At 48.8% G+C, this 70682-nt stretch overlaps 2 protein-coding genes and 1 long non-coding RNA gene across 7 annotated transcripts in view; all 3 read left to right on the top strand.

Annotated features, from left to right (window-relative positions):
- The window catches only part of PDLIM4 (PDZ and LIM domain 4), a 15181-nt gene extending 8972 nt beyond the window's left edge, over positions 1-6209 (top strand). Inside the window, exons 3-7 of the mRNA XM_036423235.2 lie at positions 137-218; positions 4837-5018; positions 5233-5399; positions 5643-5760; positions 5885-6209. Of these exons, the coding sequence (XP_036279128.1) occupies positions 137-218; positions 4837-5018; positions 5233-5399; positions 5643-5760; positions 5885-6089 (754 nt within the window). The 3' untranslated portion in view covers positions 6090-6209. The remainder of the gene's footprint in view (positions 1-136; positions 219-4836; positions 5019-5232; positions 5400-5642; positions 5761-5884) is intronic.
- A 13070-nt stretch (positions 6210-19279) lies between these two features.
- SLC22A4 (solute carrier family 22 member 4) lies at positions 19280-65614 on the top strand. 5 transcript variants are annotated; one of them, XR_006740705.1, is made up of 10 exons: positions 19280-19778; positions 38017-38120; positions 39848-40002; positions 45828-45999; positions 50005-50131; positions 52590-52690; positions 57898-58112; positions 59025-59220; positions 60707-60842; positions 65375-65614. XR_006740705.1 is itself a non-coding variant. In XM_036423232.2 (10 exons), the coding sequence occupies exons 1-10, from the start codon at positions 19386-19388 to the stop codon at positions 65448-65450; spliced, it is 1662 nt and encodes a 553-aa protein (XP_036279125.1). In that variant the 5' UTR covers positions 19280-19385; the 3' UTR covers positions 65451-65614. The 5 variants fall into 5 exon arrangements, 3 of the variants coding, with proteins under 3 accessions (XP_036279125.1, XP_036279123.1, XP_036279126.1); XR_006740706.1 differs by having other exon boundaries at positions 65357-65614; XM_036423232.2 differs by having other exon boundaries at positions 59038-59220.
- Positions 30795-31761, top strand: LOC118710668. The gene is made up of 2 exons (XR_004985479.2): positions 30795-31256; positions 31506-31761. It is a non-coding gene; the product is annotated as an uncharacterized LOC118710668 (long non-coding RNA).
- Positions 65615-70682: the final 5068 nt, after the last annotated feature.

The following is a 70682-nucleotide window of genomic DNA, read 5'->3' as shown; positions in this document are numbered from 1 at the left end:
GGGGGTCATTTCCTTCTCTGAACAGGGTGTCAGACCTGGTCCTGCGTGGCTCTGGGCCCAGAACCCAGGCCTTCTTGGTCTTAGTTCCCAGGCAGAGTGAGCAGATATATCTGACCATCCTAAATTTCTGCCACAGGCCTGAAGGCAAAAGCTGGCCCAGTGCCCCAGAAGACAGCAAGGCTCAGGCACACAGGATCCACATCGACCCCGAGACCCAGGTATGTAAGACTCAGAGCAAGCCCGGGGAAGGGGCCAGGCCTGGTACTCAGGGTTATCTGCATTGGGTGTCCTCCCCTAGGCTCTGGGATCCCCAGGCCAGACTGAAGCAGGAGGCTTCTCTGGGCCATGCCCATGCCCCATCCTGGGCTGCCCAGGTGATGGGCACCTGCTGGGGATTCTGTCTGTACTCCAGGCAGTCCTGGACTCTGGGACTAAGGTGTCTGTGGTGGGGAGGGACTGGGCCAAGCCTTGGCTCAGGGCTAACACCCACCCAGCTGGGTTTCACCCTGACACCCAGTGATGTCAGACCAGGAGGAAGCCACCAGGCTTTGGAGCAGAGTGGGGACAACCTCAGGCTGTGAGCGGACCGCAGGCAATGGGGCATTTTTGTATTTCATCCCGGCCTTGAGTAATCACCTGACCAGAGCCAACCTCAGGCCATAGGGCTGACCTTTGAATGTAAGGTATTTCCTTGCTCTAATCCAAGGCTGAAATCTTCTCCTGGCCATCCTGGGATGGCATCTAGCAGACTTCAGGCTGAAGGCCTACCTGCTCAGTCACCTCTTCATGGATGACAAGAGTGCTGTCTTCAAGGAGAATGAGGGGGGCCAGTCGGTTCTACAGCCTCTTTTTGCCATGGGCTTGAGAGGCACCCAGTTGGCAAGACTACGGTATAAAACACCCCACCCAGCTCCACACCTCTGTGCCACATAGTTTGGACAAGGTGGAGATGGGACTGGTATGTGATGGAGTCAGAACTGTGGGGCCATAACCTCCTGGGTGCTTGTGTCCACTCTTGCCATGGAGGCTCTGCTGTACTGGAGGACAGGCTCTGCTGTGGCCTCTCCCTCACCATCTATCCCAGTCCCCACCGTGCCTTTGCTGGCATCCTGAGGCCACATCTTACCACATGTCAGGGAGTGCCTATTCGAGAAGGGGCGAGACACTTAGCAGCTCTGGGATGGCAGAAGCCAGGGGTCTAAGGAGTCTATGTGACTCTGTCAAGAGATCAGAGAGGAAGTGGGAGGGAGAGGTGAGGGGTGAGGGATGGGGCAGCGTAGCAAAGAGGCTCTTGGTTTCCTCTATCCGGGACTTCCGCTGTTCTTGCAGAGACTCGTGGCCACACCTGTGTCTCAGAAGCTTGCTCTGGCCCCATGAACCCGCTGCTCATGGCCTCTGGAGAAGAGGGAGAGGGAGGACACAGACAAATCAACCACACGTGGGCCCGGCAGAGGGGAGCAGCATTGTGTGAGGCTCGGGCCAGGATGGACAGGACGGAGGGGCCTGAGCTTGCTCTGTTCGGTCTCCAGGAGAGGCTCAGGGCCGGTGGACCTGGGGGGCTGAGGGCTGTGCCCAGGCATAGTAAGCTGGCAATCCTAATCACCCCACACTGTCCCTCGCTGACCTCTGCCAGGACCAGGCTGCTGAGGCTGGAAGCGAAGGGATTTTCCACAAGCAACAGGGCAGCCCCTCAGCCGCTGCCCGCCTTTTGTACTTAAAAGGTCATGGGCTCCATGGGTGGCGAAAGAAACACCCCGCCCAGCGCCTGCAGGACTGTATCCTCAGTAACACAGACACAGGGCCCATTGTCCCACACTGTCCCCACCCTCTGCCTACAGGGGAGGAGGGTGGGCCCAGCTGGAGCCCTCAGAGGAGGAGAAAACCACAGCTGGCCCTCAGACCAGCACTAGCTGCCCTGGCACGCACCCCCACGAGGGATGCGACGGGGCCAACAGGAGCTTCAGGCCACCTTCCGTGCTGAGTGTAGGCGGCTCTCCTCTCCTCTCAGGCCTCACGTGGGAACCCAGGAGGCACTGGTACAGCCCAGAGCAGAGGCAGGACGGTGATAAGGAAAGGTTGCCTGGAGAAGGTGGCATTTAAGCTGAGAATCAGGTGGTGGGTTAAGGCAGTGGTTGGCAAACTCATTAGTCAACAGAGCCAAATATCAACAGTACAACGATTGAAATTTCTTTCGAGAGCCAAATTTTTTAAACTTACACTTCTTCTAACGCCACTTCTTCAAAATAGACTCGCCCAGGCCATGGTATTTTTTTAAAATATATTTTATTGATTTTTTTACAGAGAGGAAGGGAGAGGGATAGAGAGCTAGAAACATCGATCAGCTGCTTCTTGCACACCTCCCACTGGGGGCATGTGCCCGCAACCAAGGTACATGCCCTTTCCAGAATCAAACCTGGGACCTTTCAGTCCGCAGGATGACGCTCTGTCCACTGAGCCAAACCAGTTTCAGCGGCTCTGGTATTTTGTGGAAGAGCCACACTCAAGGGGCCAAAGAGCTGCATGTGGCTCACTAGCCGCCGTTTGCCAACCACAGGGTTAAGGCAAGCGTGGTGGGGCAGGCAGCCCTTGCACACTCAGCCTGTTCTCTCCAGACTAGCAGAGAGCTGGAGTTTGGATTCTGAAAGGCGCCCTCTAGACTCAGCACCCACCTCCGTCCAAACTGAGTGCCCCACATGTTGACCACAGTCATGTGGGAGTCAGTGTCCTCCATTCTGCTCACTAACCCAACCGCAGCTTCAACAACCAAACCAGCAGCCAGCACGTGGCACCAGTGCACTGCCTCACAGAGAAGAGCAGTCGGGATGGGGCTCAGGAATGCCCAGGACAGCTATTTATCCAAAGGGCGTTTGCTGGGCAGCAGGCACTATGCTAAGTGCTTTGTATGCAACCGTCTCATTCTATCCCCACAAAGAACTTACGATATAGGGATCGTCACGTGCTCCGTTTCACAGATGAAGAAACAGAGGTTCAAAGGTGAAGTGGCTTGCTCGGTGAATGAGTGATAGAGCTAGGACCGAGGTCACCATGGTGCCCTACCCACCGAGTTCACACCTAGAGCGGCTGCTACACGGGTGGCTGTGGAGCAGAGGCTCTGAAGAACCTGAAATAGACTCACACCCTCTGGGTGGCGCCGAGTGGGGGCCTCCTTCCCAGGTCCCTCTGACCTCCCCTTCCTATTGAAGCCTCCTCTGTACCTGCCAGCCCTGTTCCCACAGCCCATGGCCCATCTGGTCCCCATTACAGGCCAGGCCAGCCGTGCCCGCCTGCTTGCCCAGCGGACACCATATATGAGAGTGCTCAGGCTCCTCAGGGCTCTTGTTGGGCCCAGTGGGGACAAGGGTTTTCCTGCTGCTCTTGCCTTCTTGATGGGGGCCCACCTGTGCACCTTTCCTTTGTCTGCTGGGAATGTGGTGGTATCACCCCCTTCAGCTGCTGGTCCACCCATTCATTACCCAAGCTCCTGCCCAGCTCAGAGCCTGCAGAAAGCAGGGCAGTCAGGCAGAGCCCTGCAAGCTCAACTGTGCCCCAACGCTGGAGGCAGCCTAAGTCCAAGCCAGACTCATTCCCCTCAGGTTAGGGGTCCTTTCCTCCCCACCTAGTGTCCCCGTCCACACTGTAGAGCAGTGGTTGTCAACTGGTGATCTGGTGGCCCATGAGGTTCAAAAGATTGGCGACCGCTGCTGTAGAGCAAAGGGGATATTTATATGTCATCTTCCAGGCTGAGGCTCAGACCACCTTCATGGCCTGCACAATTGGCCCCACCCTACAGTCAGGCTGCTCTGGCGGCCAACCTCATTCCAGCCATGGAGGCCGCCATCGACATCGCCAGGGTGGCCAGCACTGGCTCTGTATGTGTGACTAGGTTATGTGGGTGGATTGGCTGGTGTGTGTTGTCTTCATGCACACGTACGTGTCAGAGTGTGTGTGCCTGTGTTCACATTGCTTGTGGGCATGTTTACTCTCAGCTGGGGCAGCACAGCTCAGGACTCTGCAGAGACAGAGATCCCAGGCCCCATTCAGACCTGCACACACAGAAATACCCCTCTTGGGCCCAGGAGGCATGGTCAGGGCACCGCTCCCCAAAATGTTTCCGCCATGGACGGCAGACCGGCCATGGCGTAGTGGGCTGGGAGGCTTGAACCCTGGCCCTGCCTCTGCCCCTCATCTGCTGTGCCCACAGAAGGCCACCTTTTCAGCCTGGGACGCAGGAAATGGGGGCAGAGGCACAAGCCGAGAGGAAGCTGGCCTCACAATGGCACATTTAGAGCTCAGCCTTCCTCCCCAGAGGTCCTTGGGCACACAGTGCTGGGTGACCCTTCCTGGCTGTAGGACAGACTTTCCTTTTTGGTTCTAGCCATGGACTGACTCATCCAGTATCCAGGACAGTTCTGGCAAGTAGGAAGGTTTGGCCCCGGGACCACCTCAGCAAGGAAGCCACACACACTGGCTTCTTGGGAAGCCCCCACCCTAATGCCACCCCTCACGGGCACTGGTGGTCAGAATCACCACAGGACTCAGGAGCCAAGTCTGAGTCTCAGGCCTGCAGGTTTCTGTGCTGACTTTCTACAGGCATTTCTCATTTTGGGGAGGGGAGATTGGGGGGGGGGGGGGGAGCCTGGACCAGGCCTAAGGCTCAGCCCTTCCCTACAGACTCCCTCCCGCCTGGGCACCATTACCAGGAGATGCCAGAGCAGGGGTAGCCAGCCAGCATCCAAGAAGGCCTGGCATGGCAGAGGGGGTAGCTGTGCTAGGAGTGGCCACAGGCCCTGCCCCAGAGGGTCTCCCAGCAGTACCTCAGACCTCTCTCTTCCGTAGGATGGCAGTCCGATGGCCAGCAGGAGGCCCTCGGCCACAGGGAATGGCCCCGAAGACGGCAGGCCGGACCTGGGATCTCCTTACGGGCAGTCGCCTCTCCTCTCCGTCCCTCACAACGGCAGCAGCAGTGAGGCCGCCTTGCTGGCCCAGATGAGCGCCATGCATGTGTCTCCGCCCCACAGGTAGTACCGGGCGTGGTTTCTGCAGCCACACCTAAATCCCGCCTTAAGCCCCAGCCCCTCAAACCTCACCAGGTCCCCTCTGGACCCTGATCCTTGATTCTTGGGTCTCGGCGGCTCGCACTCTGACAGTACAATGAGACTTTCCCCAGACCTCTGAGCAGGCGGAGCGGAGGTTGGCGCTGTAACCGCCCTTCCCTGCCTCTCTTTTGCCCAGCGCTGCCCCAGGCAGAGGCCTCCCGCAGAGCTGGGACTGCGGAGCCCCTGTGGGCTCGGAGGTGTACCGGATGCTGCAGGAGCCCGCCGAGCCCCTCGCGCCCGCCGAGCCCAAGCAGTCCGGTTCCTTCCGCTACCTGCAGGGCATGCTGGAGGCTGGCGAGGGCGGTAAGACGCCAGCCCCTTCCCCTATTTGCCTTCCCACTCCGCGTGTCCCGGGATCGACCCCTCTCGGCCCCATCCCTGGCATGGCCCTTCCCCAAGCGCTCCCTCCAAACCCCATCCCCAGTCTGTGTGCCGGGGTCCCCGAAAGCCGGGCCTCCGGGCTCAGCCCTCGAAGAAGGGAAGTTTTTCCCTTTTTCTGACCTCGGGACCGCACCTGGCTCATGCCACCGGCGCTCCGGCTTTCAGGGGAGCGGCAGGGAGCTGGCAGCCCCCGGAACCTGAAGCCCACGGCTGGCAAGCTGGGAGCCCCGCTGAGCGGCCTGCAGGGGCTGCCCGAGTGCGCGCGCTGCGGCCACGGCATCGTGTGAGTATGAGCCCCGGCCTGCCCCCTCCCCCCACCCCACCCCACCCCGGCTCCCTCCGCCGCCCGGGCCAGGCAGCCCGGAGAACCTGTCCCCCAATGCCGTCCCCTGCCGGCCTCCCATCAGGGGCACCATCGTGAAGGCGCGGGACAAGCTGTACCACCCCGAGTGCTTCATGTGCAGCGACTGCGGCCTGAACCTCAAGCAGCGCGGCTACTTCTTCCTGGACGAGCGGCTGTACTGCGAGATCCACGCCAAGGCGCGCGTCAAGCCTCCCGAGGGCTATGACGTGGTGGCGGTGTACCCCAACGCCAAGGTGGAACTCGTCTGAGCTGCTCCTGTAACCCCACCCTACCCCACCCCACCCCTGCTTCTTCCAACAATGCCCCGTGTAAATAAGCGTTCGCCTCTGCCTCCCTAATAAATAAACTCCCTCTGCTGGCCTCCACCATGTAGTCTCTCCCTCCAGTGCAGGCCGTGGCTCCCGGGTGCCAGCTGTTCAGAATCCAAGCATGCCTGGGGCCCTGGATGCAACGGAGAGCGAGACAGGCACTGGGCTGTCCTAGGAGGCCACAGCCTGGGTGGGCGGCAGACATGAATCACAAGTTCTGTTCAAAGGGAGGCGCGTGAGGTCTGGGGTGCTATGAGGTGATGTCATCATGCCGAGGGATCTGACCTTCGTGCAGTCAGGGAAGGTGCCAGCTGAGAACTAAGGAGCGGAGAGCTGTACAGAGTGAGGAACGGTGTGGCAGAGGCGAGCACAAACAGGAAAGGCCCCGTCTTGCCACCAGCATGAGCTCGGGCACCCCTAGCAGCCACAGGAGGATTGCCCCGCAGGGTGTATGATGGGGGTGGGGGAAGGGAGTGCATCTGTCTCCCTGCATTCTCAGAATTCTCCCTTCTGGTGTTTCTCCCTTTCTTCCCTCCTTCTCCCCTCCTTCTCCTCTCCTTCTCCTCTCCCTTCCCCTCTCTCACCACCAGGGGGCGCGCTGAGCGGGGAGGTGGTGAAGAAGGGCGGAGAAGGTTTTAGAACACTGGCCTAGGGCCTCACCCTTCAACCCCTCCAAAGAGTAAACACCCAAGTCAGAGGCCGGTGGCTACAGTGTGTGCTCAGCCGCCTCGGTCTTGTCTTTTCGCAGCTCGGTAGTATGCATCCTGGTGGAGACTCTCATGCTTAAAAAATATTAATCCTGCCAGAACTGGTGAGCTGTGGCTGCTCACTCCCAAGGATGCTCCGGGACCCCGGGTCATGTGCAACTCCTCCCTCCTTAGCTTGCTCCGGACTAGAAGCAGCCTTGTTTATTTAGTTCCGTTTTATTTAGTGAGCCCGAAAAAAATGCGTTTGTGCGATTGTCAATTTTGTGCTACTGCAAACCACAAAAGACTTATCAATTCACACTCAGCATCAGCACACAACAGTACTCATTTCCTTGCACTCTTGCTAACACAGGACCTTTTTTTTTTTTTTTTTTTTTTTTTTTTTACCAATCTAAGTAACATGCAACATGTCGTTGCTTTAAGTTGCATTTCTCTGATTACCGGTGATGAGCATTCACTCAAATATATATTGTGTTTGTGGGTGCTGAGCAAACAGCCGGGAGCAGAATGGTCTTCTCCAAGAATTCTTGGGGGAAATGCTCTAAACTCTTCACTCTTTTTACTGAGGTTTAACTTCTTTTTTTGTTTTGTTAATCCTCACTCAAGGATATTTTTTCCATTGATTTTTTTAGAGTGGAAGGGAGGTGGGGGGGGGGGAGAGAAACATCAATGTGAGAGGATTGAACCTGCAACCCAGGTAGCTTCCCTTAACCAGGAATCGAATCCCTGAGCCTTTGATGTGCAGGTTGATGACCTGACTACTGAGCTACACTGGCTAGGACTATTTAACTTTTTTTATTATTATTATTGTTTTTATTTCAGAGGGGAGAGGGGGAGAGAGATGGATACATCAATGATGATGAGAATCTCTGCTCAGCTGTCTCCTGCACGCCCCCTACTGGGGATCGAGCAGCAACCCTGGCAGGTGCCCTTGACCAGAATCGAACCCGGGACCCTTCTGTCTGCAGGCCGAGGCTCTATCCATTGAGTCAAACAGGCTATGGCTATTTAACTTCTTAATTATAGGTAGGAACTTTACCTATTTTTTTAAGAATCTTTGTTCCTCCCCCTGACCTACTCCTATTCTGGTGACAAAATCACATTGGCTTGATTCCTATCATTTTAGAGTTTGGCATGCCTCCTCCTTGTTCCTCATTTACAAACATCTCTCCTCCTTGTTCCTCATTTGCAAACATCTCCAGGCTATTCTTGCACATGTTCCATAGTCAAGAGGTTTAGATTCAGCGTTTCAGGCTCTGGAAAATAAAGACACAAGCAAACCACCCTCAAAACCGTGACTTTCCTCCCCATGAATACTACGATCTGTGCTCACTGTCCCAGTTATTCAGGTGCCTTCCCCTGAGTGTTTACTTCCGATTTCTGGTAGGTCTTGTGTTCCTCCTTCCATTTGTTCCTAGGACTCCTTCCAGCAGCTCCTCCCGCCCCCTGCCCCACCCCACGGGAGCGCAGGCCCGGGCGCTCGGCAAGTGTCCTAGGGAAGGGAGGTGAGAGGAGGGCCCCGCGTCCTGGGCCTGGGCCTGCAGATAACCGCGGCCCCACCCCAGCCCTCCCAGCCCTCCCCAACCCCTCCCAGCCCTCCCCCAACCCCCGCCCCCAAACCGGCGCCGCAGGGCTCCCCCCGCCGTCCGCGCGGGGGCCCCCTGGAGCGGCCGGAGGGCCCGCCCTGGCGCCGAGCGCGCGCGCGTCCCCACGCCCTGCGCTCCGCCCCGCCCCGCCCCGCCCCGCGGTGCCTGCGGGCTAGGTCAGGGCCCCACCCGGTCTGAGGCGGGGATGGAGGGGATGACGAGCCGCCCGCCCGGGGAGCCAGGGAAGCAATTAGGCGCAGGAACCGGTGGAAAAATACAGGCGCAGGCCTCCACCTGGCTCTCAGGCTCCAACCGCAGAGTCTGCCACCCACAGCCCGGCTCTCACCCGCCGTCGGCGCTCCCCTTCATCCCGGGACGCGCCGTCACCGCCTCTCCCCACGGGGTCTGCCGCCTGGGCACCTTGGGCACCAACAGCTGCGTCCCCCCAGGGCTGCAGCCACCGGAGAAGCCCTTGCCCAGGCGGGCATTTGCGTGAGGGGCCGGGGAGGCAGGAGCTAAGAGGAGCGGCGCCCAGAACTGCAGGCTGATCTGTCCTCTCCCAGGTTCAGGACTCTGCCCAGTGCCCCAAACACCCTTTCCATCCAGGCGCCCTGACCGAGCCCAAAGGGCACGGTGAACATAAAAATCTTGGGGCAACGTCTTGTGGGACAATATCTCTGGGATCCGGGGTCCCCAACTCAGAGTGCGCCAGCCCACCCGGCCCAGACCCAACTCTCATTACTGTCCCCAAACCTGCTCCTCTCTCAAGTCCTCACCTCCGGAGCCTTCAAACTAGACTTGGACATCATCCCATCCAGCCATCATTCTGTCTGGGGTTCTGCCACTTAAGCATTTCTGGGGCCCATTGCAGGGCAGCTGGAGATTCTCGCACTCACGTGCTTCATGGCCCCCAGGGCCCTGAGGACAGAGCATCTGGTTGACCAAGTATAGGCCTAGCATTTGAAAACTGACTTCATGTTGCTGAACTCTTGATCTCACTTCCTCTGCTGTACTAGACAGTTCACCATTCTTAGAGCCATCCCACCTTTTCATGCACCTTCTCTCAAGCCCAAAAATGCCTTTCTTTTTTCTTCTCCATCCAACAAACTCCTACTCACTCTTCAAGGCCCTGCTCCACTGTCCCCTTCCCCACAGCAAAGCCTTGGCAGAGTTAGTAGCTTCCATCCACATGCCCTCCACTCCATCCCCTCCTCCCTATCCGGTGTTTGTGCCACAACCTGTTTCCAGCCTGGTCAGAGCCTGGCCTAGACCTACCTTTGTCCTGCCCAGACCCCAGGCCACGCAGTGTGCACACACACACACACACACACACACGCACACACACACACACCCTGGCCTCCCTTGCCTCCCACTACCTTCTTCCTCACTTTGCTCTCCTGGTTTCAGTGGACATACTGCCTAAACCCTCAGAGGAAAGTAAGGCCTTGAGGGCAAGTATTTCCCCCCTATATCCTCAAGCTCAACTCACTTATTCAGTTATTTACTAAGAATCTACTCTGTTCCAGGCCTTGTGCTACCTAGCAGGAAAACATTTTGGACAAACATATACATACAGACTATAGGCAGTGCCATAAAGGAAATACATAGGCCATTACAGTAGACAATAAGCGGTCCCTTCGTGTGAGGAATCTAGAAAGACCTCACAGATACAGTGACACTGGAGCAGAGACCTGAGATGGTGAGGAGGAAATTGCGGTCCAGGCAGAGGGAGCAGGAAGTACGTGTTTCCCCGAAAATAAGACATCCTCCGAAAATAAGACCTAGCGCATGGAAAGATAAGACATCTCCTGAAAATAAGACCTAGCGCAACTTTGGGAGAAAAAAATTAATATAAGACACTGTCTTATTTTCAGGGAAACAGAGTACTAAGGCCCTGGGTAGGGCTGGGAGAGGAGGCATGTGTTTGTTCATCCTAAGGACAGTGAAGAAATGGCCTGAGTGGCGGGGGTGAGGTGGCCGGGAGTAGTAGATGGGATCAGAGAGATGTGGGGACAGGAAGGCTGGCCGTGTTCACCTTGTAAGCCACAGGAAGGACTTTGGATTCTACTCTGAGATGAGAAGCCAGAGGAGTGGCGTGACCTGGACTTTTATGTTTTAACCAGGATCCCTGGTGCTGCTGCATGGAGAATGGACTGTAAGGGGCAAAGGTGGATGCAGGGAGACCAGTTAATTGGCACAACTGCATTCACCCCTCACTAATCCCTAACTAGCCCACTCCTTCCAGAGCTCCAGCCCAGTCCAGGCCCCACACTGTCGGGCCTGGGTGCTGTAAGAGCCTCCTGCCTGGCCGCTCAGTCCCATCCCACACAACAGCAAAGGGAACTTTTTAAAATGCAATTCTGATTGTGTCACTCCTATCTATTAAAACTCGTGGTTCCCCACTGCTCTCAGGACAAAGTCTAAACTCCCAGCCCTGCCCACAGGCCCCATGACGTGCAGCCCTTGCTGACCCTGGCTGACAGCTCTGTCTCAGGTTACCACAATTCCAGTCACATTGACCTGCAAGTTCCCCTTTAATCAGGCTCTCTTCCAGACTCTTGCAGCCTTCCTTGTCCTCACAGGAGCTTGAAAACTGAGTCCTTCCTTTTGGTTCTCCTTTCTGGCCCCCACCTTTCTCCTTGAGAACCAAGGAAAGGGGTGAGGGCAGGAGAATGCTAGCTAAAGGCTGCTTCATGGCAGCCCTCCTCCCTTCCTGGCCGAAGACTCGGTCCCTCCAGTGGGCACAATAGCCTGACTGCCTCTGGGCTCACAGCCCAGGAGCAGCTGAGTTGGGGAGGAGGGCGGGGAGGGGAGGTGTTGTGAGCTGCCCACCTGGGAGCACCCTACCTGCTCCTCTGCCTCTGGGTCTCCCTGCCTAGCTTATTGTACTCCAGCTCCATGTTACCGCTTACTCTTACCCAGGGGAACAGCTTCTTATCCTTGGATCCCATACTCTTCACAACTCCGGCTAACTTCATGATCTACCGTCTCCCACACAACATTCCCCAGCACCCCAAAGAAAGGTGGAAGTGTAAAAAGGGTTGAGGGTAATATAGGGGTCTCTCTAACAAGCAAGGACTGTCCTCCCATGCCCCCACAACCGCCAGTGGAAAACTGCTAAGGTCTTTTCCGCTGCTAGGGTTCATTAATCTGCAGAAGGGGGTGCAATGTAAATGAGTAAAGAGACTAGACAAGAAATACAAATTTGGGAGGCATGGGGGAGCCAGGGGAGGCCCCACTTTCTAGTGAAGTGGGTTCTCCGATTTCAGAATTTTTGTCGGACCCACAGCTTTTTATTTGCTGGAAAACACATTGGCCCTTTAGCAAAGCAGATATGCATATCAAAGGTAAGGTCCAGTAAACAGTAAAGGATTATCAGGTTGGGGGAATTGCCTTCAGCTGTTCCAGCAAAAGGTAGCAATATGCAGACTTTGAGCTCTGCTGAAAGAGTCCATTCAGCCTTTTGAGGACTTTTCACATTTATTATGACCTGCTGGACTCAGCCTCCGGCAGAAAACAACTTGGGTCTCTACAGAAACCGAATTTCTTCCTTGCTCCTGTCTGAGATGAACCCTTTGTGGCTGAAGGTAAAGGCTAGAAATCCCAGGAGAGGCCGCCAGGGGCTTTACCTGTTCCTGGGTTGTCCTCAGCCATGAGGGCTTGGAAACCCAACTGACCAGCCCTGTGAGCAGGTTGGTCTCCCCAGGCAGACTCGGGGAAGCCAAGCCCAGAGGACAAAGCACCGCTCAGCAGCTTGCTCACCAACAAAGGCAGTAGTGGAACGACACTCGGCAGTTCTCCAGGGCATTTTTGGTTTTCAGGCACATTTTCATGGGAGCCAGAGCACAGCCACGGACTCAGAGTAAGAGATACAAGTTGGTTAATAACTGAAACAGGAGCGAATGTGTCCCAGGCATTCATCTCCATGTCCTTGGTGAACTGATATTACCCTCCTGAAACCCTCACATCAACCTGAAGGAAATGCAATTATTATCCTCATTTCATGGATGACTTCAGACAAGTTGAAACATTTGCCAAGATCACACACTACTTAGCTAATGCCAATAGCAAGGGCACCCAGGGCAACCTGTCTTCCCTGGAGAGCATGGCCTGCCCTGAATGACCTGGGGACTCTGCCCAGGCCACTCTGAAGAATGCTAACCTGTCTCTGCTTGGCAAGGTTCCCATGACAGCCCATAGTGCGAGGCTCAGACTCACCAACCCCTCACACAGGGCTGGGTTCCAGTCCTCTATGGGGAATGGAATGGTCGAAGCTGGGCAGAGAGAGAGAGAGAGAGAGAACAGGAGATAGCCTGCCTGAGTGCCCCCCCCACCCCCCCTTCCTAGCACTCTCTGATTGCTGGAGCCTGCCCTGGTTGGGGGCAGTCTCTTACCCCTCAGCCCTGTCCTCCTACATCATGCTGTGCCTTCTCAGCCCCTGTTCCTGTCCACTCTCCTGATGGGCCCTGAGCATCAGCCTCCTTCAGGCTCTGGCCCACCTGCTCATTTCCTCTGCAAATGCTCATTCTCTAGAGGGGCTTGGGTTGTTTGGGCCTCTTTCCAAACTGCCCCTGCCCTCCTTTAGTAGTAGCATCAAGTTCCCCTGGATTTGGTCTGGAAGGACAGAGAGCAGAGGCTACCCTGGCCCAGCCAAGGGCTGGATCTTGTCCTAGTAGGAGTCCACTTTGGTTTGTAAACTTCCCAGTACCTAGGACCAGCTCCACAACAGATTCCTGATAATCCCAGCGGATGTCCAGCATTTCTGTTTCCAACCAAAAAACCCCCCAACTGGCTCTGCTCTCTGGAGACCTCAGCCTCCAAGAACTATGCCCAAGGCCTCCAACCCAGATCTCTCACTGACTGGGCATCTCTACTTGGATGTCCCAAATACACCTCAAACTCAAAGCATCCCATACCCACCTCATCATCTTCTCTCCAACTGCTCTTTCTCCTGTGTTCCCATCTCAGAGAAAAACACACCAACCACTTACCATCCAGTTCCCCAAATTTGGATCATCCCCTTCCTCAGCCCACATCTAGTTCGTCATCAGGACCTGTCCTTGCCACCCCCTTAACAGCTATGATGGATTGGCCACACCACCATCACCCTCTTGGGCGCTGACAAGTTTCCTCCCTGTTGTCTCTCTTTCCACCCTAGCTTCCTCCTCTGCATTCTCAACTTGGCCACCAGAGGGATCTTTCTAAAAACAGAACTCACATCAGGTTTTCCTTCTGACTGCCATTGCCTCAGAATGAAATCTAAAACCATTTAGCAATTAAGGATTGCTAAGGTCACTGGTGGTTTCACCGCTGCCAACCTTTCCAAGTCTCGTCCCTGTGCCTTCCCCCACCACTGCTTTCTGGCTCACATGGGCATGTCTCAGGGCTGGACCGGATAGTTCCGGTGCCAGGAGGTGGCCTGGGGATTCACCTGCTCCACAGTGTTGACTCCAGGCCCTCTTGGCTAGAACAAGCAGAGCAGGAGTTAATCATATGAATGAGGCTGCCGGTCCTGGGCAGTACCCAGTGAGGGCCAGCACAGTCTGGTCCTCCCAGGTCCTATTTGAATAGGATGACAGGCATATGACTCATGGCCTCAGAGTCTCCGGGCATGCTATTTACTCCAGCCACCGCTCCTCCAAGGTGTTCAAATCTCAGCTGCCCTGTTTAATTCTCACTCTCTGCTCCCAGACTCCCGGACACTGAGGCATGGAACACCTACAGACACTGGCAGCACTCACCCATGTGCAGTCTGGAATTGGTGGAGTTAATACCCAGCAGGGCACCAGTGAGGGATAGACACCTGTGGATAAATGTTCCTGCTTCTGAACCTTTAGACAGGCATTTCTAAGACACATTCTCCTGATTTCCCACAGCTGTAAACAACCCTGATCTGTACCCTCGTAGTTGCTTTTCCTCTGTAGTCCTTTATTCATGTCTTCTTAGAGCTATTCCTAAATAGAAGCTGTTTAGAAGGCACACTTACAAAAAAGGGATTCCAGAATGGGAACATTAACCTTTCCAACAGAGCTAAGGACCCCATTACTGTTGGTAAATGGAATGATAATCATCTCTGGCAGGCAGTTACCAAAACTCTTACCCATGCTAGTTCCTACTGTGATGCAAGTGAAACTAAAACATTGCCTTGTGTCAGTGTTTTTTAATAGGGGTGATTTGGCCCTCCAGGGGGCATTTAGCAATGACTGAAAACATTTTTTTTATTTTAAATATGTTTTTTTTTTAATTGATTTCAGAGAGTAGAAGGGAGAGGGAGAGAGAGAAACATCAAGGATGAGAAGCATTGATCCATAGTGAACAATAAACTCAAGGCACACTGTGTAAGACAGGAGGCCTCCAGCCCCCAATTTCTGCAGCCACAGGGCTGACTGTGCTATAAATCAAGCCCAGGATTTAGTTGATTTAATTGAAAGGGTAGGGGAGCCACCAAAGGTTTATGCACAGCTTTGACAGTCATGGCCCCGATAGGAAACACATAGAACCCTGGAAGAAAGAATAGGGACATTTGGGTAGATTGTGATAATTCCCCTAAACCTTCAAGGCAGCCACCGATCTCTCCTCCTTGCCTGGAATCCCTGCCAAGACTTCTCCTGAGGCAAGTGGCTCCAAAGAGACTGCTTATCCCCCTTAAGATGCTCTCCTATCTCTCCTCATCTCCTCCAGACCAATACCTCCTAGGGTTAGGTCTCAGCACAGCCTAAGTGCAGAAATACAGTGCCTGACCTACAAGGAAATAGCACACATACGTATTGAAAAAGTGACAGGTAGGAACAGGGATAATGTGTGCGTATTTATTAACCTCGGAGCACTCTCTCGTCTAGGTAAATCATTCAAGCAAAGACACACAAAACCATCTTTATATGCTTCTGACATGAGTCTTTGAAATTTGGGTACGATTGTGACCCACAGAAATGAGATGGTGATGCCAGAACTTTCTTGACAGAGTATGAAAGGAGTCAGAAGCCTCAAGGGAGTGAGAATGTTAGATTGTAATTATCATCCTCGACCAGAGAACCTGTCACCAATTTATATTTCAGAGGCAGGTCCAGAGGACACTCCCTTCACTGAGGCAATACAAAATGCACAGGTAAAGGATGCTTAGTGTCAGCGGACATGGTAGGACTAGAATAGCAGAGGCTGGATGGTGACACTGAATCAACAGAGGGAGGGTGGATCACAGTGGCAATCAGACTGCTTCAACCCAAGGAGCCAGTAGTGATGGCTAATAGACCACGGTGTTCCTAAGGGTGAATAATCGTGCAGATGACTGTGTGTTATTTATATAACACCCTTACCCCCTCCCCATGGGACATCATGAAACGAGGTGTCCAATATGAGTTGGGTTTTATCAGATTCTATCATGTCATAAGATTAAGCAGGTACGGTAGCAACCCACCTTCTAACAGGAATAAATGATAGAGTAGGGATCAGGGTTGAGCAGGTCCATAAGATTCATCATGTAAGTTAATGAACAGGTGCTTCTAACTCCTATGCCACCTACTTTAGCTATACTCACACTTCTCCCTTAACTCAAAAGTATGGTCTTGTGGGATTGTCCTCTATAACCAACTGGCAGGGGGAAAAATACTCAGGCCTGACAAACAGATGGGTCAGTTTGCTATCAGCCAAAAACTGGATTGTTACTACAACACAGCCCCACTTAGGGGTGGCCCTAAAGGGCAATGGTCGAGGGAAATTTTCCCAATGGCCCAGCTGTAAGAAGTGTACTTGGACATTCATTTTTTTATGGAAGGCAAAATGGTTCAAGATATGGATCTATATATACTCATAGGCAATGACAAATAGTTTAGTTGAATAATACTGTTCGTCTCTCACACCTGTGCATCCTGGAAAAGTGCAGGGGAGTTGACCAATGGAGCCAGAAGTAGGAAACAAATACCTCCTCATTCTAGAGCTCTTATAAGGTCCCAGGGGGATTGAGTCCCAGTCACCCAGAGCAAGGAGAATTGGGACAAGGCTAAGGCAAGCGAAATGAGTAAGGCATTGCCTCAGGTGCAAAATTTAAGGGAGCACAGAGAAAGTAAATAATTAATTTAATTACATTTCAGTATATTTAAAAAAATCAAAATCAGTATAAAATCCATGTAAACAAAATATTAAAATCTTAAGTACAGTATTGCTAATTTTTTTCCTTTGGCTTCTAGCTCCAATATGCCTCAGCATAGCACTGCCACTGATCCTGGCCATGGCCAGTGACCAGCTCAATTACAGTCTTGTGTTGGGCTTCCTTCCTTTTCTAGTTGCTCTTAGTCCTTCACTCCTTTCCCTAGGGTTACTTCTCAAAATAAACTACCTCCATGTAAGTTCTTGTCCCCAGCTTTGCTCTTTTACTACGGGAAGAGGAAAGAATGAAATCCAAGCTGACTAAGATAGTGACCACATTACAGTAAGTATTCACTTAATGTCTCTGATGGGTTCTTGGAAATGGCAACTTTAAGGAAAACAACGTATAAAGAAACCAATTTTAACATAGGCTAATTGATATAAACAAGAGTTAAGTTCCCATGACATTTCTGGCAAAAAATAATAATAATAAATAAATAATTAAAAATTAAAAAAAAAATTCACCAAACTTCTAAAGAAAGACCTCCAAACACTTCCAATAGAAAACATTGAAGTAGCCAAAACTGGTTTGGCTCAGTGGTAGAGCGTTGGTCTGCGGACTGAAAGGTCCCAGGTTTGATTCCGGTCAAGGGCATGTACCTGGGTTGCAGGCACATCCCCAGTAGGGGGTGTGCAAGAAGCAGCTGATTGATGTATCTAACTCTCTATCCCTCTCTCTTCCTCTCTATAAAAAAAAAAAAAAAATCAATAAGATATATATTTTTTAAAAAGAAAACATTGAAGTAAATGTAAGCTATACATACACTCAAAAAGAAAAAAAAATTAACACAAACAAGTAAGATTATTTTCCAATCCACATCTTCCAGTTCAGGGTCATAGGTGGCCAAAGACTATTCCAGGTGCTCAGAATGCAAGGCCAGACCCCACCCTGGACAGGACACCCTTCCATCGCAGGGTCTCTCTCTCTCTCTCTCTCTCTCTCTCTCTCTCTCTCACACACACACACACACACACACGCACGCACGCACGCGCGCGCACGCATAAACACAAACGCATGCACACTCACTCATACTGGGATGATGGAAACAGGTGAACTAGCCTTACTTGCACATTTTTGGGATGTGGGAGGAAACCAAAGGACCTGGAGAGAACTCACGCAGACATGGGGAAAGATGAAAACATCGCACAGACGTGGCCCAGGCTGAAAATGGACTTTTTCCCCTCACCAACGTAACAGAATGACATTGAATTTGAGGATGTGATAAATATATATACATTTTAAAGAAGAATACTTTCAAACGCAAAGGGAAGAGCTATTAATAATTTCGTTGGATTACTAAGCGTAAATCAGAGCTGTCCTGGCACATGGGGACATATGGTCTTATTCAGACAAGGAAACTGAGGCAAGTGAAATGAGTGAGGCCAGGCTAAGAGGAGGGGTAAGACTGGAGGCTACAAAAAAATGAGGCAGAAATGTCCCTCAGCCTGTAAAGCGGGGGCTGGAGAAGCAAACAAACAAACTTGAACAAAATCTCCAATTTGACAGGCCCTTCAATCTGTCGATTTCATCTGCCTCATGAGCCCCCGGACTCTGACAGCAGCCCCCCGCCAGCAGAGGGGACTTAGGCCTGGTCACGGAGCAGACTGTTGTCCCAGCTCTGGTTACCCCGTTAGATCTAGGCGACAGACTGGATTCTCTCCTCCTCCCTTCCTCCCTCCCAGTTCCTGGACTGGGGGCGGTCCCTTCTGCCAACGGGAGGCCTTCCAGCCCAGATGGCTCTGGCAGCCACCCCAAAAGAGCCCTGGGGGGTGTGGAAAGAGCGAAGGGATCCAAACGAGAATCCAGGAGTGGTGACAGTAGCGTCTCCATGCAGTGCTCTCACAGTGGTGGCCAGGCTTCCTGCTGAGTCCTCCAGGGGCCCGCGAGGACCCTGGCACCACCCCCGCCCCCACCCCCCTCCGTCCCAGCCTCTCTCTGACGCACAGTGACCTTGCCCGTCCCGCCCGGGCCCCGGGCCTGTTTCCCCTTTTTCAAGGTGAGGCTCCTAGGCTTTCCGAGAGCGCAGCTCCGGAGGCCGCGGGCCGGGGGCCGAACCCAGCCCTCCCGGGACCGGCGGCGGGTGTGCGCCCCGCCAGCCGGTGCGGGCCGCGGGCGGGCGCGGCGTGCGTGCCCGGGAGAGCGCGCGCCGTCCCCGCGCCGCACGCGCTTCCCGGAGCTCCGATCCCACGGACCCGCGTCCGCGTGAGGCCAGCGGGTCGGGAAGGGCCGCGGGGAGACCTCCGACCCGGAGGGCCGAGAGCCGACCTCCCCCAGACTTTGCTCTGCAGCCTCTGCTCCTCCCTCTCGCCCGCTCTCTCCCGGGGGCGCAGCTCGGGGCCGGGCAGGTGGCTCCGCGCTGCGGGGTCGCCGGGGACGCGGAGCCCCGGAGCCCAGCTTCCTCCCCGCGCGCAGGTAGCCCGCGGAGTCCCGCAGGTAGCCCGCGGAGTCCCGGCCCCTCTGCGGGCTCGGGGTCGCCGGCGGCGTTCGGAGCGGGGCCTGGAGGCGGAGCCGGCCCGGAAGCCCCACCCCAGCGAGCCCGGGGCCCGGCCCTCCCCAGCCCTCCCCAGCCCTCCCCAGCCCCGGCCGGGATGGGGGTGTGGTCCCGAGTTTCTACGGTGGCTTCCAGCTTGGCGTCCAGATCCCGCGGCAGGTTTCCCGGGAGCCGGCCCGGGCCGCGCGTTCCGATTCCCGCAGCCCCCGCCCCCGCCCCCCAGAGCGCCGGCCCCGGGAACGCCCTCGGAGAGCGCTCCGGCCCCTGCAGCCGCCGCGCGCAGAGCGCCGCTGAGCCGCGGCGGGGAGCATGCGGGACTACGACGAGGTGACCGCCTTCCTGGGCGAGTGGGGGCTCTTCCAGCGCCTCATCTTCTTCCTGCTCAGCGCCAGCATCATCCCCAACGGCTTCAACGGCATGTCCGTCGTGTTCCTGGCGGGGACCCCCGAGCACCGCTGCCGGGTGCCCGACTCCGCCAACCTGAGCAGCGCCTGGCGCAACCACAGTGCCCCGCTCCGGCTGCAGGACGGCCGCCCGGTGCCGCACAGCTGCCGGCGCTACCGGCTCGAGGCCATGGCCAACTTCTCGGCGCTCGGGCTGGAGCCGGGGCGCGACGTGGACCTGGAGACGCTGCAGCAGGAGGGCTGCCTGGACGGCTGGGAGTTCAGCCAGGACGTCTACCTGTCCACCATCGTCACCGAGGTGGGTGTGTGCAGACCCTCTACCCGCGTCCGTCCCCATCCGAAGCTCCCCCGGCGCTGGCTGTCCCACCACTGGGCTATGCTTCTTAAGTAGGATTTCAGGTGAAGAGAACCGAACTCACATTAAGCGCATTCTTCTTGATCTTTCTGTTCGGTATGGAGGGGATGGAGAAGGGCGTGTTATGGCCAACTGTCTTCTCCTTTTAGAGTTGCACAACAGATGAAGTTGTTTCTCAAGAGCCTCGATGCTGCCCTAGAGAGGCCCAACCCCAGGCTCCCCAATGTACAGGCCGAGTCACGTTCTGACACAGGCAGGAGGGGAGTGTAGGGGACGCGGCTGAGCTCAAGTGCAGTCACAACTGGGCAGGTCTGCCTGCTGGTGGCCACCGGCTTGTGGAAGCATCCGGGGCCTGCTGCCCTCACGTGCCTATGGTGAGGCCTGAGCTCCAGTTTCCCTGGGAAGGAGCTGAGGTCCTCCTGATGCCTGCTGGGTGCAGGGATCAAAGGAGGCAATAACCATGGCCCCAGGGCACTTAAGAAGAGACAGACACGCAGAGACCCCTCTGAGGACAGGACCCAGTGGTGGATGGGGGTTTCAGCTTCCGTCACTAGCCCCTTAGCCTCCTGAGTGACTCTGTGGCAGGTTTTCCGAGCTTCGGAAGTCGGGATACAGACAACTTCACTCCCTGCATTTCCCGCTGTGCCCTGGGTAAAGGCCAGGAGAAGCTGGGTCAGGGCACGGGTCCTTCTGAGAAGGGTATCCTCACAGACTAGTTTCCTGCTATTGGTTGGGCAGGTAGGAGTCCCCAGCTTCTGGACCCTCGTCTGCTCTGTGTTCCTCCCAAGAAAAACCGGAGGGTGGCCTCTGCCCGCCCCTCCTTCAGCACAACGGGGCAACCACCAGGCCCCGTGGCTGGCTTTGAGCTGGGCGCTAGGCTGTAGACATCTCAGAGGTCGGAAGCCCATGGGGGCATCCTGGCCAGGTTACAGAGAGGGCTAGCGTCAACGGGGTTCTGGAGCCTGAATTCCAATCCTGACAGGCTTGCTCTGTGACCGGGGGCAAATATATTACCCTCTCTGTGGGGAGAACATGGTGAGGAAATACTCCAAGGATAAAATCTGAGCAAAGTCTGGAAACACGAGCAGGACTTATCCAGGCAAAGGGCGTGGCAGATCCCGGGAATGGGATTTTATAGGTCAGGGTGCCTGGAGCTCAGAAGATGGCAGGTGAGGCTAGAAACGCCTACAGAGGCCAGTTCCCGGGGGGCCTTGTAGGAACGCAGAGGAATTGACTTTTTTCCAAGAACAATGAGGGCTCTAAGCAAGGGGTAACATGGCCAGATTTGTGTTTTTAGAAAGAGCTCACTCTAGCTGCTAAAAAGCAAGCAGATTAGCGAGGAGGCTGTGGGAGTTGCTTTGGCAGAGCATGGTGGCCAACCAGGAGTGGTGGCTGCAGCATCTACAGGACCTATGGAAAGTGGGCCCCGCCTATGGGCCACCTCAGGTTCCCCCTGGCATTGGTGCTATGCCGACCTTAGACCCTAAGGAGTCACTCTTCTTTGATTCCCTAACAGGGCCTCCTAGTGCTTGCCCATGCCCTGCCTACATCCTGGCCCGGGGCACCTAAGACTGGAGGCCAGTTCATCCCACCTCAGTTCCTGGAAGCATCGTCAGCAGCTAAGCTGCAGCTGGCCGAGCTGGCTGCTGTCTCCTCCCTGGCAGCTGTGTTGACCAGTCTCTTTTCCCTTCCTTTCTGGTTTTGTTCCACTCAGGTGTCAGGGGTGGGTAGCTGCTGGCCTCCAAGTACATAGCTACCCTGTTGTGCCCTGCTTAAGAGAGGGGGCCTGTGGGATGCTCTTCATCTCTCACACACACACACACACACACACACACACACACGCACACCAGGATTTGGTTTTTCCCCTCCTTGTTGCCTTTTTGGGTGGTGGGAGTCAGGTAAAAGGCAAATGGGCACTGGCGGAAGGTGGGGGAAGCCCCAGGGTGGCTGGAGGGGGTGGTGGCTCTCCCCAGACAATTGGTGGCACAGGAGGAGGGAGTCTGGAATCTGACTGGAGCCTGGGTTCTGACCACCACTAACCACCAGGCTGGCTTCAGCATGTTACAGTCACTGCTCAAAGCCTCTCTTTCCTTATTTACAAAAGGGGATACCTGTATGAAAAGGTGATAACTGATAGGGAAATACAGATGCAAATCAAAACCACAATGAGATATCACCTGACACCCACTAGGATGGCTGTGATTTAAAAAAAACAAAAACAGCTGAAACCGGTTTGGCTCAGTGGATAGAGCGTCGGCCTGCGGACTGAAAGGTCCCAGGTTCAATTCCGGTCAAGGGCATGTACCTGGGTTGCGGGCACGTCCCCGGTAGGAGGCGTGCAAGAGGCAGCTGATCGATGACTCTCTCTCATCGATGTTTCTAACTATCTCTCTCTCCCTTCCTCTCTGTAAAAAACCAATAAAATATATTAAAAAATAAAAAAAAAAACCAAAGGGAAAATAAGTGTTGGCAAGGATGTGGAGAAATTGGAGTCCTTGTGCACTTTAATGGGAATATAAAACGGCGCAGGCACTATGAAAAACAGTATAGCAGTTTTTCAAAAAATTAAAAATAGAATTACCATATGACCCAACAATACCACTTTTTGGTATATATACAAAATAATCGAAAGCAGAGTCTTAAAGAGATATTTGGACACCCATGTTCATAGCAGAATTATTCACAATAGCCAAAAAAGTGGAAGTAACTCAAGTGTCCATCAACAGTGAATGAGTAAATGAAATGTGGTATATATGTGCATCTATCTTTGTGTGTATATGGTAGCTTCCTTCCAAAGGGGCTGTTTGTGAAGTCCAATTTATTTGTCCTTTGAAGTAACTAAGAATTACTTTTTATTAAACTTTATTTGGAAATAATTTTTGATTTAGAGAAAAGTTGTGAAAATAGTACAGAGAATTCCCTTCACCCAGATTCCCCTAATGGTCACAAGTTACCTATATTAATAAAAGAGAAAGATGCAAATTGACTAAACCTTTGTGACACCCACCAGCCAATCAGGAGTGAGTATGCAAATTAATCCACAAAAGATGGCAGGTTAATTTGCATGCACAGGCACCCAGCAGCCCAGGGTGGGACACTTACATTGTCACCATGGCGACAACACAGGCGTTTAGCAATGCCCCAGCATCTCTGGGCCTCTGGGCAGCAAGGGAAGGCCGAAAGACAGCTCTGGGCAGAGCAAAGTCAGAAAGGGAGCTCCGGGCCAGAGCAAAGGCTATGCCAGCAGGCAGGGTAAGGAAGGCCCATTCCTTTTTTTTTTTTTTTTTAATATATTTTATTTATTTTTTATAGAGAGGAAGGGAAAGAGATAGAGAGCTAGAAACATCGATGAGAGAGAAACATCGATCAGCTGCCTCCTGCACACACTCCACTGGGGATGTGCCCACAACCAAAGTACATGCTCTTGGCTGGAAATTGAACCTGGGACCCTTCAATCCGCAGGTCGACGCTCTATCCACTGAGCTAAACCAGCCTCAGCGGAAGGCCCATTCTTAAGGTGACCAGACGTTCCGCTTTTGGCGGGACAGTCCCGATTTTTAACAATTTGTCTTGCGTTCCTCGGCGTTTTAAAAAAGTCCTGATTTTGCCGAATCCGGTTTGGCTCAGTGAATAGAGTGTCGGTCTGCGGACTGAAAGGTCCCAGGTTTGATTCCGGTCAAGGGCATGTACATTGGTTGTGGGCACATCCCCGATAGGGGGTGTGCAGGAGGCAGCTGGTCGATGTTTCTCTCTCATTGACATTTCTAGCTCTCTATCCTTCCTTTCTCTCTGTGGAAATCAATAAAATATTAAAAAAAAAAAAAAAAAAAAAAGTCCTGATTTTTAGAAAGAAAGGCAGGACGAGGGACAAATTGTTAAAAATTGGGACTGTCCCGCCAAAAGCGGGACGTCTGGTCACCTTACCCACTGCATGAATCTTTGTACATCAGGCATCTAGTATAACCATAATTTATTTATTAAAACAAGGACATTAACATCGGTTACAACATTATTGACTAAATTTCAGACCTTGTTCTAATTTCACCAGTTTTTCCAAGAGTGTCCTTTTTCTGTTTTAGGGTCCGGTCCAGGATTTTACATTGTATTTGGTTGTCATGGCTCCTTAGTCTCCTCCAATCTGTGATAGTTGCTCAGTCTTTCCTTATCTTGATCTTGACACTTGTAATGAGTCTCCTTCATTCTGGATTTGTGTAATTTGTCTCACCATGAAATTGAGTTTGTGAGTTTTTGACAAGAATACCATAAAGTGATGTGTCCTTGAGCCATCATACCAGTGGGTACCTGGTATCGATATGGCTTATTACTTGATCACTTGTTTAAGTTGGTGTCTGCTGGGTTTCGCCATTGTAAAGCTACTATTTCCCCCCCTTTATCATTAATGAAAACTTTGGTGGAGATACTGTGAGGATATACAAATGTCCTGTTTCTCCAACTACAACAACTATTTCTGTGGCATTTGCCCTGTGGTGATTTTTGCATCTTCTACATTCTTTGCAATTTATCAATTGGAATTCTGCAAAGAAGAGCTTCTTCTTCACTCCCATTTGTTTATTTATACAATTATTACTTTATATCAGTACAGACTCACACATATTTATTTTGTTTCATGAGTTATAATCCATTACTATCCTTATTTATTCTGTTGCTTCAGTTGTACCAGTATGAACCAAATTATTCTTCACTTTAAGGATAAAGAATGTAAAAGTCAGGGCAGGGTCATTTGTCTGTCGCTGGAGTCAGGGCTAGAGAAGCTGGCGCTTGTCCCAGGGAGGAGATGTGCCAGCCACCACCGAACAGGAGCAGGAACAGGAACCAGTGGAATCTGGCCCAACAGGTTGAGACTGAAGCTTCTGTTGGGGAAGGAAGGGACCCCAAACATCCCAGACCGGCTGGTGATGGGTGCTTCTCACTGAGACCTCCTGCAGTGGGGGACCAGCCTCCCTGGGCCTGGCCCTCTCTGTCGCCCTTCAGTGTGATGGACTCCACAGAGCAAGACACTGTGTGAGGAAGCTCAGAAGCCCCCAGCCCTGAGGCTGAAAGAGCAGGGAGGGCAGCCCAGTGCCTGCTCTCCAGGGGCCTGGATTCATCTGAAGGGCCTCAGGTGAGCAGTCGGGGTGAGCCTAGCTTCTGGCCAGGGTCTAAGCATGGGCTGGCTCTGCCTCAAGCGCGTCCTCTTTGCCCATGGAACATCGGCCAGTTTTGACCCCATTCAGTCCATGGGCTGGAAAACTATCTATGCTATCACCTCTGAGTCAGGTACCACTTCCAGGCCCCGTGCTCCAGAGGCCCTGAGAGAACCTGCTTTTGGTGAGAACCAGCCTTCTCCTCCTCCTCTTTCCCCTGGGATGTTTGGGGACCTCCTCCTCCTCCTCCTCCTCCTCCTCCTCCTCCTCCTCCTCCTCCTCCTCCTCCTCCTCTTCTTCTTCTTCTTCTTCTTCTTCTTCTTCCTCTTCTTCCTCTTCTTCTTCTCCCTCCTCCTCCTCCTCCTCCTCCTCCTCCTCCTCCTCCTCCTCTTCTTTTGAGAGAGAGGAAAGGAGAGAGAAAGAAATGTCACTGTGAGAGAGAAACATTGATTGGTTGCCTCCCATATTTTCCCAACAGGGGATTGAATCCTAAGCCTAGATACTACTATGTGCCCTGACTGGGAACTGAACCCCTAATTGTTTTGGTGTACGGGATGACACTCCAACCAACTGAGCCACCGGCTAGACAGGACCAGCCTTCTGTGGCAAGCCACCAATGGCCTGAACCAGGGTTACTTCCTCACGAGACAAACTTTTAGCCTTTCCAGCAGCTGGGTGCTTCTTTTAGAAACCTGTGGGTGGAACTGCTGGTAGTCATGCCTTTAAGCATGAAAGAATCTCCAGCAAAGGGCCTGGACCTTTGGAGGCACCAGCCTTATGCATCTTTCCTGGGATCCGGGGTCAGGGAAATGGATGGGCAGAACAGGACACACTGATTTCCACCCACAGCCCAAAGCTATGAGGTTGAAACACAGTGGCCTCATCTCTGCTAAGATAATACTTACAGGAGGCATAGGGAGCAGCAAAGGAGGGAACAATGAGACAGAGTGAGCCTGGCATCTATCTGATCGCTATGTGGGAGTGAGTGCATATGGCAACACGCGGAGATGTGCCGCCTCTCCTGGGACCTGGCTGGGCCTGGCTGGGCTCTGACAAAGTTGCAGCCTTTAAAGGTCCCGGAGGCGCGCACACTGCGAGCAGAGAAGGGCCTGCCGGCTGTGCCGCGGGATTGCCCTGACGGGAAGGAGACAGGGGCTCCAGACTGCTCTGAACGCCACCTCCAATCCCACTACCAACTGAACTGAACCCCAATACCGGACTCATTGGGGGAGACCATAGACAGTTTGGCAGCAGGCGAAAATCAAGGGCACCTTTCTCTCAGAGGCGCTCGCAACAAGTACTGAAGGACCCTGAGTCTCAGGAGTCGCATAGGGCAGGGCTGACGGAAGCCAAGGCTGTAGGCTCCACCCTGAAACCCCGCCCCATCAGGAAAGCTGCCTGTGAAAATGCCTAAACCAAATAGATCACAAACGAAAGAAATAGAGGACAAAAAGCGACTGGATATAGAGTTCAAAACCACACTTATAAGGTTGTTCAAGAATCTCCTAGAAAAGGCCGATAAAATAAACAAGACCTATGAGGATATGAAAAGGGATCAACTAGAAATAATAAGGGATCAACAAGAAATAAAGAATACATTGTCTGAAATAAAAAATATTTTATGGAGTCCTAAAAACAGAATGGAAGATGGCAAGAATCAAGTCAAAGATTTGGAACATAAAGAGCCAGAAGACACTCCTCCGCAGACGCAAGAAGGCCAGAGAATCCAGAAAGTTGAAGATAATATAAGAAACCTCTGGGACAACTTCAAGCGAACCAACATCAGAATTATGGGGGTCCCAGAAGATGAGAGAGAGCAAGATATCGAAAACATACTGAAAGAAATAGTGACAGAAAACTTTCCCCACCTGGTGAAAGAATTAGACTTACAAGTCCAGGAAGCGCACAGAACTCCAAACAAAAGGAATCCAAAGAGGACCACACCAAGACAAATCATAATTAAGATTCCAAGAGCAAAAGACAAAGAGAGAATATTAAAAGAAGCAAGAGCAAAGAAGGTAGTTACCTATAAAGGAGCACCTATACGATTGTCAGCTGATTTCTCAACAGAAACCATGCAGGCCAGACGGGAATGGCAAGAAATATTCAAGGTGATGAATAGCAAGAACCTACAGCCAAAGATAATCTATCCAGCAAAGCTATCACCCAGATTCGAAGGTCAGATAAAGAGCTTCACTAATAAAAAAAAGCTAAAGGAGTTCATCACCACCAAACCAGAATTATATGAATTGCTGAAGGGGGTTCTTTCAGAAGAGAAAGTAAATAAAGATAAAAATTATGAACAACAAATACGTAACTATCAACAAGTGAATCTAAAAACCAAGGAAACTAAAAAAAAAAAAAAAATCTGAGGAACAATATTAACTGTTGAATATAATAGAATCAGAGGTATGGAAGGGGAGTGAACTGTTTATTCTTGGGGAAAAGGGGAGAGGGGGATGTGGGAAGAGACTGAACATAAACTGTGCACCTATGGATGAGGACAATGGGGGGTGGGGAAAGGGCAGAGGGTAGGGTGAGAAGGGGGGGGGAAGGAACATTTGTAATAATATGAACAATAAAAATTTATTTAAAAAAATAAAAAGTTGCAGCCTTTAAGCAGTAGGCAGGTTCAGGCTGTTTTCTTTCCACCAGGCCTGTAGGCTGCCTTGGGATAATGCTGGCCAGTATGAGGACCGACAGCTTGGTTATCACGGTAGCCTGAATATAACCAAGCTCACACTCAGACCTGCCCTTTGGCACATTCCAAAGGAGGCAAGGTGTGGAGACCTCTGCCTCTAGCTAGCACCAGCAAGACTTTTATTTCCAGCCAATGCTTCAGAAAGATCTTGCCAGAGAACAAATAAAGGAGACGCAGGGGCATTTCCCTACTCTGGCCTGAATGTGCTTCCCTGTTTGTTTATCAGCTGTCTCACTCTAAACAGCTTGCCGGTGGCCTCTCAGCTATGTTCCTTTCAGACAATGGCCACCGGGATCTCAGAGTGCGCCTTTGTCCGGAATCTGCTTCACCTACCCCTCCTGCCAAGTTTCTGGATAAACAGACTTTGTCCACCCCTCCTGGTGGGCAGCAGAACTCTCACACAGAGTCCAAGAGGTAGGTTGTCAAAAAAAAAAACAAGGCTTGGGCAGGGCTGATCAGAGGAGGAGCTGCAGATGCTTGAGGCCCCTGCAAGGACTATAATTTGTCCCTTGTGATGGGCCAAATCAATTTATATTCAAGGCTAGTACAGGCCTGCCTTGTTATCCGAAAACCTCGGCGTAGTTTTTAAGCAAGGATGCCATTTGGAGCAGAGATGGGGCGGAGAGAACGGAAGCTCTGGGGAGAGGCAGGATCGACTCACATGCCCTAGCAGCTGGCATCGACAGCCCAAGGCTAGTGCTTCCTGCTCTGTGTTTGCCGGGCTGTAGGGAAGGCCCACGGTGGCACAGGCCCCATTCCATTCGCTCACACTCCCAGAGTGGAGCCTGGTAGCGCTGTGATGGATCCCAGGCCAGGATGCAAGAGGAGTGCCAGGTCCCTGAGTACCCTTCTCCTTCCCTCAGGCTCTTCAATCCCATCCCCACCATCCCACTCAGACTCCCTGGGTCTCTCACTGTGGGGGAGCCCCTGGTGACCACAGAACTCTTCACGGAGGCCTCTCCACCTGTGGTTGATTTTTCTTTGCCTCTAATATGAAGGGGGAAAAAGACAGTGAGAACATTTGAAGGTTTAGCCCACCTCAATTTCCTGAACTCCAAGTTGCAGAGGTTTAATTTCTGGTGAACGCAGCGAGGAGATTGGGGGATCCCATCTTCTAATCAGCTCCTACTGATACGGGGCAGCTCTACCACAGGTTACATAAGCCAAGGATGTAGGGACTCTTATCCCAGCTGGTGTGTAGAGTGCGGCTGGTTGCCCTTGCCCCAGCTCATTTGTAGGGTGCAGGTTCCATGGCGAGAGAGGCAGCCGAAAAGACAGAGGCTATAACCCCCACCCAGAGTCCAACTCATAAAGCAGGGGTGGCACTCTGAGGGCTGCTTTCTCCATCCTCAGCTCTGGGGCTGGAGCTCAGAGGTTTTTGCCCTCAGAGGTAGTCAGAGAGCTCTGAAGCTGTCCCTACAGAAAATAAGCTCATTGGAAAGTGTGCAGGAGTTGAAGACTAAGTGATGTTGAAAACAACGTAGACTGTGGTGATAAAGAAGAGGAGGATGGCAGCTCCATTAGAGCAACAGGCTAATCCAGGTCAGCTAGTCTACCAGCGGAAACCAGAAACAGAAACAGCTCAGGACATCTCTCCTAGAGTCAGAACAAACCCCAAAAGCTACTCCTGCCAAGGGATTTGAATTAATTGAACTAGACTGTGGGATAATTTATGTGCTAGGCGATTATTGAAAGCAATAAAGCTATCAGCTGGATCTGAAATCTGCAGAGGCATACAGCTTAATAGGAAAATAAGAGGAAGAGACCATCAAACAGCCCTGCCAAAACCTTTGTCATCCCAGGGTGACTGTGCAGGGCCCAGCCCTGTGCCCTCTGAAGAGGAACATGAGAGGCTTCACACCGAAAGGGAACCAGACATCACTTAAGAGTCCAGCCAAGTTATTAAAAAATCAACAAGAGACACGCCTTAGAGACACGCCTCCCTCAAATGTGAGTGGGGTTCAATGCTCAGAGTTTCCATAATATATTTCCTAACATGTCTAGTTTTGAACAAAAGGAAATTAGAAGACATGCAAAGGAACAGGAAACAGAAACTGAGTGAAGCCCTAACCAGTTTGACTCAGTGGATAGAGTGCTGGCCTGAGGACTGAAGGGTTCCAGGTTCAATTCCGGTCAGGGGCAGCTGATAGATGTTTCTCTCTCATCGATGTTTCTGACTCTCTCTCCCTCCGCCTTCCTCTCTGTAAAAAAATCAATAAAAAAAAAATTTTTTTTTAAAGAAACTGAATAAAAGGGCCCAGATATCATATTAATGAAGACTTCAAAGCAGCATACTTAAAAAAAGTAAAAGAAGGTATGATGACAACGTCTCATCAAATGTAGAAAACCAATTAAGACAAAATTAAATTTATATATAAAAATTAAGTAGAAGTTCTGGAGTTGAAATATATAGTAACTGAAATTAAAATTCAGTAAAGAGCTTTAATTGTATATATGAACAGGCAGAAGAAAGAATCAGCAAACTTGAAGGTAGAACAATAGTAATTAAGCAATCAAAAAAAAAAAAAAAGAGAGAGAGAGAAAGAGAAAAAAAGGAATGAAGAAAAAATAAACAGAGCTGTAGAGAAATGTGGAACAACATTATACACACCAACAAATGCATAATGGAATACTAGGGGGGAAAAAGAGAAAAACAGAAAAAAATCTAGTCAAAGAAATAAATGGCTGAAAACTTTCCGAATTGTATGAGAAACATTAATCTACATTGGTCAGAGCTCAGCAAAGTCTAAGGAGGAAAAAACAAAAAAAAAGTTCCACACAGACATATTACGGTAAAACGGCTGAACGATAAACACAAAGGGGAAAATTTAAAGCAGCAAGAAAAATAAAATTCATATATAAGGGGACTCCAATAATATTTATGTTTGACTTATCATCAAAAACAATGGAGGCCATAAGGCAGTGGGATAACATATTCACAGTGCTGAAAGAAAAAATATGTCAAGTAAGAATCTTATCTCTAGAAACACTCTCTTTTGAAAATAAAATAAAGAGCTCTGGCCAGTTTGGCTCAGTGGCTAGAGCATTGGCCTGTGGACAATTGATTCTGGTCAAGGATCGTGGGCTTAATCCCCAGTGGAGAGCATGCAGGAGGCAGCCAATCAATGATTCTCTCTCATCATTGATGTTTCTATCTCTTTCCCCCTCTTCCTTCCTCTCTGAAAGTAATAAAAATATTTTTTAAAAAGAAAATGAAATAAAGATATTCCCAGATACACAAAAACTGAGATAATTTTTGCTAGTAGTACTTCCTTACAATAAATATTAAAAGAAGTTCTCCAGGAATATATATTTTTAATGCAAAACATGCTCTGAAAACTACAAAGCACGTTTGAAAGTCAGGACCTAAATAAATGGAATGACATCTCATGGTCTTGTGATAGGCCAATATGAAGCAGAAGACTTAATATTTTTAAGATGGCAATACTCTCCAAGCTGGTCTACAGATTCAACACAAAAGATACTCAATATTGTTAGTCATCAGGGAAATGCAAATCAAAACCACAATGAGCTACTTCTTAACACCATTGGAATAGTTATAATTAAAAAGACAGAGTAGCTGGGATCGGTTTGGCTCAGTGGATAGAGCGTCGGCCTGCGGACTGAAAAGTCCCGGGTTCGATTCCGGTCAAGGGCATGTACCTTGGTTGCCGGCACATCCCCAGTGGGGGGTGTGCAAGAGGCAGCTGGTCTATGTTTCTCTCTCATTGAAGTTTCTAACTCTCTGTCCCTCTCAATTCCTCTCTGTGTAAAATCAATAAAATATATTTAAAAAATAAAATAATAAAAATAATAAAAAGACAGAGTAACAAATGTTGGTAGGAATAGGGAGACTGTGGTGATAGAGCAGAATAATGCTGCTATGTACACAAACGTTCATAGCAGCATTATTCATAGTAGCCAAAAACAGAAACAACCCAAATGTCTATCAACCTATGTATGAATGGTTAAATAAAATTCGATATTTCCATACAATGGTATATTATTCCACCATAAAAAGGGATGAAGCACTGACACGTGCTACCACATGGGTGAATTTTGAAAACATACTTAGTGGTGGTGGTGTGTGTGTGTGGGGGGAGGGAATCAGTCATTAAGGGCCAGGTATTGGACGATTCCACTTACATTAAATGTCCATAATACGAAAACCTATAGAGACAGAGAGTATATTAGTGGTTCCCAGAGAATGGGAATTGACTGCTAATGGGCATAGGGTTTTTCAGGAGTGGTGAAAACATTCTAAAAATCAGATAGTACTGACGGTGGCACACCTCTGTGAATAATATACTAAAAACCACTGAACTGTATACATTAAAAGAGTGAATTTTATGGCGTGTAAATGATATCTCAATATAGCTGTTATAAACAATCATTAAATAGCCAGCTTCTTTTTCCCCAACAGTCAATAAAGTTTCAGCTTTAAATAGCAACTAAGTTTTAAGGAAGAAATTGGGGTGATGTATGTTCTATTATCAACTCATTATATTTCCTATTTTCTTTTTTTTAATATATTTTTTTATTGATTTTATACAGAGAGGAAGGGAGAGAGATAGAGAGTTAGAAACATCGATGAGAGAGAGTCATCCATCAGCTGCCTCCTGCACACCCCCTACTGGGGGATATGCCTGCAACCAAGGTACATGCCCTTGACCGGAATTGAACCCAGGACCCTTCAGTCCTCAAGCCGACGCTCTATCCAGTGAGCCAAACTGGTCCCGGCTATACTTCCTATTTTCCCTGGGATGAAAAATAACTGTAAGAGGATGTCACCCAAATATAGTTTTCACTCTTAAGTGGATTAATGTCAGATTTTCATGTACACTCCTCTCTAAGATTGAAGTCCACTTATAAAGGGATTTTATGCCTTATGGTAAAAGTCTTTTGGTCATTGAACACAAAGTTCTTGTTTCTGAGAATCTCTTTTGCTTAGTCAGGTTTAAGTGTAACCTGCTTTGCTTACTCATTCATGCTGTTTGTTCTAAGTCATGGTTTTGCTTAGGACAAAGGTGTGAGGTTAGTAGAAAGGAACTGCCATTTAGGAAGGTCTGTAATATGTCAGACTCTCTACTTACATTTCCTGTTAAATGCTCACCGTATCCCTAGGAATGAGTATTACTGTCTCCTCTTTGACGATGAAAAAGTAGGCTGATAGGTGTGAATGAGTAGCCCAAAGCCACGTAGACAGAAGTGACAGAATCCAAGAGAGCCTGTGCACTTTGCTCAACATCAGGCTGCTTTCCAGAGTTCTCTTTTCTCTGCAGTTCTTTATGGTCCTTCATGCCTTTGATGAATGCGAAAACCTTGGCTACTTGGAGAGTTCAAGGTTGAGGGTGATTTTCAAAGGACAAAGTGTGACACCACACATTTTCCAAACTCGTTTTTCATTATTCCTAATGGTTCAGCATTTGTTCATCAACAGTTTGTTAAGCATCCATCATGTGCCTAGGCTTGTGCAGGCATTAGTTATCTAAAAAAATTATATGACTAGATTCAGTTTTTAGAACTCTGTCCATCTGGAGGCGATGGAGGAAGGGGTGCCTCTTTTCTGCCCTAGCCAGAGAGCAAGGGCGCAGTGGCCCAGCGGGGCTCATGCACGCACCTGTGATACCTGATCTGTCCTATGAAGTATGCTTGACCTTGAGCTTTGTGGAGGCAAAAACCATGTCTGTTTTGTACCCCACACAGAGTCTGGCCAAGAGCAGGTGTTCAATGACGGTTGGATAAATGATTAATCAATTTCCTTTACCAATCCACTAGGACATGGGCTGGTCACATCAATGCTCTGTGCCTTCATTTCCTCATTTGTAACGGGATAAAGAGAGTACCCATTTCAAGTGCCTTGTGCGGGGCCTGGATGAGATTGATTGACCTATTTGGAAATGTCTTTTGTGTGAAGTGTATCTTTGGGCATGTGGAGGTATTATTGATATGAGAAAATGCTAAGTAACTGATTTACTATCTGAAAAGGGATTTACTATCGGGGAAAGGGAGGGAGGAACCAGAGACTGAACATGGACTGTGCACCTATGGATGAGGACAATGGGGGAGGGGAAGGGGCCGAGTGTGGGGTGGGAACCTGGTGGAGGGGGGAAGAAATGAGGAACCTTTGTAATAATATGAACAATAAAGATTGATTTAAAAAAAAAAAGAGAGAGAGAGAGTACCCATTTCACATGGTAGATCCATGAGACAATACAAGGCATATAGTTAGCACTCAATACACTGTGGTTGTCATTCCCATTATTACTGCTGGAAGGGCCAAGAGGCACCTTCTTCTATGGCAGGAGTGACCTCCCGTCCCCTGTTACCTGGTGGCCTGGGTTTTTATTTCTTAAAGCAGAACTGAAGGCTAGCTGGTCCAGCTACATGGAGCTTGCTCTGCTCTGTTGGGGAAATCTTGGTCTGAGACCCCGAGGATGAGACGGACATAGTAACACTGGGAGGACACATGCAGTGCTCCTTCTCTGCACATCTTGGGCCAGTTGGTTCCCGCAATCCACTCTCTCTCATCAGGGTGTGTGTGTGTGGGTGGGTGGGTTATGCTTCAGAAATGTTAGTGTTTGACCTCCAAGCACAAGTCCAGAGGACTGCCAGCTGGCTCCTCACCAGGCCATCCACCTCTGAGCATCTTGTGGAGATCTGTGAGAGGCTCAAGGCACAGGTCTGTCCCATCGAGGAAAAGATTGTCTCCCACTGAGCCTATCATGTCACTGTTAAGCACAGAGAGCTCCTTGGGACCCTGACTAGTGAGGCCCCCAAGACACACCCCTCAAATGCCAAGGGTCTGGGACAGACAGAACCTGAACTCCCAGGAATAGCCCTGTGGAGTAAAGGGCTCCTCTTCAGGCTGACAGCTGATTTACTAGACTGCGGCCCCATGAACCCCAGCTGGGAACTTTGAATCCTGTGTCCTATTACCAGGCCTTTTGCAGCTTTCCTAAAAGGCTCCTGGGATATAGCAGTGCCCCAAGAGAAGATCCAGCCCTGGAGCCACCCCAGGTAGCACTGAAGTCCAGCTGCCGTTCTCTACTGGGTATGAGCAGGCTCTCTAAAGGAAGATGGCAGCCTGCATGGGCCTGGAGCAAGTGGCTGCTGTGACACACGGCCGCCTCCCGGGTAGCATGATAGTGACAGGGCTTCTTGAGCCCTTCTTCAAGGCGGGAAGGGGGACCTGGCGCCATGGCTGCATGGTCTCCAATAGGAGAACGGTGGAGAGCTGGTCATTGCTCACCCTTCCCAGAACTCCTTCCCCTGCTCCATTCCCCACAGAGACCAAGTTGACCCACTGCTGAGCCGACTTTGTGGGCATGCAACCCGTGCGGTCAGTCACAAAGCGCCCATGCTTGGTCTTAATGTTCTGATATTGGCGTCTTGAAATTCTTAGACATTTTTTAACGAGGGGGTTCCAGCGTTTGCAGTTTACGTAGGGCCTGCAAATTAGGTAGCCAGTCCTTCCCACAACCTTTGCTCATGCGGTGCCTAAGCTCCACTCCTGACAGCCTTCTTCCTTCTTTGCTGTCTCTAAATCTTATCTCCCCTCATCTAAGGCAAAGTCCTGACAGAAAAAGTTTAAGAAAATTTCAGGAAAGAGAGAGACCACATTATCTTCAGAAGAGCTTTTCTGCTCCGCTGCAGGTGGAATGGTGATGATTGGAATTGGACACATTGATACTCCTACCAAGCTGGAGATCTTGGCTCAGTCCCGGCTGAAGGCTGTGGTGGAGGCCTCCTGACCCTAGTCTTGCTGTCACATTTTTTGCCAAAGTGTATGGCACATGTGTCAAACACAAGGCCCGCGGGCCAAATCCGTCCCGCCAGGCCTTGCAATGTGGCCCGCACGGCGCTGTCATCACTGCACTCCGCTGCGTTTCCATCACAATGACAGTTTATGACTGTTCAGTAAACCATTCGGCCCGCGATTTAGGCTGAATTTTAGATTTTGGCCCCTTCTCTGATTGAGTTCGACACCCCTAGTGTATGGGATGGAAGTTCATTTTATCCAGCCTTTGGAATTCATGTCCAACGCAGGAGATGTATACAAGGCTGTAGAGACCTGAGTTGGTCACTCACGTGCCCTTTTGCTTGCTATGACTTCAGACAAACCTCAGTTTACTCTGCTGCGAAATGGGTCACACTTCACATCATGAGGCTCTGAACTCTCAGTTGCTGATCTTGCCGTATGTTGGAACAGATCCAAGCTCTTTTTTGACCCTCGGGCCAGTGAGTTTTGGGAGTGGGTGGCCATTAATTCAGGGGCATATCCTATCTACCTTTCCCTATCCTTCGGCCAGGCCCATGAATCTGGCCACACGGCTTCGGAGGCTTTGTGACCTTTCCCATGAAGCCCATTCAGGCACCCGAGGTGAAGCAACCCTACCGTGGGTGTGGTCTCAGGACTTGTCCCGGGATGGTGACTGAGGGCAGAGAGCCGAGTCCCTGGGCCGCACTGTTTTCCTTCTGCAGAGCTGTGCTCGGACGTCGCTCCTGTGGCAGCCTCATGGGCACCAGCAGAGGCAGCCTCATGGGCCTTACTATTGTCTTTAGGACAAGGGTGTTCTCACGGTGACCCCTTTGTGGAAGAACGTGTCTCGGAGAGACTCCTCTCAGGTCTCGGTCCTCAGGAGCTTCTGCAGGACGGGATTATCACCTGTGCACGGCTGTCCTGGCGCGGAGCGGCGGGGATGCTCAGAGCTGATCGCAGGGCCTCCCTCGCAAGCAGGCAGGCCCTGGGCAGGGCCGCAGGTGGCGGGTCTCCCCTCAGGTTGGGTGTTTTGCAGCCCTTCCTCCCCCTGTGCTTTCTCTTTGCCCCAGTTCCCTCTGCTTTTTGTGTAACTCTTTTCTTTTGGAATTGTTCTTATGCGCACCTCTCTCTGCTGCAGAATGAGGTGTGACAGAAATATGTGAGTTCACGTTTAAATCTGTTTTAGGGATGTTGTGCGCGTTAAGAACTGAGTTGCTTTGAGACCGTCATGAAGCATCACCACCAGCAAGTGGAGCTGGGGTGGTGGTGGGACCGCAGCAGGAGCGCTTTGCTCTGGACCAGCGATTTTCAGCCTTTTCCATCTCGTGGCACACACAAACTGATGACTGAAAGTCTGAAATATATATATATATATACACACACACACACGCACACACACACACACACACACGCACACACATACAAATACAGATATATATATACATACAAATACATACATATATATATATACATATACATATATATATCAATATATATATATATATATTGCCGATTTGACAAAAAGAAAAATAGGTGTGATTTTGATTCATTCACACTAGACGGCTGTTGTTATGTTGGCTGTTGTTGTTGTTTTTATTTGACAATGTGCAGGAAAAGAGGTCAGTGCCCCTGACTAAATAGTCAGGTCTTGCCTGTTTTAAAAATTCTTGTGGCCCTCTGGTGTGCTGTGGCACACTCCTTAAAAACCACTGCTCTAGACCGTTAATCATCTGGCCACACACAGCACCTCCTGACCCACAGCCCCCACATACTCATTGGCACTGCTTGTTTTTTAAATAAATGGAAGTTCATTGAAGGCATGTTGAAATTTGTGCAACCTCCCCTGAGACTTTGCTGACTTAAGTCAAGAGCTGGGAGGAACTGGAACGCTGGCTGAAACCCTCATGTTATCGATCAACCAGCAGAGACTTGTTAGGGCTACCGCCGCCCCGGGGCCTGGGGAATGGGAGGGCCCACTTCTGGGAAGGCTGGGTAGGAAGGAGGGGGAAGGACTGTAGATGGGAGATAGGGCACTTCCCCTCTGGCTCTGTGGGGCCCCATCCAGGCTTCTGGTGTGAACGGACCAGGGAGCACACGGTTCTCTGGAGGAGTCTCCTCACCCCATTTAATCACAGACCCCCTGGGACCACTTCACTCTCAACAAGGCAGAGGAAACTTTATACGTGGACCAAGTGACCCTGCCCTCGTCCTGCCCCGCCCCGCCCCTCAGGGGGTTCTAACACCTTCGCTCCCTGCTCTGAGGCCTCCTGAGGTAGGCATGCCACCTCTGCTTCATAGCGCTGTGCAGCTGAGGGTCACCAGTCACAGCCATGGCCTCCGCTCGCTTCTCACTGTGTGATGGCAGCAGAGCCAGGGCACCCCACTCCCTTTCAGAGGAGGAAGGGGCTCTCAGAGAGGACAGTGACTTGCCCCAGTGAAGGTGGTGGGGAGCCCAGCCCAGGGCCCTTGGCACAATGGCGAGCCTGCCCTTGGCTGCCGTGCTGCTCTCCCAGGAGCTGGGCCGGGGCCGGGCCTGCTGGGAAGCGGCTCACCCTCACCCTCTTCTCCCGGCAGTGGAACCTGGTGTGTGATGACGACTGGAAGACGCCGCTCACCTCCTCCCTGTTCTTCGTGGGCGTGCTCATTGGCTCCTTCTTCTCCGGACAGCTGTCCGACAGGTAAGGGGGCCAGGAGGAAAGGTGGGACAGGGCCCCTGGTCGACCCCTCGTTTGTCTTGGGATCGAACTGAATTCAAAGTGTTTCCACCCAGAGAAAGGAGGCCCCTCAGGCCAATGAGTCCGTAACAGGAGGAGCCATGATGCCTCCTGGTTTTCCCGCCCTCAGCCTCTTCCCGGGCCCACTGGGAAGTGGATCCTCATATTACCAAGCTCTAAAGGTGCGCAGCTGCCCAGCCGGTGTGGCACAGTGGTTGAGCATCAGCCTATGAACCAGGAGGTCATGGTTCCATTCCCAGTCAGGACACATGCCTGGGTTGTGGGCTTAATCCCCAGTGGGGGATGTGCAGAAGACAGCTAATCAATGATTCTCTCGTTGATGTTTCTCTCTTTCCACTCTCCCTTCCTCTCAGAAATCAATAAAAAATATATATGTATATTTTAAAAAGGTACACTGCCATCACCACTGCCTCCCACCCCGTCCCTAACTCTTGGATGACGTGATCTGTCCACAAACAGCAGTCAGCCAGGGGCAGGGTACCACCTCTGCTGTGGCCCAGGCCCTGACCAGGCACGGGGGCCACAGAGCTGATCTCCAGCTCATAGACTTGAGGAGGAGGCATCGCAGCTCCAGGGGAAATGCCCGTGACCCCCGAATGTTCTGTGGGGATAGAACAGGAGGTGGGAGGCAGTGTTGGGAAGACCCCCAGAGCAGTGGCTGTGCTTCCCCTTAAATTCCCAAGGGAGCCCCAAGCTCCACAGCCTGAGACCTGAGTCTGGAAAACTCAGGGTGGGGCACTGTTCTGCTCACACCGGTGATCCGTTCCTCCCATCAGTCACTATCAAAATGGGAAATCAAGACTTAAGCCAATGACAGGGTCGCTAATGAGCGTCCCTGGAAGCGACACTTCCCACAGAGCAGTGGTTCACAATTTTGGTTGCACATTAGACTCACTGGGAAAAATTGTTTCAATCCTGATGTCCAAACTGCATCCCAGACACAAGAATCCCGGGCGGCGGGCACAGGCACCAGCATTTTTTGAAGGCGATTCCAAGTGCAGCCAAGGATGGAGACCGCTGCCACAGCGGGAGTCTTGGTTCTGGACACATAGAAGTCCCGTGTTGCTGATACGAGATGTGCCTGCTGTCTGTGCTGTACCCAATTTCTGGAAATGTGATGGCAGCTTTTTTTTTTTTTTTTTTTCTCTCAAAGAGGAAGGGAAAAGGAGAGAGAGAGAGAGAGAGAGAGAGAGAGAGAGAGAGAGAGGAGACATCAGTGATGAAAGAGAGTCCTTGATCGGCTGCCTCCTGCATGCCCTACACTGGGGATTGAGCCCACAACCCAAGCATGTGCCCTTGACTGGAATCGAACATGGGATCCTTTAGTCCCCAGGTTGACGCTCTATCCACTGAGCCAAACCGGCCAGGGCTGGTGGCAGCTTTTATCTGTGACCCTTTCTCCAGTGATTTCCACGTGGTCCTTGCATAAGTTGCTCTGTGCTTTTGAAATGTGGTGGTTCCACAGGAGGCACAGACTCTCACAAGGTAACTCCTGGGCAGATGGATGCTGAGACCTCAGCAAGGAGGAACCGGAGAGGATATGAATGACAGAAAAGCCTGTCATAACACCCCCCCCCTCCCCAGGCCCCCAAATGAAGTCTACAGCGGTGCCTGACTCAGTGCCGCTGCGACCTGCTGGGCCATGCTTTGTGCCGTGCTGTCGTCCACAGGTTTGGCAGGAAGAGAGTCCTCTTTGCCACCATGGCTGTGCAGACCAGCTTCAGCTTCCTGCAGATTTTCTCCATCAACTGGGAGATGTTCACCGTGCTGTTTGTCATTGTCGGCATGGGCCAGATCTCCAACTACGTGGTCGCCTTCATACTAGGTAGGAATGGCTTCTTACCCTTGGGGCTTCTCCTCCCAACCCTCGGAGGCCCGGGAAGAGGGGGCAGGGAACAGGCCACAGGGAGTGAGTGCTCTTACCCGGCACAGAAGGAAGCACCTCAGCCCGTGAGCTGCGCTTCCAGAATGGGGTGTGTGGGGGTGGGGGGCCTGTAGCCACAGCTCTTTGATCAGACGCGGACAAGGCAGGCACTCACAGGGAGCCAGCTCTGTGCTGGGTCCTGAAATGGGGTGATGACTAAGCGTTCAGGCTGGTGGGAACCGGCTACACAATAACGGAGACATCTTTCAGGAGCTAGGGCTTGAGAGAAGCGTGAAGGGGGGCGAGGCATTAGGGGAGGGATTTCTGGATCTGAGCTGTGAAAGCTCAAGACTTCTGCCTGGGACGGGGCAGAAGAGTGTTCCTGGGAGCTGTGCAAGCCCATGGAGGGGCTTAGGAGAGCTGGCGTGGCCAGCACCAGGTGGGAGAGGCACATGTCAGACAGGAGTTCAGCGCCAGCCCGCCACCGTTGGGCAGATGGGCTCGCACCCGAGAGCATATCAGCTGTGTGCAGGACCAGCCCCGTTGCTGATAGCGGGCCTGTCTCTGAGCCGCTGCCTTGCTTTTGGAATATCGGGCTGCACGCTGGAGGCCACGAGAAGGCCCCCAGGGCCCGCGCCAGCTTTTCCTGGGAGGAAGTGAGGTGAGCTCCAGGCAGGTCGGTCAGGGACGCCAACAGGAGTGAGTGCCCCTAGCATGCTCTCTGAACAGGGGAGAGAAGGGGACAACAGACACCAAATGCCGTGTCTAGTGTGGGCTCACCACTATCCCAATTCATCCCTGTTGTCAAGGCATAATGATTAGCGGTGCACCTTTAATGAGAGTCTAATGATGCTTCTTATCTCAAAAGCCTGGACCTGCCAGGACGATTCTAATCCCTTTCGAGTGTGGATGACTCACTGGATTTGGAGGTGCTGTGTGTTCTGAGCTGAGGATGTGTACGCCCTTTGTCCGGTTGCCAAGATGGAATCATTCGAATTCCACTCCTTTAATCATTTGTGAAGGGCCCTTGCCATGGGCCCGGCCTGGGTGTCCAACGTGGGGAGGCGGGGAGGGCCTGCTGAAGCCACGTGGACCTGCTGGATGGCAGCCTCTTCACAGGCTCCAGCAGGAAGGGGCCTCTCTCTTCCCTGTAGGGACAGAGAGGAGCAAGTGCTTTTTGTTCTTCCTTTAAGAAAGTCATTTGTATAAGGGACACCGATCTTCAGGACAACGAGGCTGGAAACCAGAGATTGGAGGAATTTGGGGCCAAACTTGTCTGATGGGGCCCAAGGACTCAGGGTTTTGGGGCACAGCGAAGTCTCTCCTCATTGTCTAAATTCCCCAGACTCTGTCTTCCTGTGGTGACCTTCCCAGTGCCTGAGAAGCCCAGTCAATGTCTCTGCTTGGGCCACAGACCAGACAGGCTCCCTCAAAGCAGAGAGCTCTGCCAGAGGCCAGCGCACACTTGCAGGAGGACACAGAGGGCCATCGGAAGTAGAAGGCAGAGGACTGTGGTGAAGCCAGGCAAGCCTCGTCACTGGGATTGGGAGCCAGGCGGGGTTTGTGCCAGGCCTGGCCTCCCTCGGGTTCTGCTGAGTGGCCGGCCGTGAGATCTGCCTTCCCAGGGGCCACGGAGCCTTCCCTGTAGGACTGGATGCGGCCGGGGCAGCCCATCCTAAGTGTCCTGCAAGGAAGCCTGCCCAGCTGGCCCAGACACTGCAACCTATTTCCCTCCCTGCTGCCGTGCTGGGAAGCGGGAGAGGGCCAAGGGGGAAGGCAGACCATGGAAGACCAGTCAGAGCCTAGATGTGCCAGCCAGAATCCGCGGGCAGGACGCTGGATGCAGCATCGGCCTGGGCCCCGGGCTGTTGTGGGATGCTCTGGAGCCTCCCTGGCTGTAGTTTTACTCAACCGTGCTCTGTGGGAAGCTGTTGACAATGTCCTTGTACGGGACTCTGTGTTGGGTTCTCAGGTCTGAACCTTCTTAAGAGAGTCGCTGAGAACAGCCTGACCTTGGGACCTGCAGGCTCCCTCTTCAGCGCCTGGGTGTGGCGAGGTGACAGGACCAGTCAGAACAAGGGCACCACTGTGGCTGGCTTACCTGCAGCACAGCAGCTCCCTCTGGCGTTTCGGGGCTAACATGGTGAATTCCTTGTTTTGACTAAAATACACCAAAGCTTGGAGACTGGGCTCACAAATCCTGTCTAGTCCTTCACTTTGCCCTCTGGCTCTAGAGAAGAGTTAGCAAGACTCTCCAACAATGATCTCCAGTTTTAAGAGTCTTCACATTAACATTAATTCAAGGATCTGAATTACTCCCATTCTCTAAGTGGTGCAGAAATGGATCCTCTCCTTGCTCTGCTTTTTAAAAAGCCTGCCAGAGCCATAGGAGACAAGAAAAGGGCTAAAAGGGAACATAAAGGGCTACACCTGGAGAGGAAGAATGGGGCTGGTTTTGGAGGAAATGACTACTCAGGACAAACGACACTGACCCTCCCCACACTCCAGCTGCTGTTACAACCACTGCTGTTTCCCCAGAAATAACACCTTCAACCTGTCCACAGCTTGTGGGTAAAATGCCAGCAGCATCCCTCATAACTAGCTGCTTAAATTTATTCCACACACTTAACTGCCTCCTGTCTGGAATGATCCATTAATTTTAATATTTTCCCAGTACTCCTAACATCAACCTCCTGTGCAGTGTTTGTTCCAGTAAGTTGAACTATTTAAAACTCCGATAGTTCCTTTGATTAGTATGCAACTGATTGCATCTTCCTTTATTACTTTGGCTACCAGAATGCTTGGGGAATAATTGAAATTTAACTAGACAAGATTATTCATAGGTTATTTCCTTCCTCTCTCCCTCTCACTTCCTCTCTCTGAAATCAATAAAAATATGCATTAAAAAAAAAAAACAGACCAGACTTAAATCCTGGCTGCCCCATTTATTACATATTTTTAATTTAGGCAATGTGTCCCAACTCTTTAAGTCTCAGCAAATTATACTATAAGATAGAAGCAATATTCTTCTATAATTTTTGTGAAGATTCAAAAAGATAATACAGGTAAACACTTAATCTGGAACCTGACAGAAGTGCCTACTCAAAAAAAAAAAAAAAAAAAAAAAAGCTAGCTATGAAGATGATGATGGTGATGGTTTAAGGTGACTATCTAAAAGTTGGAGATCAGGAAGTGATGCTAACAAGCAACTATTCAGGTTCATGCCATCCTTACTGATCCATGCACCGAAAGGCAAAGAGGTAGATTTACAAACCATCTGACTCAGCAAAGTCAGAACAACTCTGTTCTGGCCTGGCACCCAAACGGAGAGAGGGAGATGGTCCAGGAATCTGGTGGTAGAACCTCTCTCTGATCAGGGGCAGGGAACTGTCAGGGTGCTGCCTTGGCCTCAGGGGTCCACAAGATTTCTCACCCAGTCCTGTGCTCTTTCTGTTCTCCACAATCAAATCTCCTGCCACTTCCCTTCTGAATCTCTGCTCAGGAATAAGGCACCCCCGTTCATTTCTCCGTCATGATAATCACAGGCAAAGCGTTTGGAAACCATGGCATGGGCAGTCTTCCTATGGGGCAGGCAGGAAGGTCATTAAGGAAGTCAGAAGAGATCTGGCAATGACATTCCTGATCCTCAACATGGTCAGGCCTGATCCTTGGAAATGACTTTAGGGCTGAGTCGTGCCTGGGTGGTTGGGTCTCTTGTCCACAAGTCTAGGATGAGAGAGGCACCTGTACTGGCCATGCCTATCGGTCTGGTTTTAGAAATGGCTGCTTCAGAGGGAGCCTCTGAGGCCTGTGGCTCCAACAGGCTGAGGAAGGAAGAAGCGGGGCGGGGCCGGAACAGGTAGGCGTGGGAAATCAGTAATTTTACTGCTTCTCCGTAATTAGCTCCTGATTCCTTAGTCTGTGCGTAGGGCATGTAAACATGATTGAGAAAAGCTGCCTTGAATGCCAAACCCAAACGACGGTGGAACGTTCTATTTTGTGTTTCTGGGCTACTTCTCCGTCGTGGTGGGAAGGCCTCAAACAGAAGGCGGAGCGCTGGCCATTGGCCAGCGCTCCGCCCCCTGGACCACAAGTGGACTCTGTGGGAAGGGCCTGCAGCTTCTGGACAACAGAAGGCGCTTGTTCGTTCTCGGGTTCTGAAGGGCGGGCGGCGTCTCTGGGGGAACTGGTGCCGAGCCAGCCATTGTGGCTCTGAGCAGGACCCAACAGCCACCTGCGTGTCCTTTCCCAAAACAGGCCCAACACCAAGCAGTCCTGGGCCTTTGTGCTGTTCTGGGAGAGCTCGGTGGAGTTCCCTGGCTGTGTGGCCAGCTCCAGGGCCGCCGCCTGCCAGGCCAGCAGAGCGGTGCCTGCTTTCTTCTCCGTCTACATGGCCTGGGCCGCCTGGGGCTGGTCCCTGGGCACCGTGTGGCTGCAGGGGAACTGGGGCCCTGGCTCCGGGCCGGTTCTGTGCACGGTCCAGGGCCAGCTGGATCCCAGTCCCGTTTCTCAGGGCTCACGGAGGCTGAGAGTCCTAGCACCCTCAGGGCTCACGGAGGCTGAGTCCTAGCACCCTCAGGGCTCACAGAGGCTGAGAGTCCTAGCACCCTCAGGGCTCACGGAGGCTGAGAGTCCTAGCACCCTCAGGGCTCATGGAGGCTGAGAGTCCTAGCACCCTCAGGGCTCACGGAGGCTGAGAGTCCTAGCACCCTCAGGGCTCACGGAGGCTGAGTCCTAGCACCCTCAGGGCTCACGGAGGCTGAGAGTCCTAGCACCCTCAGGGCTCACCGAGGCTGAGAGTCCTACCACCCTCAGGGCTCACGGAGGCTGAGAGTCCTAGCACCCTCAGGGCTCACGGAGGCTGAGTCCTAGCACCCTCAGGGGCGGAGCTCTCCAGGGTCTCCCCAGAGGCCGGTCTGTGTTTGTACAGTAAGGTGACCAGACGTCCCGCTTTTGGTGGGACAGTCCCGATTTTCAACAATTTGTCCCGCATCCCGAGACGTTTTAAAAAAAAGTCCCAATTCCAGCAGAAACCGGTTTGGCTCAGTGGATAGAGCGTTGGCCTGCGGACTGAAAGGTCCCAGGTTCAATTCTGGTCAAGGGCATGTACCTTGGTTGTGGACACATCCCCAGTGGGGGGGAGGGGGCTTGTGCAGGAGGCAGCTGGTCGATGTTTCTCTCTCATCGATGTTTCTAGTTCTCTATCCCTCTCCCTTCCTCTCTGTGGAAAATCAATATTTTATATATATATATATATATATATATATATATATATATATATATATATATATATTTTTTTTTTTTTTTTTTTTTTTTTTTTTTTAAAGTCCCAATTCCAAAACTCAGGTCTGTCCCGCCCAAAGCGGGACGTCTGGTCACCTTACTGTACGGGGGAGAACAGTAGGAAAGGCTCAAGGCACGGGGCCCCACCAAGCCCTGCCGAAGAGCCCCCACTGCCTCCTGGACCACCTCTTGCTCCTCACCCTGCGGCTCTCCCAGAAGAGGCTGCTTCTTGGCGCTGGGCTTGCTATTTCTAAGACATGAAATGATCTTTAAAAAAAAATCGATGGCTCTTTTAAAACCTCGGGATCACTTAGCTTTCTATAAGCTGATACATCTTGGGTCACTTCCCACCTTCCTCCACCCTGACCACTCCCGCCCTGGGCCATGAGACTTTTCCCTTCTGTAAGCGACGATAGTTGGAACCCTAACTGCCAGGTAATGATGTGTAAAGCAAATATTAACGTGGGTTAAAAATGCTAATACTCCTCCCTTGTTTTGAACAGGCACAGAAATTCTTGGCAAGTCAGTTCGTATTATATTCTCCACATTAGGAGTGTGCACATTTTTTGCAGTCGGCTACATGCTGCTGCCACTGTTTGCTTACTTCATCAGAGACTGGCGGATGCTGCTGCTGGCGCTGACCGTGCCGGGGCTGCTGTGCGTCCCGCTGTGGTGGTGAGTGTGGCTCAGCCCCAGACAGCCCCCTGCTGCTGGCCAGCACAGCCTGGAGCCGACAGCCTGGTGCTGACCCTGGTGTGATCTCACTGACGCTGGCCGGGGCTGGGCCTCGAAGCCCAGAGGCTGCTCTCCTGGCTGGGTGGGTCTGTGTGCTGGGGTTCGATTCTCCTCTGTCCCACAAAGCACCCTCCCCAGGAAATCCAGCCTTTCCCCTCCCCAGTCTTGTCTGCTGTTGGTGGTGGTTTTTATTTGTGAGATGGTCTCCATCACCGCCCCTCCCACCCAGGTGTTCTGACACTTTTCTCCAGGAGCTCTCCTTCTCCCTGTGGGCTCACCTGATGGAGTTTCTGTCCTCGGCCTCTGAGGAGCGCCCATTTATCCGCTTTGTCTAGAAGGGCGAGGGAGTTACTTTTCTTCAACGAGTTGTCAGAGAAACGACCTCTTCTCTCTTCCCTCAACCCGCTAACCCCATTTTGACACATGAGTATGGGAACCACACAATCACAAAATCACTAGCCCTAGGTTTTTCCCTTTACGGTTATGGTTATGTGAGAGAGCAAATTAAGAAAAAATGGAATCTGGTCGAGCCATACCCTCTTTTTGAGGAGTCCCCATTTCTTTGGTTTTTCACATGTAAGCAAGAGGAAAGGGGATTTCTTCCATCGCTGGGACTGGCTCTCTCTCTCTCTTTCTTTCTCTTTTTCTCTCTCAGTTATTTTTTGTTTGGTTTCAGGACATCGAAATCAAATCTCCCAGTAGTGCCATGGTCAGTGTAGTTCAGTGGTTAGAGCGTTGGCCCATGCACCAACGGTTTTCAGCTTTAATTCCCAGTCAAGGGCAGGTACCTAGGTTGGAGGTTCGGTCCCCCGGATTCAGTTGGGGAGTGTGCGGGAGGCAATTGATGTGTGACTCTCACATTCCTGTCTCCCCCTTTCTCCCCTCTCTCCCTTCCACTCTCTAAAAATCAATGGGAAAATATCCTCAGATGAAGATGAACAACAGCAACAAAAACCTCCCAGCAGTGACTGGTTTTATCGAACTGAGTGCTACCTCCTTACACACAGTGAATGCTTCTTTGATCATTTTCTGGGACTCACACTGTAGACCCGCCTCCTGGCGGCCCTGTCCGGTGGACACGCTGCTGGAGAGGTGCCTGGAAGTCCGTTATCACGCTGCCAGGGTGATGCAGCCATAGAGGCTGATAGGTAGCACATGTTGGCCTGGTTGAACCAGATGGCTCAGGTTGGACCCACTCCAAGCTACTATCTCCTTATGACCTCTGCGACTCGATGGTTTACCAGTGTAAGTTTTTGGCGTGGGTGTGCATAGGAGAGAGCACCTTTTCCCCCCTATTTCCCTGGAATTTGAGGGACAAGGTGTTAAAGGTTAGCTACTATTCTGATTCGGAGGTTCCCCCTGGAGCCCAGTCTGATGGTCAGGAAAGCTTATGGTGAACACGGGCAGGCCATCATCTACACAGCTCTGCCTCCAAGGAGAGCGGGGGCAAGTTTCTGGAAGAGGAGTCACCATCACCACCATCATCATCATCACCCCCTCTAGCCACAACTCCTTGCTCACTGAATCCAGTGTGAATGCTTTTGTGACCCAGTGCTCTCTGAAGGCACAAGATTATTCATAGGTTATTTTCTGCCTCTTCAGGTGAATGATTTTAATAATTGATGTTCCCTGGCTCTCATCCTTTTCGCATAAGAGACCAGTACTTTTAACATATGTTATAATCAAACTTATAACTGTATACTTCTATGAGAGAAAGAGAGAGAGAGAGAGAGAAAGAGAGAGAGAGAGAGAGAGAGAGAGAGAGAGAGAGAGAGAGAGAGAGAGAGAGACTAAAAATTAGAATGGTTCTGATTGACTAAGAGATTAGTAGGGATTTTAATTTGTGGGACTTGGATCTTTCCCTTGGGACCAAATAGCACAGAAGAAATAACTCTGATAGGCCAGCCCCTTGAGTGTCCAGCTGAGAAGGCCCATCCCATGAGGAGGGAGCGGCCTCATTCCCTCTTGCCCTCGGGAGAGTCCTCTCTCCTGCGCCCACTGGCTGGCCTGGGAGTGCTCCTGGCTAGGGACACCCTGTTCCGGGCCAGCACCGCCCCACACAGACGCAGGCCAGGGCCAGCACGGACACGCTGCGTGCTGGTCCCGCAAGGTTAAAACAACAGTCTCACCATTTTCCTACAAAAACAAAATCACTTTATCCTGAACATCTTGTCCTTACGGGCGGGCCTTCCTGGAGCGATGCTGGAACCACTGGCTGGGGTGGTGTGGGGATGCTTCTGGCTGCTGGGCTCTCTGCTCCCCGCCAGTAAGTGACACAGACTCCCCAGCAGCCCCCGCCCCTGCTCACTGTGAATTAACACTACAGAGAGACTGTCGGGTACAACCTCGTGTGGTGCTCCAATGACTTCTTAAGTGATCAGCTACCCTTGGTTCTTCCTACCCCAAAGCCCACGCAGTTCAGCAGTAGGGATTGCAGTCAGCTTGGGTACGTGGGCTGGAAGTGGGAGGGGAGCAGAGTCACTGCAGGTGGCTTGGGGATTTATACATTCCAAGTTCCCTTTAAAAGGCTTGTTTGCACACAAGTTTGAATGGAGTATGTGATAGAGGGTGGGGAGGGAGCCCACAGATGCAGCATGGGGAAAGCTTTGCAATATCCAGCTGCCCAAACGTTAGGACTGAGGCCAGTGATGCCCTCAGGGCCTGGAGTAAGAAAGACGGGACATTTTTCAAAACAACCCTGTTTTTAAAACTGCTCAGAAGCCAAAGTGTCCATGATGTACACAGTGGCTGTAAGACCCCTAATTCTGCACGAAGACAGTAGTCACTAGCCACATGCTGCTTTTTAAATTAAAATTGGTTAGAAACAAATGAAATTAAAATTCACTTCCTCAGTCACACTAGCTCAATATGAGCTGCCCGTGGTTAGTGGCTATTGTACTGGACAGCCCAGCTCTGGTAACTGAAGGCCAGTGACCTGGCATCATCACGGTTGCAACGGGGACCATGCAAGGGCATCTTCTGAAAACTGCCAACTGGGTTCAGTTTTCCACCATCGTGCTGGGAGGCTGGAACAGGGAGCTGGGGTTGGCTATTTGATCAGCTGTCTTTTGCTCTGAGATCATCCCTCTTGAGGCTTCAGAGGGGCCCATTTAAGTAGAGGAGGCCTCTGTACCTGCTACACGCAATTTACTTTCTAAGTACTGATGACTAGGTAAGGAAAACAAGGCCCGGCAATGAAAGTGGCTAAGAGATGCTAAGAAATGAAAATTGGAAAGCAATTTAAAAATATAAATAAACGTGTGCATGATAAAAATAAATAGAAAAAGGAAAAAAATAGAAACATTAGGAAAGAAGTCAACCGTGTTTGACTATTAATTAAAACGTAGTGAGATTGTATAATTTTTAAAATTAACTTTTTAGACATAAAAAAAAAAAAGACAACATTGGCTGTCTCCCCACAGCTGGTTTGGGGGCTCACTGACCCGGGAATCTGTGGAAGTGGAGGAGGACAGCCCACAGGAGGAGTCAGGGCACCCACCTTCTCCTCTGAGGAGCACAGGTGCCCTGGCCATCCTCACACAGAGACCGGAGCGCAGCACCAGCTGGCGCTCCAGGGAGCGTCCTAGGGACGGACATACAGACATGCTGGGCTGTGTTTCTCTTTAAGAGCCACTCTTGGCTGTCAAGTTGTTGATGGCTGTCTCCAGCTCCCCTGGCTTAAACCCTTGCACAGTTAACGTTATACCTTACACTGCTCCTGGCTTCAAATACAACCGATGGTCAGTCTTGTGATTTGTTCAGAACGCTGAAAAGTGAAGGCGCTTTTATTTATTCCTATAATCAATGGAAATATTATGAGGCCTCAGTTTTAAAAAAAAATTTAGAATTTTACAAAATAAAAATTATTTGGGGAACAATTTATGGTTAATAGTATTCAAACCCTGCCTTTGTGAAGAATTATAAACCATTAAAAATGAATTCTAGGTTTATTCCTGAATCTCCACGGTGGCTGATATCCCAGAGAAGGTTTAACGAGGCTGAAGCTATCATCCAAAAAGCTGCAAAAATGAACAAGGTAGCGGTCCCGGCGGTGATTTTTGACCCTGTGGAGGTAAGCATTGGCAGATGTTTTCTCTTGAGGTCAGTCACACATTCTTGTTCTTAATGGAGTTTAATTCGATGTATTTTGAGTGCCCACCCAGTAGCAGGCTCTGTCCAAGGCCTTAGAGACACAACAATGATTAAATTCTGAGATAAAACCCAAAACATGAAAAGATGTGTGTGAATTAAATGCTATAAAATATGTAAACTGGTTAGCATAGGGCAAGTGTTAACTAAACATTAGTTCCCTTCCTTTTTGTAAGTTCATCTCCAACTTTTTATTGGTATTGCTTCATTCTGGTGAATATATATATATATATAAAGCCTGGTGCACGAAATTCATGCCCTGGGGGGGGGGAGGGGTGTCCCTCAGCCCAGCCTGCACCCTCTCACAATCTGGGACCCCTCAGGGGCTGTCCTCAGGGATTCCTGTGGGATCAGGCCTAAACCGGCAGGCGGACATCCCTCTCACAATCCAGGACCACTGGCTCCTAACCACTCGCCTTTCTCCCTGCCATGAGGCACATTGGACCTGAACTGGATGGGTCCAGGGAGGGAAAGGGAGCTTGTGCTTTCCCGAGGCCCAGTCACCTCCCCTGCTCACCTCCCAGGTAGAGTCCTCTTTAGGAGGATCTGCAGAGCCCTGCACCAGCAATGCAGCCTGCTCAGGATGGTGATGAGAGTCTGCCAGATGCTCATGCTAGCCACATGCCCATTTCTCAGGAGAGGAAACTGAGGTACAGAGTAGTTAAGTAGTTTCCCCAGGATCACACAGCTAGAAGTCTCACCAGATCTCTCCAGTGCCAAAGGGCGTGCACTTACCTGACATGAGGAGCAGTGGTGTTAAGTTGGACAGGAAAGAATGAAAAGTGGTATCATTTGGAAAGCAATCTCAAACTTCTCAGATGTCCTTTCTGAAGCATCTCCAACTTGCTTGGTGCCTGGTCCAAAGGCATTTTGGTGGCTCCACACAGGCCAAGCATGAGCCCTGGATACTAACACCAGGAAAGTGCAATTAAGCAGGTTCCGGTGGGACCCAGCAACCTGCAATTTCACAAGGGCCCTGTGGAAGCACCAACTGTCAGCACAGGCTGACTCCGGGTCCCATCTGTGCGTGGCACCACTCCCAGGGCCCTCCGGGTTCCCTCCAGCTGTGCAGGGCTCTGCCTCGTGGCCGTCACAGAGCTCCCAGTCGTGCAGAAGAAACCAGGTGATATGCCTGTGAGCTGCGTGAGGAGGCGTCTGATGACTCCTGAAAGAAGGATGCTAATATCTGGGGAGCACCAGCTACTTTTACTTCTTTTATCATAGAAGCTCCTTCCTCAGCCTCATTGATCACACACCATAGGGCCACAAAATCCTTGCACTTTATCCCAAAGAGCTTCCCCACCTCAGAGTCTTGTAACTTTTTAGCTTTAATGCTAATAAGCTTGGCTATCTAGATTCCTAACATATGGCAAGCTAACATTAGTAAATTAAAAGTGAAGGAGGGCTCAGAGGGAAGGTGGGGAGGGTGGGAGGGTGGGAAGAGATTAACCAAAGAATTTACATGCATAGCCATGGACATAGTGTGGTGAAGACCTGGGGTAAGGAGCAGGGGCAGGCTAGAAGGCGTCAATGAGGGAAAATGCAGGGACATATATAATCTTTCAACGATAAAGTTTTTTTGTGTGTTTTTTAAGTAAAGGAGGGGAGCCCATTGACAATAGTAAGAAATTGCCCCTCACCACTAACAGCTAGCATCTTCTCAGTGGCAAAGTAATAATATTAACAGTTAAAATGTATTGGGCATTTACGTAGTTCAGGTATATGCTACGCTACATTTAATCTTCTCACCTCCATATATATCATATATATTGTGGGGACATCATGGTGTCCCTCCAAAATGTATACATACTAACAGCTGGTAGCTCAATTGATGTTTCTTTCTTTTCAGGTTTAACCCATTGGAGTTAATTGCTCAAAGTGTGTATAGTTTTTTGGGGGGCATCCTATTTTACAGAGAAGTGAATGGGGGCTGAGAGAGGATGGATAGTGACTGTCCCAAGGTCCCACAGTTAACTCAAATCTGTTCAAGTCTGTTCTGACTCACAGACCTCGACAAGAAAAGTATAAAAAGCAGACTGGGACCTCAAGGCGTACAGCCCTGCCCACACAAGGATCACAACGCAGTGTGATTCAGCTGCCCATAGTGATGAGCCTGAGGCAGGGAACGGCTGTGCTGGCAGTTAGGCTTTCTGAAGAGACAGTGGAGCCAACGTTACATATTGTAAAGGCATCTGTCATAAATTAGCCACAAACATTTTAGTGTTAGAATAAAGTGTCACATATGTACATGCTCTTATTCCCCGAGAATTCCTGATTTCTAAGCATATTCAAGGTAAAGTGCATAAGTTTTTGCCATGCTGTCATGGCCAAAGATACTTCCTCACTAGCTCTTAATCTTATGGTTATTTGCATTATTTTAGCTACAGGAGCTAAAACCCCTGAAGCAGGAGAAAATTTACATTCTGGACCTGTTCAGGAAAAGAAATATTGCCACAATAACCACTATGTCTATACTGCTATGGTAAGTAATAAGTGATCTGCAAGTGTGGTATACAGCACATAAGTATATGACTTATTTTCTTTAGTTCAGGGGAACATCAGGACAAGGCCTAGGTCTGCATGAGACAAAATAAAAATTATCCTATATAGCCCTAATCGGTTTGGTTCAGTGGATAATCAGCCTGCAGAATCAAAGGTTCCAGGTTCGATTCCGGTCAAGGACATTTACCTTGGTTGCGGGCACATCTCTAGTAGGGAGTGTGCAGGAGGCAGCTGATCAATGTTTCTCTCTCATTGATGTTTCTAATTATCCCTCTCCCCTCCTTTCTGTAAAAAATCAATAAAATATATGTTTTAAAGAAATTCTCCTATATAATAAAGAGGTAATATGCAAATCGACCACTACACCAACACACAAGATGCTCCCCCTCATGTGGACACAAGATGGCCACCACAAGATGGCCAGTAGGGGAGAGCAGTTGTGGGCGATCAGGCCTGCAGGGGACGGCAGTTGGGGGTGACTGGGCCTGCAGGGGAAGGCAGTTAGGACAATTGGGCTGGCAGGGGAGCAGTCAGATGGCAAGGGAGTGGTTAGGGGGTGATCAGGCTTGCAGGCAGAAGCAGTTAGGGGCAATCAGGCAGGCAGGCGAGTGGCTGGGAGCCAGCAGTCCTGGATTATGAGAGGGATGTCGGACATCCCTCGAGGGGTCCCAGATTGAAGAGGGTGCAGACTGGATTGATGGACACACACACACACACACACACACCCTGCCCCCCCACCCCCGTGCATGAATTTTATGCACCAGGCCTCTAGTTTATATATATAAAAGGCTAATATGCTAAGTGTCCAACCATCCAACCTGTCACTATGACATGCACTGATCACCAGGGGGCATATGCTCAATGCAGGAGCTGACGTGATGCACACTGGCCATATTCAGAGAAATGGCACCACAGACCTGAACCCACAAAGCAATACTTGGCTCCCCCCAAGTGGGACACAGGCCCCACCATCACCTCAAAGTGATACCTCACCAAATTGCAGCTGTCATGTAGCAAAGCGCAGCTTTCTCTCCCTAATGACTAGCCTCCTTGTAGTTTCTTCAGCCCAGGAACACAACTTGCTTTATAGCCAGATGCAAACATTTTACACTTTAACCAAATGTCTGTGAATCATTTCCCCATACCTTATTTCATTTGATCCTCACCGAAGTCCTGGAGTAGGTAGATAGGAGAGTTGGTAGAATCCTTTTCTTTTCGTTAGCTGGAAAACAAAGATTTAGAAAGCTTAGAAACTTGACCCGACTGAAAAGAAGTAAGAAATGGTGTACCTTGAAAATGACTTTAGGCTTTCTCACTGTGCAGAATATTGTCAAACACTGCTGCAGTTAAATATTTTACCCTTTGTTCTCCCTGCGTGATCTACAATAATAATATGCTTCATGTTGATATTTATTGTTGTGTTGCTGACAATTACCTGAAAGAGAATTTGGGGTGCTTCACTGACTGGAAAAAAGTTTAGCTGCATCAGAAAGCAAGTCTAATTAAGCAAGTTTATTCTATATCTATAAAAGGCTAAGTTGACTCACATAGGCATGATACATACAAAGCTCTCGCTGGCGCCAATTGCATGCCTGTGTTTCAATCTGTCATTGTTGATCATGAATTTGGTTGACACCTTTCTTATAGAGAAAGGGTGAATAGTGATATTGAAATATTTCTTCTAATTAATTTCCTTTCAATGTGCATGAATTCGTGCACTGGGCCACTAGTAAAATTTTAAGTTATTTGGAGCTGCCTCAATTCAATTCATGGATCTGGATACCAAAAAAATAAGTCACGGGGAACAATAAAATCTGCTGTACTGTGGCCCACAGGGAAAGGGTCCCTCCATTTGGGATTAATGATGTCCTTGGTGCCTGAAGCCAAGATGCTAATTCAGCTCCTATTTCCTGAAGCTGTACTGGCAATTGAACAGGGTGATTAGAATAACCTGAATCCCTACTGCCTAGATTAGAGTTTGTTTTTGTTTTTAAATAATCCTCACTCTCTGAGACCATCTGGAATTCTGTAACAGAGAGGAATAGACAGAAGCACTCCAGCCATGAAGACAGAAGAGACACAGTTCAGAGATGGAAGATGCTGACGCCTCAGCATACCAGCAGACAACAGCTGCAGGTTGCTGAAGGATGCCCAGGACCAAACCAGAGACAGGCGGACCTGCATTACCACCATTTGTCCACCAACCAGATCTGAAATATCATGGCTGGCATGTACACATAAGGAACTTTCTGGCATTGAAATTGGGATGCAAAAGAACTGTTGGCCCAGAAAGGAACTCACTACAGACTGATTCATTTGCCTCTCAGCATGATCATTATGGCTTGTTGCAGTTTAGGTTCTTGCAAGGGTATTTCTTGGATCACATGTTCTCACATATCTAGAGGAAATAATGAACAACACAAACAGACCCAGAGAAAGAGAACCGGCGATCAGACTCTCAAACCTCAGAGGGAAAGTAAGGGAGGATGGGGGTAAGGGGAAGAGATCAACCAAATGACTTGTGTGCATACATATGGGCCTAGCCAGTGGCCATGGACAATGGGGGTTGGGGGGGGCATATCTAGGGAGGGGTTTGGGATGGGAATGGGGGAATAAGAATAATTATGTGAGACCATAATCAATAAAAAAAAATTTAAAAAAATAATAAATAAATAAATAAATAATCCTCACTGGAATATATGTTTATTGATTTTAGAGAGGGGGATGGAGTGAGGAGAGAGAGAGAGAGAGAGAGAGAGGGAGATTGAAACTTATGGGCCCCAACTGGGGATCGAATCTGCAACCTAAGTACATGCCCTGACTGGGAATTGAACCCAAAACCTTTTGGTGTACAGGACAATGTGCCAACCAACTGAGCCACCTGGCCAGGGACCAGATTGGGGTTTTGACAAGCTATATATATATTAGAGACCAGTGCACAGGGAGGAGGGGGGCCCTTAGCCAGCCTGCACCCTCGCCAATCCAGGACTCCTCACGGGATGTCCAATTGCCTCTTGCAATCTGGGACTGCTGGCTCCTAACTGCTCGCCTGCCTGCCTGCCTGCCTGCCTGCTTGCCTGATTGCCCCTAATCATCTCTGCCTGCCTGCCTGATTGCTCCTAACTGCTCCCCTGCTGGCCTGATTGCCCCTAACTGCCTCTGCTTTACCCTGCACCCATGACCCAGATTCCCTCTCTCTGGCCAGCCACAGACACCCAGGCCCTGGGCTGGCTTCCCTCAGGCCAGCCACAGCATCAGGGGACTGTGTGTGGGTGGTTTAGCCTGGGCCACAACCACAGGCACCCAGGGCCCCGGGGTGGGAGGCTTGTCCCTCTCCCGGGTCACAGCCTGGCTGGTCCCCATTCCTCTCTCAAGCTCATTTGTGCCTGGCTGGTCCCCATTCCTCTCTCCCAGTGTTGAGTGCCTGAGCCATTACTGCGTGAGGGTGTGATGACTATTTGTATATTAGCTCTTTATTATATAGGTATTTAAAAATATGCTTTTATTGATTTGAAAGAGGAAAGGTGGGGGAGAGAGAGAAAGAGGAACATCAATGATGAGAGAGAATCATTGATTGGCTGCTTCCTGCATGCCCCACACTGAGGATTAAGCCTGCACCCCTGGGCATGTGCCCTGACAGGGAATTGAACTGTGATCTCCTGGTTCATAGGTTGACGTTCAGCCACTGAGCCACACTGGCAGGCTACCAAGTGATTTTAAGGCATCGAAATAATGAATTGACTAGTTTTAATAATATATATGCCAAGAAATGAGGAAGAAGGAAAAAAAATGCTTATCCCATGATGGCAACAGAAAGAAAGATGATTGTCATAACTAGTAGGTTCAGACTGCAGCTAGTCTATTTTTAGGACCATCCCGTTTTGCAGTTCGAGGAAACTGATGACAGAGCATATGACTGAATTAATCAAATGTGTCCAGGCACCTGGCTTTCCTCCCTTACTGCAGGCCTCCTTAGTTCTCACCTGCCAGCATGGTCCCTGGTTTTTATCTAAGCTGCTCTTATTACCAAATGTGAGAATCACTAAGATTCCTAGAGAGATCAAGGTTAATTTTTGTTGTATTTTGCAATAGCCCTGTGCTACCCAACCTAATAAAGTATGCATAAAAATCTCCAACAGTGTCCTGAAAAGATTCTTCAGATATCTTCTGCTTTCATTCATCTGAATAACAAGCAAACTTCTGCACAGGGAAGCCTGCATAGGGCAGTGATTTTTCCAGAGAAGCTTTTCCGTGGATGTTAACTGTAATGACAGGATATATGGCGTGCACTTCATGATACTTGGAAACATTATGGGTCTCCATTCTTTTCCCTAAAGTGAGTTTTACTAAATCTCTTGGAATTTACTATAAGTGGATCCCACAGTATTACCTATGTTTCTCCTTCTCCTTCCTGTTTTTTTTTTTTTTTTTCCCTTTGGTAAGAATGAAGCCTGGATTTCATGTTCACTGACATGGCTGATATACATTCTTTCTTCAGATCGTAGCTCTAAGGGAATGAAGATGTACAAACTGTTTGGGAAATATTGAAATGTAAAATTAACTAGACCAGAGTAGATGTTGTTGTGTACTGGTATATCTAGACTTATGCTGTCCAATAGAACTTTTCACAGTGGTGAAAAAGGTTCTATCTGTGTTGTCCACTGTAGTAGCCACTAGCCACATGTGGCTATTAAGCAATTGAAGTGTCACTGATGCGATGGAGGAACTGATTCTTTGATTTTTTTTCTTTTAAGTTTTTTTTTATTGCTGTTGTTAATCCTTACCCAATGAGATTCCTCCATTGATTTTTTTTTTTTTTTTTTTTTTTAGAGAGAGTGGAAGGGAGGGGAGAGACAGAGAGAGAAGCATCATTGTGAGAGAGACACATCAATAAGTTACTTCCTGTATGCAACTTGACCAGGGATGGGAATCTAGCCTGCCACAGAGGTATGTGTCCTTGACCGGAATTGAACCCGAGACCCTTCAGTCTGCGGTTCAATGCTCTATCCACTGAACCAAACCGGTCAGGGCTGATTTTATTTAATTTTAATGTACTTACTTTTAAAAGGCGATATGTAGTTATTGGCTACTTATAGGAAAACAGAATCTAGACAATTTCTTGACCATTATGAAAGTTTAGAGTAATTCATGCCATCCTCTTATCACTTTTTTCTTTCTTTCTTTTAGGATGCTAACCTCTGTCGGTTACTTCGCTCTGTCTCTCGACTCTCCTAATTTACATGGAGATGCCTACCTGAACTGTTTCCTCTCTGCCCTGATTGAAGTTCCAGCTTACATCACATCCTGGCTGCTCCTGCGAACCCTGCCCAGACGGTATATCATCGCTGGAGTGCTGTTCTTGGGAGGAGGCGTGCTTCTCTTAATTCAACTGGTACCTGCAGGTAAGAAGTTAACCAACAGTGACAGCTTAACAGAAGAGACCTACACCTTGACTTGGGCTAGTTATTGGTCACTGCTCCCTGTTTATGTAGCCTTCCCATCATATACCATTCGTAAGCCAGTTAGACAAAGGATAGCGTCTATGTGATTTCCTGTGTTCAAAACAACACCCTCAAACAGAGGAGTCAGCCGTGGAGAGCTGGAAATCATTACCTGAAAAGGAAAAATAACGCTCCCAGTCATCCCTGATGTAGAAACCTTCACCCAAACCCTCAAGCCTCTTTCTTGAAGACACAATCCTGATTCCCAATTTCTTGGTACTTTCTAACCTTTATTTGAGGTGCATACTCAAGTGTAAGAGTTAGTAGTTCATGCCAGTTCCAGTATAAATTCAGTGATTTTTTTTTAGAGTCTGTAATGTTTTAGTTAGAGAGCACACAGAACAACCTAAACTGATAAACAAAAATAGATCCAGATATATAGAAGCATCAAACAGACAGTTAAACCTCAGAGGGAAGGCAGGGGAAGGTGGAAGGGGGGAGGGTGAAAGATCAACCAAAGGAATATGTATTTCTTAATAATAATAAACAGGATAGAAAGCATTGGTCCTTCTCGTTGAAAATTAAACTTAACTATATTAACATGCTAGCGACTTACCATGAAAGTGCTGTAACAAGTAAAAGTGGACGCAGGTCACTGAGTGTGTAAAAGATCTAGACTAATGGTAGAGCCAAGAACAAGGCAACCCCTCACTCTCCATCTTTGTCCATGTCATTTTTTAAAACATTTGAAGAAAAAGTGTTATTTAGGGAATATCTCTACATTGTGCAAAACACATTCCTTCAAGCAAAGAGAACCGTAAAAGCTACTGAGTTGAGAACATATCACTTTGAAAGCACCTCTGCTTACACTGGGTCTCTTCTCCAGATTACAACTTCTTGTCCATCGGCATGGTGATGTTAGGGAAATTCGGGGTCACCTCTGCCTTCTCCATGCTGTACGTCTTCACCGCAGAGCTCTATCCCACGCTGGTCAGAAACATGGCTGTGGGCGTCACCTCCATGGCCTCCAGAGTGGGCAGCATCATCGCTCCCTACTTCGTGTACCTCGGTGAGACGCAACTCACTGATCTGTTCTTTTCTTAAATGTAAAAGTAATATGTTTTCGCTGCATAGAAAGTACTGAAAAAAGTACAAGTTTATGTCTTCTCTCTCAGTTCCCCAAATCATACCCCTAGAAGTAATTAATATTAACAGTTTGGTGAGTAGCGCTTCCAATATTTTGTGTGTGTGTGTGTGTGTGTGTGTGTGTGTATTAACACATAAACAAAATTATATATATACATTGAGTGGCCAGATTATTATAATCTTAGAACACATAATAATCTGGCCACTCAGTGTATATCCTATATAATAAAAGGCTAATATGCAAACTGTCCCCTTGACCAGGAGTTCGACCAGCAGGCAGGCTGGCCAACTGCCCTGTCCCCTCCCCCTGGCCAGGCTGGTTGAACTCTACCCATGCATGAATTCATGCACTAGGCCTATATACACACACACACATACACACACACTGAGTGGCCAGATTATTATGCATTCAGAGATCATAATAATCTGGCCACTCAGTATATATTTATATCCCCAAAGAACATAAGAATTCTCAGGATAGGTACACTCAATTCTTACAGAGAAACATTTTCCTATTTTATGCATCCTCTGCACAGCTGCCCTAAATAACACCCAAGAAAATACATTATTATATAGAATTGTGTCATTTCCCCTTGTTCTTCCCTGTACTTTCAAATCATGCTCATATAGTCAAACGGTGGGCCACTGATACATAAAAAATGGAGAAGTCTAAGACAGAGCTTCCTATTTCACAAGCACTACTCCTGTTAGTGACTCATTGTTGCTTTTTTTGTCAAATAAAATTCTTGGGTGTGTTGTTCCTCTATAATCTCTCTATGCAGATGGGGAGCAAAATAAAGATCTGTTATTCTCCTGAGTGACATTGTATAAAGAAGAGATGAAGTGGTTCTTCCAATTATATATAAAACCAAGACATAAATTCTGCAAAAAGAAAAAAAAAAAAGAAAGAAAGAAAGAGAAACCAGAGCACTGCTTTCACAGTGCCTAACTTTTTATTATTATTATTATTATTGGATTGAACATATTACTTAGATTTTTTTTCCCAGTCCCGTGACTTCATGGACCTCGCTTTCCACTGCAGCCTACTGCCTTTGTTCAAAGCAAAGGTCACGCCAGTCTTGATAGCCAGTACCTGTCCCTGCACCAGGCTGGTCATCCTCTTTCTTCTTAAGGTCCTCCCATTCTCTCTCCTCCAGTTACCTCCACCTTCAAAGGAGAACTTTGCTATTTCTACCAAAGGAACATGATCATATAGCAGCTTAGAGAATACCACTTGACAAGAGAGACCTTCAGATAATGCAAAACAAATGGCGTATTTTGCTTACTTTTTAACTTCAGAAAATGCTCCAGTTTAAAACTGCTGTCAAGTACTGCTTGCCACATTTACAAAACGATGCTCGAGAGCTTCTGGAGAATCCCTTTTTCTAACACTGTCCTGTGCCTTACAGGTGCTTACAACAGAGCTCTGCCCTACATCCTCATGGGCAGCCTGACCATCCTGATCGGAATCATCACCCTGTTTTTCCCTGAAAGTTTTGGAATGGCTCTACCGGAGTCCTTAGAGGACATGCAGAAAGTTAAATGGTAAGTGGAACTTTAAAAAATGGTACAAAATGTCTCAGAAAGAATAAATATGCAAGAATGGCGAGGGAGAGTGGCTTTGATAAAATAAAGTGTGTTATGAAGCAGTGGTAGTGAAAACAACGTGCTGATGGTATAGGAATAGAAATCACTGGAGTAGATGCTCTCGCAGCTGCCATTCCCATGCACTGACAGCAACAGCCTCACACGCACCCACTGATGGCGCAGAACTATTGGGGCCAGCACCCTCAGTGGGTGCGAGCCACGACTGCTGCTCTGATTACCCCTCAGAAGCAGGGGGAGGTGGAGAAGCCTTCAGGGGCAATCGGGGCTTGCTGAAGCTGCCGAGCAATTGAGACTGGAACCAAGCACCAGCAGCAGGTGCAAGTGAGGTTGTCGCCATCAGCCCGTTTGAAGGCTGGGTGGAACCATTGCACACAGGAGCAAAAATTTTTCAGTAATTACCAGAGGCTTGCCCAATGACAGCGACTGGAGCCCTGCTTTGGTATGATGCCCTGGCTCACCTGCTCCACCATCCCACCAAGGCTGACACCAACCTTGTTTCCCATGTGCCCCCTGGTGATCAGTACATGTCATAGCAACTGGTTGTTCGGTTGTTTGGTTGTTCCACCATTCGGCCTATTTGCATATTAGCCTTTTATTATATAGGATAATTCCATTTAACAGAATTTGGTCAAACCATGTATACTAACCCTAGAATAAAATCCAGATTAAAAGATCTTTAAAATCATATTGCTATTACTAATAAATATTAATTTTTTTATCTGTTTCTTTCCTTTCATTCCCAAGTCACCTCTGAGCTCCAGATACATGCCGCTTCATGTTGATAACATTGCTATAATCTTTGAACTTCTCTACCCCCGTTGTTAATACTGTGTTCTAATCTATTTCACATACTGCTGCCAAGTTAATCTTTCTAAAGAGCACTGTGACAATCATTCCCTGGCTCTGAAAGCTACTGAGGCTACTGAGGCATCTCCATGACTAACAAAGTCTTTCAAGCTGGCCATAATCCACTTCAACTCTACTGACTCTTCTCCTTCCATCATGCCACACCATCACCACTGAGCCTTTGTGCTTGTCACCAATCCTGCCTGTAAAATTGCTCTACATCAGAGATAGGCAAAGCTTTTGTGTTAAAAGTCAGCTAAGTAGTTTAGGCTTTACAAGCCTTACGGTCTTGGTCACAACTTCTTGACTCTGCCCTGTAGAGCTGAAACAGCCAACAGTAAATAAATGAGCATGTATGTGTTCCAATGAAATTTGAATTTCCTATAGCTTTCATGTTACCAAATATTATTCTTTTAATTTTTATTCAACATATTAAAACCATTCTTAGCTTGAGGTGCTATACAAAAACAGATGTTGGACAGGCCCTGACTCTTGGACAATATTTATAATAGCTTGCCAGCCTCTGTTATACATGAGTCTAAGTCTTGCTCTTTACTTATAGTTCAATCTACCCTGCAAATGCTTCCAGTTTGTTAGTACTAATTGTGCTTTTTTCCTTATTAAATTTTCTTCTGTTTATATAAAAATATTGACCATACTCTACATCTCTGTGTAATCCTAAGGCCACATAAAAAAATAAACACCTGTTATTTAAGAAAAAAAAAAAAAAAAAAAGGAAATCACTGGAGTAGAATTCGAATTAAACCCAAGAAAATATGAGAATTTTGTATATGATAAAAAGTAGAAATACAAAAGCAGTGAGGAAACATTAGATTATTCAGTGGAAGATATTAGAACATTCAGCTAGCCATTTCATTTTATTCTATTTTTAAAATATATTTTATTGATTTTTCACAGAGAGGAAGAAAGAGGGATAGAGAGTTAGAAACATCGATGAGAGAGAGTCATCGATCAGCTGCCTCTTGCACACCCCCTACTGGGGATATGCCTGCAACCAAGGTACATGCCCCTGACTGGAATCAGTCCACAGGCCGACTCGCTATCCACTGAGCCAAACTGGTCCCGGCTCAGCTAGCCATTTTAGATAAATAAAAATTTGAGTCCTGCTTCAAAATGCATCCATATAAATTCCAGAAAGATTAAAAGTTGTAGCCTAAAAATGTAAAATCATTGCTGAAACCGGTTTGGCTCAGTGGATAGAGCATCAGCCTGCAGACTGAAGGGTCCCAGGTTTGATTCCGGTCAAGGGCATGTACCTTGGTTGCGGGCACATCCCCAGTAGGGGGTGTGCAAGAGGCAGCTGATCGATAGTTCCCTCTCATCAATGTTTCTAACTCTCTATCCCTCTCTCTCTTCTTCTCTGTAAAAAAATCAATAAAATATTTATTTTTTAAAAATGTAAAATCATAAACATACCAGAAGAAAAGTATTTTTATAACTTTTGAGAGGGCCTTTCTGAGCATAATCTGAAAAGTAACAAGCCATAAAGAAAAAGTTTGATATAGCTAATTATGTGATTTTAGAAATCGTTGGCACAGCAAAAAAGAAACCATAAACAAAGACAAAGGTCAACAAGGCAGGAGGAAAATATTTGCAACATGCAACACAAACTCGGGGCTGGTATACATAATATACAAAACGCTCTTAGTGATTAGTAGGGGAAAAGACAAATAACTCAATAGGAAAATTTAGCAGAGGTCATGAACAAGCACTTTACAGAAAAGGACTTTTCAGTGGCAGATATACACTGAGTGGCCAGATTATTATGATCTCTGAACGCATAATAACCTGGCCACTCAGTGTATTTCTTATGTAATAAAAGGCTAATAGCCGAAACCAGTTTGGCTCAGTGGTAGAGCGTCGGTCTGGGGACTGAAAGGTCCCAGGTTCGATTCCGGTCAAGGGCATGTACATTGGTTGTGGGCACATCCCCGGTAGAGGGTGTGCAAGAGGCAGCTGGTCGATGTTTCTCTCTCATCGATGTTTCTAGCTCTCTATCTCTCTTCCTCTCTGTAAAAAATCAATAAAATATATTTTAATAAATAAATAAAAGGCTAATAGGCAAATTGTCCCCTTGACCAGGAATTCGACCAGTATGCAGGCTGGCCAACCGCCCATGTCCTCTCCCCATGGCCAGGCTGGCTGGACCTCACCCATGCATGAATTCATGTTCTGGGCCTATATATATTGAGTTGGCTAGATTATTATGTGTTCAGAGATCATAATAACCTGGCCACTTAGTGTATATATGAAGAAATTATCCACATTAATAAAAATATATCAAAAAAATAATTCAGTATCATTTCTTTGGCTTATGAGATCATGAGGGTTTTTCCTCCTGATACCAACCAATTCTAACACCAACTGGCCTATAATCCAGTTCTAACACTAACTACCTGGAGTTTGCATCAGACTCCACTGGTTTAAAGGCTCAGTCTCCCTTCAGATGTCAGTCACAGGTATCAAGTCCCCCGGTGACTCACACTTCTGTCCCACTTGGCTACAAAGCTGGGTGTTTCCACACACCCGCTCCTGAAGGACGTTTGGTAATCTGCTAGGACGACTCATAGAATTCAGGAAAACACCTTCCTTACTATTACTGGGTTTATCATTGTAAAGGATACAAGTGAACAGCCAGATGAAGAGGTGAGAGGGGTGAGGTCCGAAAGGGTCCACAGAGCAGGAAGGAGCTTCTGTCCCCGTGGAGTTGAGGAGTGCCCCAGCCCAGCACAGGGATGTGTTCACCATTCAGAGGCTCTCTGCACCCCACTGTGTAGGGGGTTTTATGGAGGTTCCATCACAGAGACATAGGCATGGTCAATTACTAATCCCTGGAGGTTGGGGTGGGGTGAAAGTTCCAGTCTTCTCATCGAGGCTTGGTTTTTCTGGGACCAGATCCCATCCTGAAGTTATCTTAGGGGGGGCCCAGCCAAGAGTCACCTCATTTGAACAAAAGATGTTCCTATTACCCCTATCTCTCAGGAAATCACAAGGGATTTAAGAGTTCTGTTGGTAACAGGGACAAAAAACCAAATATCTTCCTATGCTATCACAGATTGGCAAACATTTAAAGTAAAGTGGTTTGGTAGGAAGAGTTTAGATTCTAGAATGAGACTGCCTGGCTTCAAATCCCACATCTACCATATAAATTTGGGGAAATTTAATTTGGGATAAACTTAATTTTCACTAAACTTCAGTATTGTAAGATAACGTGTTTTAGTACCTGGCCATGATAAAGGTAAGTCTTTTATCATGTGAATGGATTCTGATCTCTGACAGAACACATAGTAAAAGGTGCATATTTTTGTTAGGCTATTTCCTTATAATGATACAACCAGTTCAATATGAACTTTAACTCATGACCACTTCATTCTTAACAATCTATCCTTTCCTCATGGAAACAAAAAAGAGTGTAAATTCTGGTTTTTGTGTATGGTTAATTAAGAAAATGACTCCAAATATTCAAAATAATAAAATATTAGCTCTAGGTTCTACTTAGAGATACATTCGTTACTTGTTCCTTGTTTTCCAGTGTCTGTTTAGAATTTTGAGGAAGAGAGTTGTGAATATTTAATTTTCTTTAGCACGTATCTTATTTTCAGGTTCAGGTCTGGGGAAAAAGCAAGAGACTCAATGAACAACGAAGAAAACCCCAAAGTTCTAATAACTTCATTCTGATAAAATGTCTACCCCTCTCGGTGAACTGAAAAACAGAGATGTAAGACCCTGAAGAAACCAAAGCTTTTCCTGATGAAATGGACTGACTATAACCAAACGGACCCTGCTGTTGAGAAATGCTTGTCATCTAGCAAAATCTGGTCCACTCTTCCACACAATCTCCTGTTTTAAAAAAAACTAACCATTTCTATAGAGTCCACATAAAACTGCTATCCAAATAAAAAGTGTCACTGTATTCACACAACTGTCAGGTGACAGCAGGGTGTGTGTGTGTGTGTGTGTGTGTGTAAGTGAACCGGCCCATTCAAATTTATAGTCCTTTCTACAGTGAACTTATATACTGCTGTAATCAAATGGCAGCATTCCTAGCCATAAAATTTTATACACTCCTTTGAGAGGATTAACAGTGTTTGCAAGAGATCACATAGCCTGGCTACTATTTTTTTTAATTATTATTATTTTTATTGATTTCAGAGAGGAAGGGAGAGAGAGAAACATCAATGATGAGAGAGAATCATTGATTGGTTGCCTCCTGCATGCCCCCACTGAGGATCGAGCTCACAATCTGATTCTTGTGTTTTGACCAAGAATCAAACCATGACTTCCTGGTTCCTAGATCAATGCTCAACCACTGAGCCACAGCGGCTGGGCACCTGTTGGCTTTTAAGAAGGGAACCAGAGCAGTTCCCAGCTACAATGCCAGGGGCCACAGCTCACAGACTATTAAAAGATCCACTTTTGTGCTCTCTTTGAGCACATGACTAAACCTTCTATTTCCTAAGACTGGCTTAAGATATATTTCACTGGTAAAGAGAGAATCATGAAAACCGCAAAACAGTACGATTGGTAGAGATGGTTTGTGTGCCCCACAGCCACGAGGGGTCAGCACCTAGGGGAAGCCTGTCCAAGCCAACCATTTAGGAAGCCTTTTAAAACAGTTATTTCCATCGATACACCTTCCCAAGCACAGTGTGCGGCTACATCCACTCCACCAGGGTGCTTCTGATCAGCAGTCACGGAGCCTCTGCTCCATGAATGAGCGGTGTAAAAGCTAAAAGCTACCAGAAGTTCAGAAAATAAATCTTAGCTCTATGTTGCACCATGTTTTGGGTTGAGATGATAGCACAGCAAGCAGTTACTTGGGGCAGCAGGCTTTCATTGAGGGTGGCTTCGCTGAGGGCAGCACGGTGATGAGCTACTGATGGCCCTTTAATACATCCAGGGCCAAGGTGTGTGCGTGGAAATAGACAGCTACTAATTTGTAATATGCTGCTTGGTGACATCATCTCCTTAAAATATTTATCCCCAAATGTTAACTTTCACTGTCGAAACATTTTTCTTTTTTTAATGTATTTTTATTGATTTCAGAGAGCAAGGGAGAGGGAGAGAGATAGAAACATCAATGAGGATGATGATCGGCTGCCTTCTGCACGCCCCCTACTGGGGATCGAGCCCCCTATACTCTGACCAGGAATCGAACCATGGTTCATATATAGGTTGACCTGACGCTCAACCACTGAGTCACACCAGCCAGGCTGTATAAACATTTTTCAAAGGAAGCTTTGATGTAACATCCTGATACATTCATTACTTTGAAATTCTTATCTTGAACTTTTCTGATAAGCTCAGAATTTGTTCTCTAGACTGCCGTATTTCTAACATATTTTATATCCTACTGACACACTGCTTCTGCATTTTGATTGTTACTGAAAATCCACTAAAATATCTTAGAATAGCTTATGCTTTGTCTTTGGGGATACAGGTGAGCAGCTATATCCTGCTTTTATTTCCCCACTGATACAGCCTGTCTGATGGCCATCCCACCTTCTCCGCCAGGCACTAGGCAGCCTGTCCTGCAGAGAGGAGGCCATGCTGAATCCCAAGAAGCTCTCCTTGAACTTCATTCCCAGCAGCAGTGAGTGTTCACTCTGCTGTGCTCTTTTAGTACTTGATACCCTCACTCTGTTGGGCTCTACTCCCCACCTCCATATGGTGATTAGCCTCTGGGAGCCAGGGACCTTGCCTGCTTATCTTTTGATAAATATTTATTTTAATTAAAATACTTTAATTGGTAAGAAATGTTATGTTTGATACATAGATATTTGAATATTTAAACACCTAAATGTAAAATGCTCTTAAAGTTTTTTTAAATACAAAAAGTAAGGATGTGATAATTACCTCTTATTGCTGTTTGTATGAGTGCTTTATATTTTAGTAGAGGCCCAGTGCATTAAATTCGTGCATGGCTAGGGTTCCTAGGTCTGGCCAGTGATCAGGACCCGTCTCTGGGGCAACTGGTGGGGCAATTGGGGCCCCTGCTCACACCTGCCTTGGCCTGACACCTCCCACTCACCTGCTCCACCATCCTGCCATGGTCCTGCTCTCATCAGGACCCATTGGGGCTGCAGTGCCTCCACTGCTGCCTGCTGCCTGCTGCCAGCACCGCATCACCAAGGACTGCCATGATCCGGGCCACCCCCTGGTGGTCAGTGCACATCTAACTCCTGGTCGGTCAAATTCCCGCCTGTGAGGACAATTTGCATATTAGTCTTTTATTATATAGGTCTAGAGGCCCAATGCACAAAATTCGTGCATGGGGGTGAGGTTCCCTCGGCCCAGCCTGCACCCTCTCTAATTGGGGACCCTTTGGGTAATGTCTGACCGCCAGTTTAGGCTTGATACCTATGGGATTGGGCCTAAACCAGCAGTCAGACATACTTCTCACAATCTGGGATCACTGGCTCCCAACCACTCACCTGCCTGCCTGATTGCCCCAAACTGCCCTCCCCTGCCAGCCTGATCTTGCCCCAATGGCCCTTCCTGTCAGCCTGATGTTGCTCCCAACTGCCCTCTCTGCCTCAGCCCCCATCACCATGGCTTTATCTGAAAGGAAGTCAGACATCCAGAAGATGGTCAGTTGACCTGATCCAATTAGCATATTACCCTTTTAGTAGTATAGATAGATTATATAGGATAGAATTGCTTAAGGGGGGACCCTTTTCATCAGGAGGAGATGCTCTTGGCAGACAAAAATATATAATCCTCATATCTGCTCTGATAGCTGCAGATAAGGCCTAAAGAGAGACCTGGAGGGAGAAGCAGGGTCTGATCCATAGCCTCCATGGTAGTTGTTGATCAGCCCTTGCCTCTCTCTTTCTCTCAGAGCCTGGCCAGCAGCGACACCACTGTTTCTCTTGGGCCTCTGATCAGCCCTTCCTTTCTGATTAGGCCCATTGTTAGGCCTGGAGACATTGACTAGCATAGAAACCAACCAATCAGAACCAAATCTGGGTGAAGTGTGAGGAACCAATGGCTGCCTAGGAGGTGGAACTTTTGACATTGACTGGCATAGAAATTGACCAATCAGAACCTAATCAGGATGACCTGCAAAGGCAGAACCTCTGGTGGGGGCTGAGAAGGGGTTTTAAGGGCAACAGTTGTTTGGTGTAAGGTGTAAGAAAGCAGTTCAATTTTTTAATGATCAGTTTGGCAAGATCTGCTAATCACCATAGTGCATATTTTCTAGAAAATCAATTGGCAAAGTGTTTTCAGAGTCTTAAAATGCTGGAGTTTTTTTGAGGTATTAATTCTACAACTGGGAAATCATCAGAGATATAAGAAATATTTATGCACATAAATATTTATCACAAATATAATGCAACTCACATAGTGTAATTCTAAGGTTTCTAGTGGCATTATTAAAAAGTAAAAAGTAAGTTTTAATAAATAAAGTAATAATTCAAAATATTTCAACAATATAAAATTATTATTATATTTTTTATAAAGACAATAGACAGGCTCACTGAAGGTAAAGACTGACCTTTGCCAAGGAAGCCTGACTGCTTTTAGTCAGGAATTTTTATGTTCAGTTCATCCTATGTAATTACTTTTGGTCTCTGATTTTTTAAGGCCCACCACGAAGGCCTCTAATCTTGTCTGATTTAGTATGTGAACCCTTTTTCGTCCACATGTGGAAAACTCCCTAATTTATCTTTTATGCTGATCTCTCCTATGACCTTTAGTCTCATATATCCAGCTGTCTCCAAATTTATATTTTAAAATAACTTTAAAGTACTCATATATTTAAATGTAAGTTTATTTTTATGTTTTAAATAAAACTCTTTGCAATCTTAAAAATGTTTCACAAATAACAAATTATTTTTCTAATCATAAAGATGTTTAAAAATAAAAACTTTTATTGAGTGTCAACTAAGTGTGAGGTCTTGGAGAGCAAAGATGAAGATCATGGAAGAAAATGCAAACTTCCTGCTCTTAGTGGGCTCAGTCTAGCCAGATGATAAACTCTTACCTGTGTGGCCACAGCAACTAGCTCAATGCCTCCCACTTGGGGGTGAGCTCTGTGGAGCTGAAACTCAGGTCAAAGTCATTTTCTTCCATTGAGACCCGGGTATGTTTATATCTCTCCTCCTCCATGCAACTTGAGCAGCAGTCACCTCTCCCCTGATTTGAACCAATCCAAGCTTGCTTTGCTGAGGCAAATTACCCTATTATTGAGTTTATATATTTAATAGGCCACTGAATGGATTGCAAAATATTATGAGGATTTGAACTATCACCCAATGCCTCTGAACACAGAGAAGTCTTAAACCAAGTTTTGAGAATCTTAAGACCATCCTTCTCCAACATGGCAAATATGATCCTTCTTGAAGTCAAATACTCTCTGTTCCTGCATCTCATCCTCCTATTGTTGCTTTCCCTGCTACAGTGAAAACCCATTCCACTGTGGACAAACAATTCTCCTCCTGCAAATATAGTCCCGGTTGCTCTCTCTACATCCTGGTCTCTACCTGGCTTCCCCATCGCTCCACTTCCCTCGTGGTTCTTCCTGTCTCTCAAATAGAGGCTGTTCAGTTACCACTTTCTATGAACTTCAGGGCCAGGGAAGGTCTCAGCACTTTCCTGTTTCCAAACCATAATTCCCTCAGCTTCACATCTATAAAATGCCTTCTTTGAGGTTTACACTGTGCTTTGTGGTTGCTATTAGCACAATCTTCCCAGCTGCTTGTCCGCATTCTATGAGCTCTCTAAAACCCAGCCAGGGGTAGTGATGCCTGTTGTGCTCGGAAGGCTAAGTAATTTTACACATCAACCTCAAAGTATTTAACCTTTACCTGTATTTCAGCTCCTTCCTGCCAAGGACACACCCTAGATTACCTCATCAGGCACAATAACCACCTCATCCCAGGACTATTTACTTTCCTCCTGATCCTT

Source organism: Pipistrellus kuhlii, unplaced genomic scaffold, assembly GCF_014108245.1.
Source record: "Pipistrellus kuhlii isolate mPipKuh1 unplaced genomic scaffold, mPipKuh1.p scaffold_m20_p_8, whole genome shotgun sequence".
NCBI classification, from domain to species: Eukaryota; Metazoa; Chordata; class Mammalia; order Chiroptera; family Vespertilionidae; genus Pipistrellus; species Pipistrellus kuhlii.
This window is presented reverse-complemented; position numbering and strand designations above follow the sequence as displayed.

What these genes read in the sequence shown, in the direction of transcription:
- SLC22A4 (XM_036423230.2), top strand. Translation starts at nt 19,386, where the DNA reads ATGCGGGACTACGACGAGGTGACCGCCTTCCTGGGCGAGTGGGGGCTC. An exon ending in TGATTTTTGACCCTGTGGAG is followed by an intron (nt 50,132 to 52,589) that starts GTAAGCATTGGC and finishes GCATTATTTTAG; the next exon opens with CTACAGGAGCTAAAACCCCT. An exon ending in AATTCAACTGGTACCTGCAG is followed by an intron (nt 58,113 to 59,037) that starts GTAAGAAGTTAA and finishes TCTCTTCTCCAG; the next exon opens with ATTACAACTTCTTGTCCATC.